The sequence below is a fragment of the Gastrolobium bilobum genome, unplaced genomic scaffold (genome assembly GCF_033153095.1).
Source record: "Gastrolobium bilobum isolate Gb01-03AN ecotype WA unplaced genomic scaffold, APGP_CSIRO_Gbil_v1 utg11904, whole genome shotgun sequence".
In the NCBI taxonomy this organism is placed as follows: Eukaryota; Viridiplantae; Streptophyta; class Magnoliopsida; order Fabales; family Fabaceae; genus Gastrolobium; species Gastrolobium bilobum.
The window spans coordinates 1-67,789 of record NW_026898972.1 but is presented as its reverse complement, the minus strand read 5'-3'; the positions used below and the strand labels follow the sequence as shown (position 1 = coordinate 67,789).

At 35.6% G+C, this 67,789-nt stretch overlaps 3 protein-coding genes and 1 pseudogene across 6 annotated transcripts; 1 reads left to right on the top strand and 3 right to left on the bottom strand.

Annotated features, from left to right (window-relative positions):
- Positions 1-11,040: 11,040 nt before the first annotated feature.
- LOC133285943 (uncharacterized) lies at positions 11,041-26,993 on the bottom strand (annotated as a pseudogene).
- A 2,857-nt stretch (positions 26,994-29,850) lies between these two features.
- On the bottom strand, positions 29,851-36,357 carry LOC133285939 (serine/arginine-rich splicing factor SR34A). 2 transcript variants are annotated; one of them, XM_061483257.1, is made up of 12 exons: positions 35,089-36,357; positions 34,599-34,664; positions 34,409-34,483; positions 34,178-34,337; positions 33,490-33,536; positions 33,355-33,412; positions 31,793-31,842; positions 31,653-31,709; positions 31,336-31,415; positions 31,186-31,254; positions 31,061-31,097; positions 29,851-30,342 (listed from the first exon to the last, which is right to left on the bottom strand). In XM_061483257.1, the coding sequence occupies exons 1-12, from the start codon at positions 35,173-35,175 to the stop codon at positions 30,322-30,324; spliced, it is 807 nt and encodes a 268-aa protein (XP_061339241.1). In that variant the 5' UTR covers positions 35,176-36,357; the 3' UTR covers positions 29,851-30,321. The 2 variants fall into 2 exon arrangements, with proteins under 2 accessions (XP_061339241.1, XP_061339240.1); XM_061483256.1 differs by having other exon boundaries at positions 29,853-30,342; positions 31,186-31,257.
- Positions 36,358-38,649: 2,292 nt separating this feature from the next.
- On the top strand, positions 38,650-42,655 carry LOC133285942 (uncharacterized). The gene is made up of 5 exons (XM_061483261.1): positions 38,650-39,960; positions 40,079-40,293; positions 40,430-41,957; positions 42,065-42,135; positions 42,193-42,655. Exons 1-5 carry the CDS (start codon positions 38,650-38,652, stop codon positions 42,653-42,655), a joined length of 3,588 nt encoding a protein of 1,195 aa, XP_061339245.1.
- A 19,517-nt stretch (positions 42,656-62,172) lies between these two features.
- On the bottom strand, positions 62,173-67,244 carry LOC133285940 (serine/arginine-rich splicing factor SR34A-like). 3 transcript variants are annotated; one of them, XM_061483260.1, is made up of 9 exons: positions 66,471-67,244; positions 66,281-66,355; positions 66,029-66,209; positions 65,346-65,392; positions 65,211-65,268; positions 63,274-63,345; positions 63,149-63,185; positions 62,439-62,476; positions 62,173-62,302 (listed from the first exon to the last, which is right to left on the bottom strand). In XM_061483260.1, exons 1-9 carry the CDS (start codon positions 66,552-66,554, stop codon positions 62,286-62,288), a joined length of 609 nt encoding a protein of 202 aa, XP_061339244.1. In that variant the 5' UTR covers positions 66,555-67,244; the 3' UTR covers positions 62,173-62,285. The 3 variants fall into 3 exon arrangements, with proteins under 3 accessions (XP_061339244.1, XP_061339242.1, XP_061339243.1); XM_061483258.1 differs by having other exon boundaries at positions 62,191-62,476; XM_061483259.1 differs by having other exon boundaries at positions 62,191-62,476; positions 63,274-63,342.
- Between the last annotated feature and the right edge of the window lie 545 nt (positions 67,245-67,789).

The window sequence follows — 67,789 nt, the reverse complement described above, 5'->3', positions numbered from 1 at the left end:
AATTGTGGCATGATGGTATGATGATATAATAGGTTGTGTGAAGGTTGGAGTGATTAAAATTGAATGGAAATTCCTTGGAATGCCATAGGGTAAAATTCGAACCTTTAAATTGAGGAATTGATGTTGAAAAATGATTTGGATGATGATTTGTGTAGTTATATGGTGCTTAGATGGGTTGTGTTGTGCTTGGAGAGTGTTTGAGTCAATGGAAAAAAAATGAATTGTGTTAGAGACCTAAATGAGCCCAGAATGAAATATTTCGCAAAACGATGCGTAAATGTCGTAAAACGGAAAAACGACGATTGAACTAGCCTCTAAACAACCTAAGGGAGTGTTATAAAATGAGAAAGAAAATTTAGAAAAATAAATCTCAAATTTACACCTACATGGCCGAACCATCAAGGCAGGATGGGGAGGATTTTTGTGATTTTGCGTTTTGATACTATTTGACGAGTACTGATGGATGTACGTTATTGTATAGGTTGCCGTACGTCGACCTGAATCCCGAATCTTGAATCAGTGAGTTGCCCTTGGTCCGGGACCAAGTGGATTGAGGTAAGAAATTGGTTCATTGCATGTATAATTATAAATCAACATGTATTGGTTGAACTGAGAGTGATTGAGAATGTCCTCTGTGTAGGCATTCCGCTGTGTACCGAGTTGAGGGATAAGCTGCTGCGGAGCTTGTGGAAACACGATTTAAGGTAACCTCTTGGTACTGGGGCTTGTTCCCCTTTTCTGTTCCACCTTGCCAGTTGATGGCAACGGTAGGAAGTGTGTATGAATAGTATAGAACACATGAGCATGCATGCATTATTGCTATGGGTACTGCAGTACCGAGTCTCGGGCCAGTAGACAGTTTTATTAGCCTTCGGGCATTTTCGGACTTCCGCTGGATAGGTCTCCAGGAGAGAGTTCCAGTTGACTGCGTGTCATGGTGTGTGATCCGGGTAGGAGCACACTAGGAATGTCTTTGGCGTTTTGGTTGGTTTGGGCATCATGGATGTGGTTCCTGTGAACGCACCATAGATGATACCCATAGGCTTATATATGCCCAGGGCGTACGTGGAATTGGGGTTACCATCCCGTATCGTCGTATTTTGTTTTCTTTATATTCCCCATTCTCTAAATCCCTTGCTATATCCCGTTTTCAAAGTGGTTGTTTTATTCTATTGATATGCATCGAAGTGAACCATTGGGTGGAGTTTTCTCCAGAACCTCTTGGTTACTGAGATATATTCGTATATCTCACCCCGTATCGGGGCATTTATTTCAGGAGGTAGCAGTGGAGCAGGAGCCTCGGGCAAGAGGCCCGCAGAGTGAGCGGTGGAGCGCTTCATATTTTGCATTTTGTTGGCCATGTGGCCTAGGCTAGACTTAGGGCATGAACATGTCATTTGTATTTACTAGTAGCTTCATTAGCATCTTGTTCATGCCATTTTGCCTAAGTCTAGTAGTGATGTATTTGGTTATGTTGTCTTTTAAATTAAGTTGAAATTTTAGAAGAATGTAATTTGAAGTTTTAGTTTCAAGTTGTAATTTGTAAAGCCATATTGTAATAGTATTGATGCATGTCTAATTATGATGGAAGGGCCTTAGGCCTATTTTAGGTTATGATAATATGTATGATGGAAATATGCATGAAAAATGTGTTAGTGATTGCAACTACTTAAGAATGATTAAGATGGACTCTATGTTTAATAACTATAAACTGGATTGGGTTGTAAGTGCCCCAAGGCGTTGTTGGTCCTTGTGTGTGCCACCCATTGGATTATTACTGTATTATCATCTGTTTATTAGGTACATTTGAGGTTTAAATGATCTTTTACAAATTTGGGATTATTGGAAAAACAAAGGAAACTCTGGCGAATTTTCTGTAGAATTGGCAGATTTTAGGCGAACTTCGGGAGAGCATATCTCCCTCCATAGAGGTCCCCTAGGGACGTGCCATACGCCATTTTGAAGGTTGAGATGTCCTCTACCTTGTGTCAAAATTTAAGGAAAATCTGGGTTGATATTCGGCCTGAAAAAAATAGAGAAACGCGAACTGCTCATGTGCCACTGCACCTGAGGCAGATTCTGGATCGGATTTGGGAAATTAATTCCCGCTTCGTTTCTCAGTCAAATTAAGCGTGTGATATATCAAAATGAATTTTGAGATGTCTAGTTTGTAGGATAAAAATTTGAGAGCAAATGGTTGAGTGGATTGAGTGCAGTAATTCGAGTAATGTGAGTGGTTTGGAGCTGTTTTTGGGGTTGTTTGGGCTAATTGCTTATCCAACTTCAAACGGCGATAACCGGAGCAAATGAGCTCCGTATTGAGCGTATGATAGCTTGTTAAAAAGGGAATTAAGTAATACAAAAATATAATCTGAGAAGAAGGGTTGGTTGCGATCGGTTTGGTCGCAGAAAAATTTAGAGTGAAACATGTTCGAATTGGTAAAAACGTAAAGTTGGAAATTGGCTAAGTGAGTTTATGGGAACTCCTTAGTAACTTATAATAAATGATGTAAATTATAAAAATAGTTTTAATAAGTCTTCCGCAAGAGTTTACGGTTACGGTCACAGCTTTTAATTATTACGCCTTTTTATGTTTTAAATGCTCGCGTAATAATCGGAAAAAATTTATTCGCGTTTTTATAAATGAATTGCTGTGATTGTAACTGCGCTTAATATCATAATTAATGTTAACAATACCGGTACGTAACGGGCTGTTACAGTTAGGGTCACGAGCCCTATATGAACCCTTGTTACGATGGATTGATTTAGTTTTACTCATTTATATAATTATCTTTGTCTCTACCTTGTGCGTATTTTCCATTTTCTTTATTAGAACTGATCAATCTGATAGTTGAGAATAGTTTGAGTGTTAGAAACCTAGATAGGAATATTGGGGTTTTGATCTTGAAAGGGGGTAGAATAACAATTGGTATGCATGCTAGGAATAGATGTGTATTTAATTGCGAATGCTTAAATTATTGCGTTCATTGCTTAATACCATGAGGAACATTGCAGGAAATTGGGGTTCCAATTGGGGATTAAAGGGTTAACCTTGCAAGGAATTGAGGGTTAACTAATAAATATTCTTAGATAATAATTTATCCGAGTAATTATATGAATAAATATTGTGAATTAATCCAAAGTAAGAAGTGGGGATCATAAGGTGAGTGCGCTCTAGCTACAATGTTTTTGTCATATTTTTAAAATCAATTCTCATTGTTATTGTTTTATTTCTCTTAAATAAAAATTCAAAAACAAGTCTTTACTTTTATTTCTTATTGTTACTCAAAATCAATTCACAATTTTTCCAAACAACAAACCGAGTTTTCCAACTTAAGGGGACTGGTTATTGTAGTACTTGGTTTACAATCCCTGTGGAGACGATACTCTACTTACTTTCTATATTACTTGTGCGATCGGTATACTTGCCGGAGAGCATCAGTAACCTCACCCTAGGTTTAATGGGAAGGTAACGGAGACGAAAGGAAATGCATACGGCAACCAAATATGTGTAATAGGATGATCAAGTCACTAATCTAACTAGTTCTGGGGCAACAAAGCATTGCTAGTGCTCTGTGTTGTCATTAAATGGGTTGTGGGCTTGTTGGGTCCGAGCCCATTTATGTTAGTGGCTATGTTGGACCTAATGGGTCACACACTAACACCTTATTGTCATGATGATCTAGCATTAAAGGTATTGGGCCTAATAATGGTTGTTAGCCCATAAAGAAGTTTGGAAGCCCACCTAAAAGGGAAAAGGGCGCATGGATCATGTAGTGGGCTTGGATGGTCCAAGACATTACTAATTAATTTAATTAGTTAAATTAATTATCAAATATTTAAATTTTGAATTTTGAATTTGAAATTTGAAATTTGAAATTTGAATTTGAATTTAGAATTTAGAATTTAGAATTTAGAATTTAAATTTAGAATTTAAATTTAGAATTTGAATTTAGAATTTAAATGTTTGAAGGTTTGAATTTAAATGTTTGAATTTGAATTTGAATTGACTATGAAAAAGTTGTTTCATAACAAAAGGATAAGATAAGATCTTGTTGGAACAAATCCCTTGTATCAAGAGGAGATCTTTGGAGATCACCAAGGGCTGTTTGGGGCACTGTTTTGGTGTGATTATAAGTTTCATCTAGTCAACCAAATAAGCTCCAATCAGATTTAGTTGGTTGAGAGAATCAGTGAGTGAGTTGGTTCAAATTTGAATGCAACTGCTCAACGTATCTGGACCCCTTTTGGGGCTGATGGGGCGCATAGATGGCTGGCCATATGATGGCCATTAGGTCAGAATTTTGACTAGATAAAGATCTAGTCTCATGAGGATTGGATGGTATGTTGTTGGAAATTTTGAATTGCAACAATTCCACCCTTTCTCTCCCTTTATGTGCGCCATTTGTGATCAGAATTTGTAGAAGAAAATCTGATTGCATCCTTGCTTCCTCTCATCCTTTTGGTGCGCCACTTTTGTTAGGTTTTTCCCTAAGTGTTTTGGAATTAACCTAGCCTTTTCTAAGAGCATCCATGCCCCACTTTTGTGAAGTTTTTATGCTGAAGACTTCACTCTTCTAAACACCTTTACCTAGCCTCCTCCTTCACACATTGGACGCCTAGCAAGCTTTTGTGGTGATCAATTGGTGGCTTTTCAAGAAGAGTTCTTGCATCTTGACGTGGGGTGGTGTGGATCAACGTTAGAGGGTTTGAACCCTTCAAACCTGACACTGATCTCCTTGGTGTTTGAATCATAAACAAAGGTAACATCATGCTGTCTTAAAGCATGAATCTTGATTGCATGTGTTATTTGGCTTGAAAATTTTTGTTTTTCATCCTCACATGCCTACGGCCTTCAAGGCCATTTTCTTTCAGACATACTAGTCCTAAATATTATTCTAGGAATATTCATACACTTATTATAATTTTCGGGATATTTCATCTGTACACACTTATACCGTGGAGCAGAACTGGTATCTGCACTTTTCGTCAGAAAAGCGACTTTCAACATTATTAATCACTTACTATAATTATTTAATCCCTCTCATAATTCTTCAAGGTCAATTATGAAATTTATCTCTTAACTCATAATTAAATTAATTAATTTCCTAATTTAACGGTGCGAGTTCTTACAACCTATATTTGACAAAGGAGGTTTGGATCGATCCAGGTTTTGTGCTTTCCACAATGGACTTGGGCATACTACTGACCAATTCTGGGACCTCAAAGATGACGCGGAGAAATTTGTTAGGGATGAAAAGCTACGTCAATATGTTATCAAGATGCATGGATGGAAAAGTAATAAGAGGAAATCCAGGGGCAAAAGTAGAAGCAAGAGCTCGGCTCGTGAAAAGAAAAAGAAAGAAGATAAAAATAAAAAAGATGATTCTAACAATGATGAATTTCCATAAGCCGAGTTCGAATGTAATGTGATTAGTGCTCTTGGCAGAGGTGAAGATACTATAAGTGCGAGAAAAAATATCTCAGAGAAATACTTTCAGTCAGAGATCGACCAAAGTTCAAGGAAGACGAAATAAATCGGATCCTCCTCTACTTTATTTCACTAAAGAAGATATGCAAGGTGTGCTACCAAGACATGAAGATGGTCTGGTAATTACAGAAACCCTGGTTAATTGCCGGGTTAAAAAGATCTTCATAGATGCTAGCAGTTGTGCAGATATCATCCTTTGAAATGCATTCACAAAAATGAACCTGAATACAGAAGATCTCAAGCCTTGTAAGACTACCCTGATAGCCTTTAATGGTGAAAATACACCCCTAAAGGTTACATAGATCTCAGATTGACTCTGGGGACAAAACAAGCATTCAAATCAGAACAAGTAAGGTTTATTGTTGCTGAATTCCCATCTCCATATAATGTGATCCTAAGAAGACTAACCCTACATAAATGGGACATGGTGGTCTCAACAAAACATCAGAAGCTGAAGATGGTGAGAAATAAGAACGAAGTCATTACCATTCAGGGAGATCAAAGAGAATCACAGGAATGTTACTTTGAGGTTGTCAAAGAAAATAAAGGTGGACACTTGAGTCCACCCCGGATTAGTCCAGGAGATAAATCCGGCAAAAAGATAACCCCTCACCACTCAAGTAAACCAATTAAAATGGTTGAGTTGGATATGAGAGAAGAAGCTGTTGTCCCAAGACTAGAACTAGATGGTGAGTTAGAAGACCTTATCCTAGGAGATGAGCTTGGTCAATTTACCAAAATTGGTAAGAACATTAACTCTGAGGTCAAAGCCGAGTTGGCCGAGTTTCTGAAAAATAATAAGGATGTCTTTGCATGGAAATCATCCGAGATACCTGGTATTGATCCCAAGTTCTGTTTTCATAAGCTGGCAATATATCCCAAATCAACTCCAGTAGCACAAAAGAAAATGAAGCTGGGACCAGAAAGAATGCAAGTTTTGGAGGAACATGTGAAGGAACTACTCGATGCCGGGTTCATAAGAGAAATACAATACACTACATGGCTTGCTGATGTGGTCATGGTGAAGAAGCGCAGTGGGAAGTGGAGAGTTTGTACGGATTACACTGACCTCAATAAGGTGTGTCCAAAAGACTCTTATCCAATGCCCAACATAGACCAACTGGTAGATAATTCAGCTAGTCCCAGTTGTTATCCTTCATGGATGCTTATTCTGGCTACAATCAAATTCCAATATACTCAGAAGATCAAGAGAAAATAGCCTTTATTACTGAGAAGGAAAATTAGTGTTACAATGTAATGCCTTTTGGGATCAAAAATTCAGGAGCCACATACCAAAGGATGATGAACAAGGTGTTCGAAGATCAACTCGAAAAAAATGTGAAAGTGTACATAGATGACATGATCATTAAATCATCAGACATGACAAGTCATGTACGAGATTTGGACCAAACGTTTCAGAAACTTATAGCTTATCACATCCGTTTGAACCCGGTCAGATGTGAATTTGGAGTCCCAGCTGTAAAATTCTTAGGTTTTATGTTAACCCACAGAGGAATTGAAGCAAATCCAGATAAATGCAAGGTGGTGTTGGACATTAAAGCTCCTAAAAATAAGAAAGAGGTTCAACAACTGACAGGTAGGCTGGCTACCTTGACCAGATTCCTGCCTAAGTCGGCTGAAAATGCCCTCCCATTCTTTAAGTTACTAAAGAAAGAAGCTGAACATGGATGGAACCCGGATTGTGAATCTGCGTTTGAAAAAATAAAGAGATGCTTGGCAGCCCCACCAGTATTGTCAAAACCAGAACTGGGAGAAATCCTGATCTTATACTTGGCTGTTGGAGAGGAAGCAATAAGCGCAGTGCTGGTAACAGAAACGAGTAAAGGCCAAGAGCCAATATATTTTGTTAGCAGGGCTCTACAAGGACCTGAATTGAGGTATCAGAAGCTATAGAAAGTGGCATTCGCCTTACTCATCACGGCGAGAAGACTACGATCATATTTTCAAGGACATCAGATAATAGTCAGAACTAGCCAACTGATACGACAGGTTTTGCATAAGCCGGATTTGGCTGGGAGAATGACTAACTGGGCAATAGAGCTATCTGAATACGACATAATGTATGAAACTCGGCATGCTATTAAGTCACAAGTTTTGGCCAACTTCATAATGGAGCTCACCCCGGTAGATAAAGGAAGTCTAGAACCAAACGACGTTCGGAGGGTATACATTAATGGATCATCAAACAACAAAAGGAGTGGAGCCGGTATAATACTTGAAAGCCCAGAAGGGGTTTCAATAGAACACTTCCTATATTTGAACTTTCCAACTTCAAATAATCATGCAGAGTGTGAAGCCCTGATAGTCGGATTAATGCAAGTTAAAGAGCATGGGGCTATAAAAGTAAAAGTTTTTAGTGATTCCCAACTCGTCACTTCCCAAATTGATGGCAAATATAAAGCCAAAGGTCCTCTGCTGATGAAATATTTGAACAAAGTCAAAGAAATGATGACTGAGTTTGAAGAAGTGATAATCACTCATATTCCTTGAGGAGAGAACAACAGAGCCGACATCTTGTCTAAGTTGGCAAGCACTAAGAACCCGAGTAATCACAGAACCGTGGTTGAACAGAGCATTGCGGAGCCGAGCTGTGTGATGGTGATCACGTCGATCGATGATTGGAGGCAACCAATAATTGCTTACCTCGAAAGAAGAACATTGCCAGAAGACTCAATGGAATATAAGAAATTGATCCGAGATGCAACACAGTACACAATCGTGGAGGATCAGTTATATAGGAAGAGGTTGCACTCCCCAATGCTGAAGTGCCTAAACTCAGAAGAAGTTGAATATGTCCTAGTCGATATACATGAAGGAATTAATGGCCAGCACATAGGAGCTAAAGCCTTAGCCAAAAAAGCTCTTCGGGCAGGGATTATTGGCCGACCATGGAAGCTGACTCAAAAGATCATGTGAAAAAATATAGCAACTACCAGAAACATGCTAGGATGATGCTTTCACCCCCAAAAGAGTTCAAATACATCTTGGCTCCATGGCCCTTCTACAAATGGGGAATGGATTTGCTAGGACCATTCAAGGCTACTGAAGGACAGCTGAAATGGCTCATTGTAGTTGTTGACTACTTCACAAAGTGGATAGAAGCTGAACCTGTCACCACTATATAACCTTGGCTCGAGTTCAAAGATTTTTTGAAAGAAATATTGTTTCCAGGTTTGGAATACCAACCGAGGCGCTGACCAATAACGAAACTTAATTCACTGACAAAAAGTTTCAAGAATTAATGAAGGACTTAAAGATCAATCACAATTTTGTATCTGTAGAACATACCCAATCAAATAGGCAAGCTGAAGCTGCAAACAAGGTAATTATGGATGGACTCAGAAAACGCATAGAGGATGCTAAAGATAGCTGGGTTCATCAGCTATACTTTTTTTATGGGGGTACAAAACAAGTATCCAAACAGCAACTGGAGAAACTCTATTCAGACTTACCTATGGATGCGAGGCTATGATCCCGGTTGAGAAAAGAGAGCCTTCTTGGAGAAGGATTAACACTATCAAGCAGAAAGAAGAAGAAAATAGTAAGGTTCTTGCAATCGAGATAGACCTGATAGATAAAGTCAGAGTCACGGCACATTGCGGAGATATTACAACCAAACAATTGATAGCAGCTAGATATAACAGAAAAGTAAGACCAAAGGCGTTTGAAAAAGATGACCTGGTACTTAGAAGAGCAAATATCGGCAACAAGAAACTCTGAAAAGGAGCGTATATCCTGGAAACGACAGAAGGAAAGCCTATCAAGAGAACATGGAATGCGGATAAACTAAAGATGTATTATAGTTAAATCCAAGTTCAATGGGCCGGAGTATATCAGAAAATTATTTTGCTTTGTAGGGATTATTTAAAGCCGACTATATCGGCAAATTCATGTAATTAGTACTTTTGATATTACTAAATGAGGAATTTTTCTTTTCAAAATCTATCCTTATATGTTTATGATGCATCAACATATTATAAATCTAATATATAAGTGTGATTTGTCATGCTGAATTTGATCAAGTCGAAATGCTCTGTATTATGGTTGAAAAACCAGACTAGGACATGTGACAATATTTCCTTTACCTTGGATAAAACCGGGTTGCAAAAACCTGGATCATGATTGAAGGAAACAATGCTCACCTTCATAAATAGTAACTTAACAAAAAGTTAAGTTAAAATTAAAAACGTCCTGGAAAATGACAAAGAAAAATACGGAATTCATATGATATATTTTGACCACGGCCAGGTCAATAGATAGTACTCGAGATGTATATCCAAGTTAATGATATAATCCATCTCGGATGAAAGAAAAATCTTGATAAGGTTTAAAATACTTGGAAATATATCTAAGTTATCAAGCAAGCATGAAATATAGATGTGTAAAACCTTATTGCCAATATGAAGTTATTATAAAATGCAACAATATGTCAGGAAATATTAAAAATAAAAGATAAGAACCCAGCAATATTCATTACAAAATCAAAAGGGGCTCAATGGCCCCAAGAAAATCAAAAATTACAAAATTAAAACCGGCATCCCGGCTCTTCATTTTGTTGGCACCTCAGTTTGACCGGCTTGCTCACCATCCAACCCACCAGCCTCATTAGTAATATGTTCACCGATTTCTCCAACTCACCTCGATAGATTTGAACATCGGTCTCGGCTTCTTTCAACTTACCCTCAATACGTTCAAACATGATTTTGAAATCCTTCATGGACTGAACATTACCGACATGCAGAAGTTGAAGAGAATCATGTTCTTGTTGGAGAGTTCTCAAGTCCTCCTTCACCTTCAAAATCTCAGCGTGAGTTTTACCCTTCTCCTCCCTGGCTGCGCTCATCTCACCCAAAGTCCGAACATATTTGTTTTTCAAAGACAACAAAAGGCCTGGTCAGAGTAGCCATCTTCATACAATTTAACTCAATTTTTTCTAACTCCCTCACCTCAGAAGGAGTAAAGGGAGTAGAATTAAAGAAATGATCTGATGGAAAAATAACATCACGAAAGTCACCACTAAACTCAGACTGCCAAAGAGCATTCTTCGAAAGGCCAGTGGCAAGAGGAGGAGCAGTAACCAAACTCGGGTGGAAGCAGGGGCACCCTTATCAATCGGGATCCCCTTGCTTTTCTCCCTGGCAGCCATCTTCTTGGACTTGGGCTCTGGAATTTTTCTTTTTCGGGTTGTCAAGTCGACAACCCGACCTTCTTACCCCGGTTCAAAGCAGCCAAGAAGCTTGGTTGCTCATTTTGTTGGCCTTTTATGTCTGGAACTGCAAATAGAAAACATGGAACTATGTTATAATCAGACACCATTTCACAAAAATGCATAAATGAGTAAATAAAAGAATCATACTCATTTCTAAATCAAGTTCCTCTTGAGATTTGAAAATAAAGGAGGCGATACTAGCATGACCATGCGATTGGACATATTTGCCCATGGAGATAACCGTGTCAATTTCATCATCTCTACACTCGGTTTTCTTGAAGCGATAGTTTGACGGAGCAAAATTATAATGGTCAGGAGATCAGTACAAAGGAAATTTCCCTTCTACATCCTCTGAATCAGAAGATCGAAGGAACCAGGGCTCTTTTCCGGGTTGAGCAGCAACTTTAAAGAAATTTTCTCTAAAATTCTTAAAAGTATCAGAGTAAACATTAAAGAGTTTTCGTGAAGGGCAACCCCAAAGGGTGACCCGACCCTTCTTCTCTGGTGGTGCACGGCCAGTACGAGATGTAATGGCCTGAAAAAAGAAAAAGAAGAAAGAAACCGTGCAAGGTAAAGTAAGGTAAGCACAAAGGCGTTCAAACGCTTTAACAAAACCCCAACCATTTGGATGGAGTTGAGAAGGGGCTATATGAAGATGATTCAAGACACAAATTTGAAACTCGGTTAAAGGAAACTGAATGCCGAGTTAGGTAACAAGATCTCGGTAGAAAAAGAAAAAGGAAGAATCATCCGAGTTCCTCCTCGAGCAAACTGGCTCATCTTCGTACAAATGAACTATATCATAATTTTCCAAGTTCCTGACATTGTGCCCGGACATATCCTCCACGCTCATCTAGGAGGTAGTACTCAAACCTCATAAGTTACCCAGGGATATTGGGCTATTAAGGAGGCAGGAGGAGACTCGGAATTTGACTCAGCAGAACGAGACTCATCTATAATCTTTGGTGGAGATGACGCCATAAATACTTAAAACAAGGAGAAACATAATCAGAAGAAATGAATAGGCATACCTGAATCAAAAAAGCCACTAGTATTATAACCACTAGTGGATGAAGATGTAGATTTATCTGAGACTGAAATCGGATCATCTGCATCACCAGAAGCCGAGGTAGATCCCGGAACATCTTTGTGACGACAATTGGCCAAGGTAGACTCGGCTAGAGAGTCACACCCCTTCTCAATGAGTTTACAACTTTAAAAGACACAAGAGTAGCATAGTCCAATCTGTTTAGGCTTGGAAGGTTTGAGAAGAGCATGGCAAATGGATGATACATCAGAACTCGGATGGGAAGTGACATTGGAAGGGTATAACCCGATTTGGGGAAAATATTGGAGAATATGTCTATTAACAAAAGGACGACCTCTACCCCGACCAACAGGGCTTTGAGGAACTGTAGGGTTTGATAACCTGGATCTATCTATACTACTACTTCTGCTGCGGTATCCACGAAGCACGGCTTCGCGTTTCTCCTCTTTAGTACGGGGTAAAACCTACAGGTACGTTACGCTTTGTCTCTTACTATTATGCTGTCATTGTGCACACACACATCCCTTTTGGTGAAGCCGTTTATAGTTCTTCTGTGCACAGTGATCTGCTTGACTCGAGGGTATTTAATCCATAGATACCTTGGAGATGGCACCTAGATTCAAAAGCAACATACTAGCCTATTAGGCTAGACATTTTTGTCTCCAGGACATAATAGTAATATTTTAGCTTCTTAGTTCTTGGGCTTTAGCCCTCCTAATGTACAAAAAAAAGAAAAAAGAAAAAAACAATCTGCATCTTATCCTTAAGTAGGCTGCCCTGTGACGACAACTTGGTAACAGAATAACGAAAGTGTAAGCACACAATTTTATCGAGTCAATTTAGAAATGATCAATGTTAATAAAACAAGTCCGACTCGCCCGGGTCGACCATAGAACCGGTAAACTGGTCATATAACCAGTTCGGTGTGACCCAGCCGATTTTCGTGAGAACCGGTAACCCGACTCGATTCCAAAAAAAATTAAATTTTTTTTTTCAAAGAAATAAATATGGACATATTTGAGTATTTTTTACTTATTAACTTACATAAGTTACGTACCTAGAATACTAATATTATCTCAATTATGTACTATGCAAGAAATTTTGATTTGATTTATAGTTAGAGATATCGTTTACTGAACCTGAAGCCCCATACCGCGATCATTATATTTTTGTTTGATCTTTTATTGGATAATAATGTGGGATTTATTACTTTTTATATTAAAATATTTGAAATTTTTTTATCATTTTTTAGATATTTGAATATGTTTATAATTTTTCAATATAAATTATAAAATTGCATATAATTACCGGGTCGTTCGGTTCAACCATTGACCCACTGGTTGAATTAGTGATCCAGTGACCTAGTACTTCGACCAGGTCAATTATCGGGCCAATTTTAACAATATTGGAAATTATATTATACAAATATTGTTTTAATTTAAAAATATATATTTAATGTAACAAGTGAAATATTAATTTAGTTTTGGGAAAAGTGTCTCAGCTTCCACGACAGAGCAAAGTTATCTGGCGAAGATGTATCTGTGACGGATAACTTTATCTATCATTGCGGCAGATTCGAAGGACTCTTTAGTTTTATATATTTTGATTCAATTGATATTTTGGCCTAACTCATAAGAAGAAAAGAAAAAATTAAATTAAAATTAATCTCTTTGTTAATAAAAAATAATACAATACAAAAAACTATATTTTATTTTGTTATTAAAATAATAAAAAAAATAATGAATAATTTAAATGGAAACGTAAATATTTTAAATTTTTATTACTTATTAATCAACTTACAAAAGTTTATTTATAATGGGCAAAAAATAAAAAAGAAATAATTTATGCTTTTTTATCATCTAGTCACAAAACAATAAATAACATAAAGAATATTATTATAAATTTTACATTATAGTATTTAACTAGTGTATTACCCGTGCCGATGCACGGGGGGATAGGATCAATTTGTTTGTCTCGTAAAAGTTTACCTAAATTTAAAATAAATATTATGAATAATATTTTTTTGTTAAAATTTAATAGAATGATGTAGGAACAAACAAAAAATATATATCTTTCTTCAGTCTCAAATTAAATAACAATGCTGAGCTGCACTACAAAACATATTCTCATATGCAGGTAACAAAACATGTATTATTAACACGACGATGATAAAATAAAAATATTAATTAATAAAGACTTAATTAAAATTCAAAATATCCAAGTGATTTGCAACTTAATATAATGTATTTGTAATAAAAAAATTTAAACGTTGTGCTTGACATCAAGGTAATAAAAAAGATGTGTAACGTATACTTGCAAAAGTTATAAAACGCATTCTGCGATTCACTCTTAACGCAACACATAAAAGTATATTGCTGCATTTTACCTTGTCATGTGATCATTCAAAAATTACAAAGTTTGACTCATCTTCTTTCAGTATTTTTCAGAAATGAACTTTCATTTAGAAAGATCAAATTTACAAAATAATAATACATAAATATTTTTTGCAAAGATTTGTGTCGTTAGTATTTGAAATTTTTCAAATTTGTATTTACAAAAATTAAAATCAAAATTAGGAATCTTATATTATAAAAAAAGAAGGGCAAAATTTTAATTTAATTATAAAAAAAATTTGGCAGGCCGGTCCTCCGGACCGAGACCAGTTTGCAACATCTAATTGTCAGCATTATATACAAGTATGTAATACATTTTTATATTTATCCACATAAAAAAATTCTTATAGTTGCATCTAAGTTTTTATATTTGATCTCAGAGATGGACATCCATTTATTACAATCAGATTTATAAAATAATAAAAAATAAATAGTTTTTTGCAAGGATTTGTGTCCCTAGTATTTTGAATTTTAGAAATTTATATTTACAAAAATTGAAATCAGATTTACAAATTTAATTATAAAAGAAGAAGTATGAAATTTTAATTTAATTATAAAAATAAGTTAATGGGTCGGCCCTCCGGGCCGAGTCCAGTTTGCCACCTCTAACTATCAGCATGCAATAAGTTTTTATATTTATCCACAAAAAAATATTCTTATAGTTGCATTTAGATTTTTATATTTTATCTCAGAGATGGACTTTCATTTATTACAACTAATTTACAAGATAATAATAAATAATTTTTTTTTTGTAACGATTTGTGTCGTTAGTATTTGAAATTTTACAAATTTGTATTTACAAAAATTAAAATCAGATTTAGGAATTTAATTATAAAAGAAGAAGGATGAAATTTTAATTTAATTATAAAAATATGTTGGTGGGCCGGCCCTGCGGGCCGAGGCCCAGTTTGAAACATCTAACTATCAACATGTAATATGTTTTTATATTTATTCGCAAAAAAAGGTTCTTATAGTCGCATTTAAGTTTTTATATTTTATCTCAAATTTGAACTTTCATTAGTGCAATCACATTTAAAAAATAATAATAAACAATTATATTTTGCAAGGATTTGTGTCGTTAGTATTTGAAATTTTATAAATTTGTATTATAAAAATTAAAATCTGATTTATGAATTTAATTATAAAAAAAGAAGAATAAAATTTTAATTTAATTATAAAAATATGTTGGTGGGCCGGCCCTCCGGGTCGAGCCTAGTTTGCCACCTCTAACTATCAGCATGTAATAGATTTTTATATTTATCCACAAAAAAGGCTCTTATAGTTACGTTTAGGTTTTTATATTTTATCTCAGAGATGAACTTTCATTTATTATAATTAGATTTGCAAAATAATAAGAAATAATTATTTTATTGCAAGGATTTGTGTCGTTATTACGAATTTTTTTCTCTTTTGGTATTAATTTTTTAAGTTAATTTATTTATTTATTTTCTTTTATAGTATAAATATGCCATTTCTTATTTTTTAACAATTATGCATATATTTTTATAATTTAAATATTTTTTCATTTGATCTATAATTTTATATTAAATTTAAATTTATTATATATATATGTATATATATCTTTGCACTTCATAAACATTAAATGTTGAATAAATGTTAAACATTAAATTAAAATTAAAATTTAATATTATATATAGGTGAAATTTTATTATTATAATATATGATATTTTATGTCTACAAAAAAAGTAATGAGAAAGTAAATGAGCTATCTTCAAGTGATAATGAGAAAGTAAATGTCTACATTAAATGATGTTGAGATATTATATATCTTCTAGTGATATGTATATATATCTTTGCACTTCATTCCGTTTTATTATAAAATTGAAAATCAAGATTTCAGAAAGCAGTGAGATATTATTAATTTGAAAATTTCAATGCAAAAAGTAGAAGGACATTAAATGAGTTGTCTGCCACCAACAATTGTTAACATATTTTCTGAATTGAATTTAATTACAAATTCGATTTTATTTAATATTTTTCTTTTTATTCTTTTTTACCAAAGAATGAAATGTTTTAAATATTTTGTAGTGTGAACAGAAAGCTGAAAGTGAAGGACAAAGCGACATGTCAGTAAACTTGCCAAAGAATGGCATTCCTTTAGAATATACTAGTGAATTACCCGTGCGATGCCCGGGAAAAAAAGAACAAAATCGTTGTCGCCGTCGTTGGTGTGTCGTCTTACTGGTAAATCCACACGTTGATCTTGATATGAAACTCTTAATAATAATATCTTAATAAAAAATAATTGTATTGTTATAATTTTTAACTTGAAAAGGTTGTAGCATTCAGAAAGATAAAAAAGTAAAATAAAATTTTGTAGGATGAAACGTTTAATTGTATCGAGTAACCTTCATGTCCAATTGCAAAAGTGATAAATAGAATAATGTCAATGTAAAAACAATTTAAATGTCATAATGTCAAAACTGCTCACAATTAATAATTCACAAATAACATGATACAATTCGGTGTTCCAGCAAAATATCTCTGACATCAGCCTGCTAACTATAAAAGAAATAAAAACAGTATATGTTAGCATAACATATGATTTAGCGAATAAAGAACAGAAGAACTGAACAGGTAATTGTCAGAAGTACTATTCAATGTGGTTTTTTGCTTTTGAATTTCAGAATCATATTTCAAAAATATAGTATAAAAATAATCAAAATCCAACGCTAATCAACATTTGAAAAAAAATATAACTTAAGGAATGCAGATTTTACCTGTACCAAAGAGCAACGTTATATCCAATCGACTGAAGCAATATAAATTACAGTAATCTCTGAAATACTTCTTTGTAGACTATGTTAAAGGTACTGTTTGTTACACAACCATCATCATCAACTATCAAAATCTTCAATCCCTTTTTGCTTTTTACTCGGGATAGTGCCACATATAATTGCCCATGATTAAAGACTGGCCTGGGTAGATAAATTCCAACATGAGAAAGCGATTGTCCTTGACTCTTATTGATTGTCATGGCAAACGAAATGACGAGGGGAAATTGTCTTCTTTGGAAATTTACAGGAAAAGAATGACTTGAGGAGCTCATTGTCATTCTAGGGATTAACACATTTTCTCCCATATTGTTTCCTGTAAGAACAGTTGCCTCAACCACATGATTGCCTAATCTTGTAATAAGCAATCTTGTTCCATTGCATAAACCTCTTGATTGGTCAATATTTCTTACTAGCATGACTGGAACTTTGACCTTCAAAATTAATTTATGATCCGGAAGCCCAGAACAGGAGAAGGTATTTAAGATCTCAGGTGAGAATTCATCATCCTCAAGGGAAGAATTACCATCTTGCTTCAAAATATTATTTGAACTTAAATATATTCTTTCGTCACCTGGAATCAAAGACATTAAGTTCTCATTTAAAATAGAAACATCTGCCAATTTTGGAGTCAGAATGGCACGTTCTTTAAGGAATGTGGGTTCTAAAATATGATCCAAGATATCAGGGTACACAAAATCCATCAAATCTGAAAGAAGCCAATACCTGACTTTAAGAAGCCAATCAGAAAATTCCTTTATTTCCATTAAATTATGAATGTCACTTCCAGAACTAAGCCGCATGTTCTTGGTCAAAGTTAATAAATGATAATGAGACCAAAGACAAGAAGAATTAATGGTTGCATGGACTATATCTTGTCTGCTTCCATGAGGAACAACAGGTAAGATTTTCCTGAAGTCACCCCCAAGAACAACAACTTTCCCACCAAATGGTTTATCAACACAACTTGAATCAGAAAATCTAAGAACATCTCTAAGTGTTTTGTCTAGAGCCTCAAAGCAAAATCTATGTACCATTGGAGCTTCATCCCAGATGATTAGCTTTGTTTTCGCCAGCAATTCGGCAATATTAGAATCCTACCGTATATTACAGGTTGAATCCTCAGTGATCTGAATTGGAATACGAAATCTAGAGTGTGCTGTCCGGCCTCCAGGAAGCAAAAGTGATGCAATCCCGCTAGAAGCAACATTAAGTACAATTTCGCCTTTTGATCTAATGGATGCTGACAATGTATTCCAAACAAATGTTTTTCTTGTACCACCAAAGCCATATAGAAAAAAGAATCCCCCTGTACCCACTGAAACTGCTGAAATTATCTTGTCATAGACAACTTTTTGCTCATCTATAAGGGAACTCATTAGTCTTTTATGTTCTTCAACCAAAAAAAATCTGTCATACAATAATTCATCCAAGCACTAAGCAATTGTGCATATCAAGCAAAGATACACCAGTGATGCAGGGCATTAAAGGGTAATCAGAAAGACATTTTCCATTACTCTGTAGCACTTTATCAATTTCAGCAAGTGTTGTGTTTTTTATTTGTTCTTCAGTAAGATTTGCATCTGTAGAAACGTGGAAAACAATGAAAAAATGACAATTGAAAGTACAATTCTAACAGGACTCATGGTACATAATTTTTACCACAAAAAACAGTATATTCAACAGAAAAAAATAATGATAAAAAAATTATAATGCATACGATATGTTCATAATGAATACCTGGATGTCCTACTGTTGTTCTATGTCGATAAAGAACATCGTCAGAGAGAAATTGCCAACACTTCCCCCAAACATTTTCAGGTCTATTCATTGAGTTACCGAACAACAACAGAGCAAAAAGACGTCTAAGATAAGAAGCTGACTGCCAAGAACTTGCCTCCTTAATTGCATCAATGTATTCATTGTCATCATCCAAAAGTCCAAGAGAATAGCAAGCATCTTTAAATGTTGGAAACATCACCCCATTGATAGTTCTCAGGTCCTCGTAACTTGTGAAACCCTTTTTAAAATTAAGAAGCATTCGAAGATAGGAATCTTCTCCACTATTTGCAGAAAAATGATTTATTCTTCCAATTGAGAATCCTTTTTTTCTAGGATGCCATTCTTGACTATTTGCATTATAAACAAAATGAGTTGGATATTCAGCATAAGTAAGATGCCTACCTTCTGGAAATTTTTTATTTGCATCCATCCAACTCTAAAAAATTGATTGTCTAAACTCCTCCCTTGTCTTTACTTCAGATATTGATGCAGTATCATGAAAAACAACGGTCTTTTCATTGGGTAAGTGAAATGGCAATCTCATCACATGGGGGTTTCTGTAATGAATTTCAAATCCAAATATTCTCCAAGCACCTTCACATGCGGATACATACCTATCATAAATAAAGAATTATGTTAAATGGAGTCTAGTATAAAAAGTAATACATGCACAGTAATTCAAAAGCTAATGGAGATTAATTTCAGTACCTACAATCATAAAACATTTTAATTTCATCATCTGAATGATGTATAGTAGCAGTAACTCTATCATTTCCTTTATGAATGTATTTAAAAGATATTTAATAGCACTGGTCTGACAGGTATATTCCACATTAATATGAGCCTGATACTTTAAAAGGAGTTTTGCATTATAAGGCACAACAAAACGATTATCAAGTTCAACACCATTTTTCTTTGCAACCCTCCCATTATCTCTTCTCTTATAATGAGGGAATCCGTCATCATCAATAATCGTACGGGAACAAAAACCCTTTGGAAATTTCTTTGTACACTTTCCCTCCTTCATGCAAGGTGACTTGTAATTGTTAGCACCACAGGGACCATGCATCATGTAACTTGTGACAGCAAGAAAGAGAGAAGGATGGGTTTCCTTGTTAGGAATCTCTGCTGAAATCAATCTATCAATATCAAGTCCACTGTTGGGCTTGTTAGAAGGGTGCAAGAACAACAGAATATGAGCATGAAGGAGTCCACGTTTTTGAAATTCAATTGTACAAACATCTGTTACAGTTCAATAAACGATGAAAGGCTGGATTAGAAGACAATAATACATATAGAGCATTTGTGGGTTCCAGTAAAGTTGTAAAAATTGATTTTGCCCATATACTTACATGCATTAACTCTGCCAAGAACATGTTCTTTTTTTAAATCATGGAGCAATTGGTCTAACTTGAACTTGAAAACTCTGCAAAGAATATCAGGTCGATCTTCAGCGTTTAAGTTTCTGGCCCTAAGAAACCGTGTAATTTTTGGCCACTTAGGATTGCAGGTAATTGTTATAAAAAGATGAGGATATCCAGCCCAACGGCAGATTGCAAAAGCATCCTTACAATTCTCAGCCATATATCTAGGTCCGCCTGTGAATGAAGAAGGAAGAATAATACGCTTTCCAGTTTTAACAGCTGCATCCTCCCCTTTATCCGATGCATGTATTATATTTTTGTACAACTCTGCCCTTAGTTGATTTTGATTATGGCAAATGAAAATAAGACGGTCATACTCAACCATAGTATAAGCATCAACCAGGAATTGCTGGAATAGTTTTCTGGAGTGAAGAAGAATTTGGGACTCCCCTGATCTCATTTGAAGCCTAAACGAAAAGAATTCTTTCATGCTAATCGTTGATCTTGGGTTTGTCCTACCACTGGAAATGGAAGCACGCTGGACATCATCGCGATAACCATCCTCTCCATAAGGAAATAACAAAGGATATTGTAAGCCAAGATATAGGGGATGCTTGACATCAATGCGCTGCAAAAGTCCGGTTTGTGTCTCCACAATGATGTCTCTGTCACCCATGATGTTGTCTATATCTCCTACAATTAAATCAACAACTTCAGATGCAGAGGGAAGATTATAAACTCTTCCATCGCTACCACGCTTTCGAATAAGCCTCAACTTCACCCCATTGAAGTCATCTTCCTTATAACGGTCTCTAGCATACCGAAAAGATTGCGCAATTCTGTTGTGCTCATCTAGCATTTCCTTCAAAGATCTCACAATACCGGGATCTAGGATGTCTTCATTGTTTGTGGGACTGCATTTCCAATAACATGTAATCGTTAGTAAACTAACTATAATAACACAGATAATACACTTCAATGCACAAAAAATGCGAAAATAAACAAAGAGCAATGCCTTAGAAAATCCAATCTATTGTCAATTTCATTCTCGGTATTGTAGATATAAAGTTGAGCAAATTTTGGAGACGTGTTATCAGGCGGAATAAGGCTGCCCATTAAATGATGAACCTGTCCTCCAACTCGAAAACAGTAAGGTCCAAAACCTTCATTTACGGATCTATCAACTTTTGCACCGAAGGAGGTGAAGGCAAAAATCATGTTGTACGTTCGAATATATCGTAAAAAATGACGGCTCCTTATATCTTCATTATTGTGCAGTTGAAGCAATGTATCCGGAGCCATTTTTAAAGAAGGAAGTTTAACTTTTCCATTGCCGCAGCACAAACCGAACTCAGGCGTGCATGACTTTCTGTCTTTTTTAAGTCTCTCTTCATACCACATACTTGCTCCACAATGCGTGCAGATGAAAGTGGGATCCCCAACGTCCCAATAATCTACATATATTCAAAGAGCAAAAAGTCATATTACAAAGAAAATTATAATTCAGAATAAAAAATAATCAAATTAATTTATACAACGACCTTCGTTGACAGAAGATATGTCTAACACAGGCTGATCGGGTGAATTGGTGTCTGTAGCAAACACGGCTTGGTTAAAAATATAATAGAAAAAATACATATTCTTGTCAAACATCATTAAAAAACATTGAGCGAAATAGTATACGTTGATCTTACTTTGTTGACAGACATAAGTTGAAGTACTACTTGGGCAGTTATCATTCCCTGACACGAATTTCTCTTTAGATAACACAGTAACAGTTGAACGCATGGTGATTGCATCCTCATCATTAATCTCTATTCAAACATTAAAAAATACAGATTGGACACCCTATTAAGCATTGCATTAGAAAAAAACTAAAGAGAATTGAGTAATGACGTATTAAATGTTTAAACTCACAGGTAAACTAACCTGTTAAATCAGCCATTCTACTAATGGAATTGAGTGTGCTTGTAAATTTCTTTGAATTCTTCCTCTGAGCAATGATTCCTTTGCGTCTCATCCTAGCATTTTTGCTATCTACAAAAAAGATAAGAACTATAGTATTATTATAATAATTCATAATAAATTTTTATCATCTTATTCTATAACATGATATATCGAAACAATAAAAGGATTTTTTCATTAAAGATTACCTCGATGTGGATTTGAATTATTAACTACTTCAGCAGTTGGGGAGGGAAAAGTTAAATTTGTTCGTACGTCGTTTATTTCATTAAGCCTACTCGGTCCAGACAGTCACACGAAATTACAGTAATGTGCAATTGCAAATTTGCAGCTCTACAAAAAAAAATGAAAAATGTTAAATAGTATACAAAATAAAATAAAATAGTTCCCCACATTGTCTACTGCACATGCAATCGTTCCCCACATTGGTTACTTGAGAAATGCTAAATAGTATACAAAATAAAATTAAAATGTTAAATAATAATAACACACATGCTATTCTTACTGATAATTTTGCTGCACAAGAAAAAATGATAAAGAGAACTTGCCTGGGAAAAGGAGAAGCAGAAAATGTAGGAACATTTTCTACACAATAACGAAAACAAAAATCAGATGGTAATATACTTCAACAAAGAAAACGAAGCATATTGTTTCTGCCGTACCATTCAGTGCAAACCTTTCATGACTGTGTCGTCTCTTTCGCGAAGTAGTTTTCATTGCTGATAGATTACTACTCATTATGGGATGCAAAGGAAATAAACAAAAGGGTTTGCAAATGAAGAAGCAAAGTTGATATCAAAATATTAAAAAACAAATATTAAGGCCTTGGTACACTGTCAAAGTTCAACACATGATAATAGGCCACAGAATAAGAAAAATGTCAATAGCTCCTCGTTACAAAAAATCGACCAATCTACCGCTTTTATTGGCATTTATTAATTTGTTTAAAAATTTAAAAGTCCAACACACTAATTCGAAATTCAGGGGAACATTAAAAATAACTTCAAACGAAACGTTTAATGCGCCACTTACCTTCACATTGGAATTGGTCATCTCATCTAATGAGTCAGCTGATTTAAAATTTTGAATTTTGAAATGGAATCACTCACCTGTTTTAATGATTCAGCTATTTTTACATTGAAATTATTAAATATTTTAAAATACGAAAAAAACGGAAAATTAATTTTTTATTCAATTAAGTTGTGGTGTAAAATTTTGAATTTTGAAATGGAATGACTCAGCTGTTTTTACATTGAAATTATTAAATATTTTAAATATTTTAAAATACGAAAAAAAAACGGAAAATTAATTTTTTTTTTTGGTACATAAAATTAATTTTTTATTCAATTAATTTTTTCAATTTTTCTTTAAAAATCGAAATTCAATTTTAATTTCTAATAATTTAAAACAAATGTGGTGGCAGACAAAGCATTTAATGCGTCATTTACCTTCACATTGGAATTGGTCATCTCATTTAATGAGTGAGCTGATTTAAAATTTTGAATTTTGAAATATAATCACTCACCTATTTTAATGACTCAACTATTTTTACATTGGAATTATTAAATATCTTAAATATTTTAAAATACGAAAAAAACGGAAAATTAAATTTTTATTCAATTAATTTTATTGATTTTTCTTTTAAAAATCGAAAATCAATTTTAATTTCTAATAATTTAAAACAAATGTGGTGGCAGACAAATCATTTAATGCGCCGCATACCTTCACATTGGAATTGGTCATCTCATTTAATGAGTCAGCTGATTTAAAATTTCTAATAATTTAAAACAAATAAGGTGACAGACAAAGCATTTAATGCGCCACTTACCTTCACATTGGAATTGGTCATCTCATTTAACGAGTCAGCTGATTTAAAATTTTGAATTTTGAAATATAATCACTCACCTATTTTAATGACTCAGCTATTTTTACATTGGAATTATTAAATATTTTAAATATTTTAAAATACGAAAAAAAAAACGGAAAATTAATTTTTTATTCAATTAATTTTTTCGATTTTTCTTTTAAAAATCGAAAATCAATTTTAATTTCTAATAATTTAAAACAAATGTGGTGGCAGACAAATCATTTAATGCGCCACATACCTTCACATTGGAATTGGTCATCTCATTTAATGAGTCAGCTGATTTAAAATTTCTAATAATTTAAAACAAATGAGGTGGCAGACAAAACATTTAATGCGCCACTTACCTTCACATTGGAATTGGTCATCTCATCTAATGAGTCAGCTGATTTAAAATTTTGCATTTTGAATGGAATCACTCACCTATTTTAATGAGTCAGCTGTTTTTACATTGGAATTATTAAATATTTTAAAATACAAAAAAAACGAACAATTAATTTTTTCTATTTTTCTTTTAAAAATCAAAAATCAATTTTAATTTCTAATAATTTAAAACAAATGTGGTGGCAGACAAATCATTTAATGCGCCACATACCTTCACATTGGAATTGGTCATCTCATTTAATGAGTCAGCTGATTTAAAATTTCTAATAATTTAAAACAAATGAGGTGGCAGACAAAACATTTAATGCGCCACTTACCTTCACATTGGAATTGGTCATCTCATCTAATGAGTTAGCTGATTTAAAATTTTGAAATTTGAAATAGAATCACTCACCTGTTTTAATGACTCAGCTGTTTTTACATTGGAATTATTAAATATTTTAAAATACAAAAAAAAAAACGGACAATTAATTTTTTATTCAATTAATTTTGTTGATTTTTCTTTTAAAAATCGAAAATCAATTTTAATTTCTAATAATTTAAAACAAATGTGGTGGCAGACAAATCATTTAATGCGCCACATACCTTCACATTGGAATTGATCATCTCATTTAATGAGTCAGCTGATTTAAAATTTCTAATAATTTAAAACAAATGAGGTGGCAGACAAAACATTTAATGCGCCACTTACCTTCACATTGGAATTGGTCATCTCATCTAATGAGTCAGCTGATTTAAAATTTTGAATTTTGAAATAGAATCACTCACCTGTTTTAATGACTCAGCTGTTTTTACATTGGAATTATTAATATTTTAAAATAAAAAAAAAACAGACAATTAATTTTTTATTCAATTAATTTTTTTGATTTTTTTTTAAAAAATCGAAAATCAAATTGAATTTATAATAATTTAAAACAAATGTGGTGGCAGACAAAGCATTTAATGTGCCACTTACCTTCACATTGAAATTGGTCATCTCATTTAATGAGTCAGCTGATTTAAAATTTCTAATAATTTAAAACAAATGAGGTGCAGACAAAACATTTAATGCGCCACTTACCTTCACATTGGAATTGGTCATCTCATCTAATGAGTCAGCTGATTTAAAATTTTGAATTTTGAAATGGAATCACTCACCTGTTTTAATGACTCAGCTGTTTTTACATTAGAATTATTAAATATTTTAAATATTTTAAAATACGAAAAAAATGGAAAATTAATTTTTTATTCAATTAAGTTGTGGTGTAAAATATTGAATTTTGAAATGGAATGACTCACTTGTTTTAATGACTCAGTTGTTTTTACATTGAAATTATTATTAAGCAATTACTAATAATGAAATTAATTGTTAACAATTGGTATAATGGGGAAGTTCAAATGACATCCCTAAAACACATCGTACTAAAGAAATTCACACGTCGTACTAAAGCTGATAACAAAATATTAAAAGAAATTTTTTTTGCAAACTTTGTTAAAAATGAAGAAGCGAAGTTGATATCAAAATATTTAAAAACAAATATTAAGGCCTTGATACACTGTCAAAGTTCAACACATGATAATAGGCAACATAATAAGGAAAATGTCAATAGCTCCTCGTTACAAAAAATCGACCAAAGCATAGTTACAGATTTTCTTTCTGCTCCAAAGTGTCACCGGCTGCAGCATCAAAACTGTGCCAAAATAAACAACAAGGCACACAGAGTGAGAGGGATGAAATTATAAATCACGTAAACTTTATAATATCTATAGTCAGAACTTAACTCTTTCTCCAGCTTTATTTTTTTAAGAGGACGGACAACTGAACAATTATTTTTATCTTCAACAACATCACCATACTTCACAGACGGTGACAACAAAGTGAGAGAAATATCAGCATCATCAGTACTATCACAAGTTTGGCTCTGAACATCCTGTCAACAAAATGACTCTGACCGCTATTAATATAAGGATACGGCAATCAAATTTTCCAATTATGTCAATAATACCAACTCACCACAGCTTTTCATGACCCTATCGACATAATAGTATCATCAGAAGGACTGTCAAATACAGAATCATCCTGAAATGTTTTTTCCATAAACGCAAAAAAGTCATAACTTTGAAAAGTATAGGTTATGAATAATAATAAAAAACAAACATTTGGGTCCACCGTGGTCTTCAAAAATGATATGATAATACTTTCACGGATGCAAACTTTGGCCACATGATATTTTAGCTCACTGTATGAGTTCAAATTGCTAATTTTGACATTCACTTTAAACAACATAGATCTATCTTTAAGAACGTTCAACTCTTCCGGATAATGTTCTAAATCTGCACCCTACAAAAAAGGAAACACAGCAAAAGAAGTACTAAGGGTGTTAAAAGTTTTGAGAACCTCACTAATTAAAAAATTCAAAGTTTTGAGAACCAAACCCGCTTAAAATGTTGCTCGCGCAATTCAGCAGCAGTCACTCCTAATAAAGAAAGACAGTCTCTATCAAATAGTACGAAAGAAGCAGAATCCGTGTTATCAACAACTCTGACTTGAACACTGAACCTAAAAAAATAAAAAATTGAATTTTACATCAGTCACACAGTGTGCATGAATAATTTTTCGATAACAATGGCAAATCAAAAAATGGCTTACTTCGGAGTATATTCATTCCAATGTTTCTGACAGTTCTTACAATACCATTTCTCAAAATCTTCGCACACTGAATATGGACATTTCTTATAGGACTTGTACCACCAGTTGTATTTACTTTCGATGGATTTTACAGTTCCATAAGTAATGCAAGTAGTAGCATCTATGCAATTCTTAATATCAGTAAGAAATTTCCTCTCTGTATCCTTGAGAAAATCATTTTCATAAGAATATGAAGATGGGCTGGACAACTGAGTCAACATCTGACTACTTTCCATCAGATCACCGGAAAGCCTGGAATATAAAAATATATAAAAGAATGAGTGAACAGAGCAAAAGAAATGCCTCATAATTTCTCACGGTAGCCCACCTTTTTTTGAACTCTACGATCTCAGGTATATTGGAATCAAAAAGAATTTTTGTCGTATACTTTGTATTAGCTATTCCAATCTTTCCTGGAAAAAAAAAATGCTACGTAAATAAAAGAAAAAGTAAAACAGCAAAACAAAAAAATAAAAAATTAGAATTTTAATCACAAAAAAAAAGTACCCCTAAAACCCTTTATCCTTGCAAGCTGAAGTATTATAACATTTTGAGCACTCTGATTCTTTGCTAAGAAAGTTTGGATCTCATCTACGTATGACTCCCACAAAGTGCATTCAAGTTTCTGACCCCTATCATGATATAGAAACAAAAGACACATAAGAAATGATGTAAAATCCCATTCTCTTTAAATTCAAAAACACATAAGAAATTACATTACAATACTATCAGAAATATAGATATCATAAATACCTCAGGTTGTCAAGCTCCACGACAACCATTTTTGTATTCCTACCAGAGATGACATGTTCACGTACTTCCCCAATTCCAGACAGCAAACCAATGACGTCTACACAACAAATAACATGGGTTTCAGCCTTACGTCCTATATACAAAATCTTAATTGAAAGCGAATAACACAATACACCAATCCCATCACCTATTAAATAAGGAGAGTCAGAGGATTCTTTCTCAATAACGTCAAACTCAGCAAAATCAAAACCACGCTCAGGAATCGTAGCATCAACAATGGATTTCACGTCCGTTCTCAAGTTGAAAGACAGACGATATTCATGCCGTGTTGGCCTGAAATTACCCGTATTCAACAACTCCAAATTTTTTTATAAAATAAGCATCACCCTCACGAATTTTCTTCTGAACCTGCAAAGTACCCTTGGCCGTAGCATGGATCCTTCCACCCTATAAAATGATAACACGCAACAAAGCAAAAAAAAAAAAAAAAAACAGACAATGAGCTACTGAAAAGATAAAAACATTGAAAAAAAAAAAATACATTACCCGTTCGTCGACCAAAACCATATCCACATTGTCATCAAAATCTTTTTGATTAAAACTGGGAACCTTCCAACACCTAACTACACGCACTTTAATCCTCCACTCTTCTTTCGTCGGATTAAGATCCTTTACGAAGTCGTATTTTGAGGACATTGAATACATTGGAGGAGTAGAGAAATGGACCAAAGAAGATACAAAATGCTCGTGGCAGTGATGCAGACCAAAAGGCAAAAACAACACCAAATATCGTCTTTATACATGCAATGAATACATAATGAGTCAGCTGATTATGATCTTAATTAACTCCCAAAAATACCTAATGAGTCAGCTGATTTAAAATTTTGAATTTTGAAATGAAATCACTCACCTGTTTTAATGATTCAGCTATTTTTACATTAAAACGGAAAGAATCCTCTAGTGTGAACAGAAATTCAAACATACATATTTTGTTCACTATATCGAAAATAAGTCTGTTTTCAAGACATCCTCTAGTGTGAACAGAAAGCTGAGATTTAAGGAGAATGCGACACTTTAACTAATTTTCAAAAGTTTTTTTTACATTAAAACGGAAAGAATCCTCTAGTGTGAACAAAAATTCAAACATACATATTTTGTTCAATACATGAAAAAGAAGTAAGTTTTCAAGACATCCTCTAGTGTGAACAGAAAGCTGAGATTTAAGGAGAATGCGACACCTCAGCTAATTTTCAAAAGTTTGGTTCTCCTATCTATATAGTAAGATAATACAAGCCGTGATTCCTAATAAGGATTCCTGTATACGAAGCAAAGTACATTTTTCTCTTATTTTTAATACAGCTTACCTACATACATATACATAATGGGATCTATTTATCTCATATTGTATGAGATAACAATACAAACATAATAGTGAGATCTAATATTTTATTTTACTTTTAAAAAAATAATACACCCCACTACTTTGTTTTTGTTGCATGAAATGAGATAATTATTTCTCATACGCTAAAATAACGAACTGCTTTAAATTAGATTAAAAGTAAACTAACTGCTAAAAAAATTTACTTACTTTTTTACTCCCAAATTTATCATCATATATAAAACCCTGATTTTACACGGACTACTACGATATGACCACACCCATTTTCCCTTCAAACCCCAAACCCCATCCGAGTATTTTTTAATCATTTTCACCAATCCAGCTTAAAATACCTTATTACTTAACTTTGAAGGTGCCTAACGTTACATTTAAATAGCCCCTAATCTTGGCTTAAGCCTTCTGTTTACCAAAAAAATAAAAAGAATAAATAGCCCCTAATCTAACATTTAGAAAAATAGAAATAAGAAAAACAAACGAAAACGCTTATTTGAACATTAGAAAGATCGAGTCAATTTAGTTTACAACTCAAAAAAACTAAAAACAGACAAAATCCATAAGATTTTTACAGTGAAGATACCCAATTCAAAACAATCACACCTTTTTTGATCAGAATACTGCCAAACAAATAAGTGAAAATACGGCACAAAGGTGTGTACTCAGACGTATTTTTTTCATAGACATAATCTCTTGTTAAACACAATAACAAAGATCTACGCTGGTTGCACTCGAATCAACACCAAGTATCAAAACATAGTTTGCCGCTCAAATGCTACATATTGTCACAAGATCGTAATTTGTATCGAACTAGCACTTCACTCATCCCAACGGATTAAGTTTAGATGATGGTGCGCCAGTGAATCTCATTAATTATAAAATAAATTTCCTCCTTGCAAAACTTAAAAAAAACATTTAAAATACTAATCAATTTCATACTAACTCGTTGAAAAGTGCAACCGGTAGGCTGACATCCAACATTCTTGTTTAAACGAAATAAAGCCAAATTGGTAGCAGCACATCAAACAAGTTTAGGCCCTACAGAATCAGCAAACGGATGAATTACCAAGAAAACAATTCTGGTTCATTAATGATTTTCCATCAAACAAATTAAACCAACTCAAACATAATGCTAATACTGCCCAAGAATGGGACAGTAACTCCAGAGAACCACCTGCTTTGATCCGTAAATCAACCGCTACCTGACAGCACCTGCAAAAAAGTTCATGCTTCTTTTAAATAATCATTTCAACCCAAAACCTTAAGGTAGTGAGTGAGGGCCTTTTCAATAGTTTATATTATTTTCTAACACACCCCCTCACGCAAGAGCCATTTGGGCTTTTAGCGTAGATATTGCATAGTCCATTTTTTTTTTGTTTAGCTTATGCTTATTTAATTCCACAAATAGGGGACGGTGAGGATCGAATTTGTGATCTTGTGGTCACTAGAGCTCTGATATTATTTAAAAAATTATTTCAACCCAAAACCTTAAGGTATTGAGTGGGGGCCTTTTCAATAGTTTATTCTCTAACACTTCTTAATTCAGATATAGATCAAAAATTTCTATAAGAAATGTAAAAGCAAAAGAAATATACAAACATGAACTAAAACAAGCGTGATTTACATTCTGTTTCGGTAAAACAAATCAAAAGAATAAATGAATTTATCACCCAGAAGTTCAATCCTCACTTGAACTTCGAATAAGCATGTTATAAAAACGTGCTTTTTATAACACTTAAAATTTCAGTTGTTCCAACTTTCTGTAATCTTAGTTCTAAACAAAAGGAAAGAATGCGTACAAAGTCAAGAAGACACAAGTTAAATCCTAAAATATATTGATTTATTGGAAAAAACTTTCAATTTTTGAATCACTACTTCAATCAAAGAATCTTATGGTGATTATCAATCAGTTAATTTAAGTGTTATATACCTGGCGTGGAGATCCAGATCGTGAACGTGATCTTGGCCTGCAAAATTGAAGAAACAATTCAGGTGCATAAATATGGTAGATTTAAAGCAACACAACCATATTTAACAAAAGTATGCTTTGTGTACCTGGAAGATTTGATTGGTGATGCTGATCTGGATCTAGATCGTGACCTAGATACAGATCGCTCCAAAGATCTGCTGCAGAATGAAACAGGACCTTCCATAAGTAAAAGTAATGTCTAAACAGGACAATGAACAATAAGAAAGTGGCAATACCTTCTAGCCCTCTTTGGACTTCTGCTCCTGCTGGGGCTTCTGCTGCGGCTCCGTGAACGACTACTCTCATACTTCCTCACCTGCACAAATACCACTAAAAATTATTGTCCACAACTTTTATTCAGGCATAACTCTCCAGAAAACACTTCTTCACACAATCCATGAAATAATCCTTCACTTCGTGCTTTAAGTGGGGGTGTGCAAGATCTTTTTATAGAAAAAAAAATAAAGATAAAAGAAAGAAGAGTGCAGGATCTATCAACACGTAAAAGTTGAAGTTTACACATGCGAAATTTTATAAATATAGATCTAGTTACCCGAATATAAGCTCTAGCCCAAGGATTTCTAAATTCAGTGTCATCCAGTTTCCGAATCTGTGAAACAGAAATGTTAGGAGAGAGATGGAAGTGGAATCTAGTAACAATCTTGGTATGATTCACCAAAATGAAAAACTTACAGCATATTTCATGTCGTCATAATTAGTGTAGTCAACAAGACCAAAAGTCCCTAAACAGAGATCAATAGTATGAGTAATAAGCCTTTAGCATCAAAATTTGCTGAAATAAGAATACATTATGTAAGATCTAAAGTTAGAAGTAACCAATTCATATAACAAAGGCTTATATAAGTTGAGGCACCAGCACATGACAATCTCCAGGAAAACGCTCCCCCACCTTTCTACTCATTAGATATATATATATATATATTCAACTGATTCCATAGAATCTTAATTCAGCATAAGCAAACATCAAAGAATGAAGTTCAAATGGCATAGATTGCATCATGCATGAAAAACCAGTAGACCAGATTATCTACGATGCTTGATGCCCATTAAAATAAATGCACTGATGCATGGACTAATACAAAAGGGTGTTACATGTATTATATTTAGAGCACTAAGCTGCAAGTCTTCAATCCTACAAATTGTAATTTACCAGCTGAATATCATTCCAGACATACAGAAATTGGAATCATTCAGGTTATTTGAAATTACTAAGCTTCATGTTTGATCATTCTCTTCACACATCATACTTATTGAGATTCTGAGACATAAGTAGAAAATCCTTTCACAACTAGGCCAGATATTAGGAAGACAGACACCACAAAACTAGAGTTATAAAATAAATAGGGCATTAAATTCTCAGCTCTATTCATCTCTCAAGTCTCATCAAAGAGGTGCCTTGGGGAAAGATTTTACTTTCACATGAAAGAAAGGAAACATCTAATGAGGTTTTTTGGGATGGGGAAGGTGAACTTTTAGTACCTTCAAATGGTATTATGAAATTAAGAACAAAATCAGATATGATGCCATTGAGGCAAAATTTAGATCCTTGCTATTTTAAGTCGTCATTGGGCTTATATAGCCTTGAGGGTAGAGAACTTCACCTATGAACTGTGGACTCCAAACTGATAATAAGGAAGATTACTACTTATTAGAAAGTGTTGCAGGTTAAAAGTAACGGGGAAAGATTATTTTGTCCCTTCATTACAAAGATAAACAACAATTTTAAGGTGTTAAGCACCCCTGTAGAAACACAACAGAAAGACATTCAAAAACCTGTGCCTACTAAGAGAGCCGGCTTTCATTTTTATTATGCTCCTTTCTTCAATCTTAATCTTACTATTTCAAACAATAGAATCTGAATCATGAATATTCATTTTGTATTTGTATGTTCCTAGGATATTAAATTCAAGTCCCTGAAGTCTCATAACAATATTTTTATTTTTCATATAAGTTGACTTTTGCTGATAAAAGGTATAGAATCTAGGACAGCTACCGGCAAATTAAGCTTCAAGAACTAAATTTTGCAATGAAAACAAGCAGAACCCAAAATTAAAACAAAATAAAGGGAGCATCCACTACATTATTTATGTTTTATTAGGCCGTGATTTCTTTTATATTTCTCAGATGTACCGAAATATACAAAGCATCACAACGTAACTCCAATGTAAACATAGTAATTCATGGTAACAGTCTAATAAAAACATAGCAAAACACAAACAAAAATGAAAGTTTACCTTCACTATCACGGGAAACCTCAGCAAAACAAACATCACCAGCTTTTCGCATATGATCCTGAAACCAAATATTCAAAACATAGTTAAGTGATTTAAATATACTTATTGATTTTTTAAGTATGAAAATTCCAATACCTTCAAATCTTGCCATGATGCAGAAGATGGGAGTCCACGAACAATAACTGTAGACAAAAATATAAGGTGTTACACAATATCATGAAAAATATTAAACCAGTAATACCTTGAATAACTAGGGTCGATTTGTAGTAATACACATAAAATAGTTATCTCGTAGATTACAAAACATATAAAGCAAAGAAAACACATGCAAAACAAATTTTTGAAAATGGAAAAACTTATGCATATGCAGTTATAGTCTCGGAGCTTGCAATGACTTGGAATGACAAATATGCATCTAAAAAAGTTTGAATTCTTAGTTCAAAAATGATAAATATCAAATTAAAAAGCAAAATGGGTGAACAGTCTGAAGGAAAAAATCATTTAGCATATGCTCCTAATCCTTTTCTGTATCGAAGAAAAGGATTCTCCAATTAGACACAGAGATATTCAGAATGTCATACTTGTACACATACAGTTTATAGTCATGGACCATGGTTCCAAAGTTCTAAGCATTAAGACTGATAAATCTTGTAATGACTTGGAATGAGATACAAACAAAAATTCATTTCTTAATTCAAAAATGAAAAATATAACATGAAAAAGCATAACTAAATGGGTAAACAGTCTGAAGGAAAAAAATCATTTATCATATGCTCCCTATCCTTTTCTATATCAAAGAAAAGGATTTTCCTAATAGACAAACCTCGAAATTCAGAATGGCGTGAGACCCCAAAACGCCCCCCACCACCTCCATCACCGCCACCGCGGCCGCCACCACCTCCACCTCCACCGCCACCGCCACCGCCACTGTATCCCCGTCGGTCACTTGATGATGGCCCTCTACCGCCATGGGCAAGCTCCACCTACAACAAGAACATATTAGACACCAAAAAAGTATTTATCTAACAAGACAAAAGTCGGTACAGCTCCTCACCCTTAACCTGCAACCATCGAAGTTGTATCCATCTCGACCCCGAATTGCTTCTTCTGCATCTCGAGCATTGTCAAACTAGCAATGCCAACAAAAAAGAAATAATCAAATGGCAGAAGAAAAGATAACCGCACACGTACACAACCAGAGAGAACTGAGCACAAACAAATACAAAAGAGAATAAAGACAATACCTCAACAAAGCAATAACATGGAGGGCGGGGAGGGATCTTCAATTCAATATCCATTATACGGCCATACTGCAGAGGGAATACCATTGTAGTGCAACTACATTAGTACACAACTACAAACCCCACCCAGTTACATTGGCAGATTATAATCTATTCAAAAGTAAATGGGGTCCATAATAAGAAAATACACAAGTATGGGAAGTCAAGAATTCAAGACAATTCTTTGCCTTTGCTCACAAGACTTAAGAATATAGTAGTATATACCATTCACTCATCAGTTAATATATTCTCTTAATTGATTTTCAATATTAAAACAAAAAATTGCATGGTTTAAGTAAAGAATAAATTTCATAATTTACAGTAGCATGAAGATAAGGTTACAGACAAAAGGTTAAATATAGAGAAAATCAGAAGCCAAGCTAACTCTATATACACAAAACATGATGAGCCTGAAGCACCAGAATATATTACACAAGAAAAGTGCACATCCAACCTTGTAGAATAGATCTTCAATTTCGGATTCTCTTATATCGGAGGGCAGGTTGCCAACATAAATTGTGCGAGAAAACCGACCACTCATATCTTATAGAAGAATTTACACAGCTTCTCTACAAACAAAATTGGAAGCTCATCAGTAAAGAAGATTTCTCTCACTTTCCGAAGCCACGCCTAAACCTGAAACGTCTTGTTATCATCATCATTACACTAATGATTTCACAAAAATAAATAAAACCGAAACTATGAAGCAAACCAAGAGAGCAATCCTTGAGGTGAGCCGTGCTCCACAAGCTCCATTGCTCATTTGCTCCAAGATGCTCCAAAGCTATAACAATATTGAAAATAAATTTGATCTCCTCATCCTTTCCAGAATATTAGCAGGCATACATCTTCTGAGAGTGAGCAAGAATCTCCAAATATTTAAAAAAATAACCATAACTCCACCCCGATTCTCCCACTCCCACTCTATATCCCTATGTTTGATTGCAAAGCTCATATTTGTCCAAGCGCTTGTCATCTATCATAAAGAAAGCATTGGTGTCATAAGATCAAATTAAGATCGACATACACTTAAGCATTTACCTCACTCAGTTCTCTTTTTAACAGCATTGAAAAATCAACCCTGGCAAAAATTTGCAACATGACCGCTATTTGTATTGGGACATACTTGTTAAGCAACTTAATTGCCCTGGATATGTAGTGGAACTACATTTCTCTAGCCTCCCTATCTGAAATACACATCTATATACACAAACCGTTCATTAGAACGAAACCTTTGTTCGAGGTACTATTGTGACCCTAAAATTCACAAGTTAAAGTGGAATAGCCGGTAACCAGGTTCTTCAACCTCTTATAAATATTTCACCCCAGTAAAACGCAGCCATAAGAGACAACCAAATCATCTAATTTGGAGGCTGCCTCCTATAATAAATCCGATACACAACATCAAAAGAAAGCGTAAAAAATATATAGAGAATGAAAATTCAAATTAAAACGTAATGCAGATTACAACTGGGTCAATGAAGCACTGACAAACATTTTCGATGTAATTGTTAAGTAGAGTCTTCAGGACGTGTCAACAATAACCAATATCGCGCAGGCAAATCCAAAGTTAGGAATTATGAACCAAGTGAAAATTCTAAGCTCACCGATGGAATTGAGGTCAAATTCACCTCAAAACCCTAGATGAACACAGGGTCATCAATAATCGAACAGAGGAATGAAATAAATGCAAATTCAGAAAGAGAGGTATGATTCAAGGAACGCCATACCAGAAAAACAACAGCTTGAGCACCCACTCGACCCTTCGCGAAGCTGAAGCTGGCAAACAAGATCCTTTCGATTTGGAGAGAACGCAGGTGGTATGGTAAGAGTCTAGGGTTGACGTTGGAATTTATGGACCCTAAACAGGCTTGGGCCTCACTACAGAACCGGCCCATGGATCCTGTTAAAGTAATAACGAGTTTCAATGAAATAATAATAATAATAACACACTGTTTTAAAATTCATATGGATCATCGACTCAATTGAGGTATTGGATTATTAGATCAGTGATTCAATCGAATTTCAAAATAATATATAATAAATATTAATAAATATATTACTCGTATTAACAGCTCACACTGATTTTGGCATTTCCTCAAACAGGTTATGGTTATGTACAAGAAATTTGAATATTTCGAATGACATTAATAAGTATCTCTCAAAAGATTGGTGAAGAAATGGGTTAGGCGCGTGGCTCTACTCGCGCAATTTTTTTCTGTCAGTTAGGGTTTTCTTTCTGTTTTTCGCGTGTTTGCTTCAATGGGAGAGTCGAGAAATGGTGAGATCGAGTTTTTGGTGATGTCAAGGAAGAGTACAAAGAGGACGAAGAGTGGTGATGAGATTCAACCGGAAGTTGTGATGCGTGAAGCGATTAAGGATTTTCAGACTGGGGCTCCAGGGTATGAAAAATCGAGGTCATTTGCAGAGGTTACAGGGGTTGAGAATGGTGTGTCGGGCGACAAGGTTCCATGGCTGTTTGAGGAAGATGATCCTGATCTGGATCCCCTAGATCCTAAGCTAGGTGAGATCTCTGAATGGGGCTTTCATACCATTGTTAGGGATGACGGTTTGTTGAAATTAGAAGCAACAAGGAGGTGAGAACTAGAATGCGTCTAAGGTGGAAGAATGCGTTGATTGTGAAGCTGCTAGGAAGGAATATTGGCGTTGGATTTATGAAGAAGAGGCTGGAGGTGATGTGGGCGAAGGCTGGGAATATTACTGTTGCGGATCTAGGTAATGAATTTTTTTCGGTTAGGTTCAGTTGTCTGGAGGATATGAACCTAGCTATTACTTGTGGTCCGTGGGTTATCCTAGGTCATTACCTAGCCACAAGGAAGTGGGAATCATGTTTTGATCCTGACAAAGCTAATATCCATAAAGTAGCTGCATGGATTCGACTCCCAGGCATCCCACAGGAATATTGCGAATTCCCATTTCTGAATCATCTTGGTTCGGTGATTGGTAAAGTAATTAAGGTTGATCGTACTACTTCTAGTGGAGACAGAGCCAGATTTGCCAGGGTGTGTATTGAAATTGACCTCTCTAAGCCTTTGAGAGGTGAATATGTTTTGGATGGTGCTAGGAAGAGGGTGGAGTATGAAGGACTTTTTTTGATTTGTCTCAAATGTGGTAGGTATGGGCATAACTCTGACTCATGCCCAGATTTTGCTAGACCTACTCATGTGCATCAACCGGAGGAGGCTCCTGCTCAACCTGTGGAAAATTCTGGAGCCCAAGGTGTAGGACCATGGATGGTTGTTAATCGAAGGAAGAAAGGTCAACCATCCCATCAAAAGCATGATACCGGAAGTTACAGAACCTTTGGTGCTGACATCTCTAATAAAAATAGTATGATGGGTCCTAAGTCTGGTGCTAACAAGGAAAAGGGTAATGCAAAAGGGGCTAATGTGCAACAGTCTGTGAGTGACTCTCCTAGTCCTATTGTAAACAAGGAGAATGTATCCTCGTGTAGCAAAGCTGGGTCCCCTGTTCTTGGAATGTTGTTTGCAGTTGTTGCATCATCTGCTGTTAAAAAAAGTGGTGCAAATCATTCGGGGGTTTCTTCTTCCAAGAAATATGTGGTGAAGGCTTCTTCGGTTCAAGGTAAAGGATCTGTACAAGAATCACCTATCTCCTTTGGAGTAGGCAGCTTAGTTTTTCAGAAGATGGATGAGTTGGAGGGTGAAGATAATATGTCAGGGGAGCTTAGTTGGACACATGATAATTCCTCCCATGTTTCAAATGCTCTTGTTGCTGAGGAAATGGTTGCTGCTAGCATGCAAAAAGAACCTGAGCCTCCTGATCAAATTATGGATGAGCCTTCCAAGCTTGCGGATGCTAATATAGGTATGGAAGTTGACTTATCTCTAAAAGCTAATTTAGTTAATGATGTTAATATTAGCTATGAAACTGGTTGTGTTGATGGAGTTGCTGGAAGTCAGAGCTGTATGAGTGTTAGTCATGATGGAAGCTGCAAGAGCTTTGTAATCTTGCAGCATAGTCATAATTCATGATGAATGTCCTTTCATGGAATTGTAGAGGTGCTGTCAAGAGACAATTTAAAAGCACTTTTAGTAGATTTAGGAATAAATATAAGGTTAGTGTGGCTGCTATTTTGGAGCCTAGGGTGAGTGGGAATAAAGATGTTAGGATTATCAAAAGTTTGGGCTTCACTAATTATAGTATAGTTGAAGCTCAAGGCTTTTCTGGTGGCATTTGGCTCATGTGGAATGCTAGTGATGTTAAGATTTCTTGTATTTCAAAGCATGAGCAGTATATTCACTGTTGGGTGGAGTTTTCTAATATGAAGGGCTTCTTTTTTACGGCTGTCTATGTTAGTCCTCATGAAGGGAAACGCAGAATACTGTGGGAAGAGTTGAAACATATTGGGAGGACTATGGAGGAGCCTTGGTTACTATCTGGTGACTTTAATGAAATCACTTATGCTGAGGAGAAGAGAGGTGGAGGGATTGTTGATTATAGCAGGTGCAACCAGTTTACTAATGTCCTGGATGCTTGTGGTGTGTTGGATTTGGGAGGAGGTGGTAATAGGTTTACTTGGAGAGGGCCCAAGTTCCTTCACTTGAATAGGGTTTTTAAGAGGCTTGATAGAGCTGTGGCTAATGAGATTTGGAGAGCTAGCTTTGAAGATGCTGATGTGCTGACCCTCCCTAGACTATTCTCTGACCATTGTCCTATTCTTGTCAGATTGGAGAAGGAAGAAACTGATTGGAGAGAGAGGCCCTTCCGGTTCCTTGCCTCCTGGCAGTATGACCCTAGATTCAGTCCATTCCTTAAAGCTAATTGGAACCAAGCTGCCAACCTTTGTGACAGTTTGAACTCCTTTACTCCAGCTCTTAAGGATTGGAATAGAGATGTTTTTGGTTTCATTCAATATAAGAAAAATAGGATTATTTCTAGATTGGATGGTATTCAAAAAGTTAGTAGCAGTAATAACAGTAAGCAGCTTGAGAAGTTGGAATCTAAGCTGAAGGATGAACTTTCAGGTATCCTTGATCAGGAGGAACAACTATGGCATCAAAAATCTAGGGGAAATTGGATTAGAGATGGAGACAGAAATACTAGACTTTACCATACTAGTACCTTGATCCGAAGGAAAAGGAATAAAATTATTAAACTCCAAGATGAGGCTGGCCATTGGATAAGTAGGGAAGAGGAGTTAATTGAGTTGGCAAGGAATTTCTTCTTAAATCTCTTTAAGGATGAAGCTATTAATCCTGTGTGGGTGCATACTAGTAACAATTGGCCAGACTTGAAGGAGGACCAATTGGCCTCTTTGTCTTTGGATGTTGATTTGGAGGAAGTGAGAACAACTTTTTTCAAATGGGTCCTTTGAAGGCTCCTGGACCTGATGGTTATCCTACTCTCTTCTTCCAAAGGAATTAGGAATGTCTTAAATCTCAAGTTTTTAGAGTGTGCAGAAGTACCTTAGAGAGCCAGATTTGATTAAGGAGATCGATCATACCCTGCTAGCTCTTATTCCCAAGGTTGAGAAGCCTTGTTTAATGAAACAGTTTAGGCCAATTGCCTTCTGCAACTTTGTCTATAAGGGACTCAACAAAATCCTTGTCAATAAGATTAAGCCTCTTTTGGGGAGTCTCATTTCCCCTAATCAAGTGAGTTTTGTTCCAAAGAGGCAAATACATGATAATATTATCATTGCCCAAGGAATGGTTCATGCTATGCACAAGATGAAAGGTAGGAAAAACTTCTTCTCTATTAAAATTGATTTGAAAAAAAGCTTATGATAAGCTTAATTGGAGTTTTATCAGGTCAGTTTTGGAGGAAGTGAAGTTCCCTGCGAATTTGATTGATGCTATTTTGGGTTGTGTAACTAGCCCTTGTTTGGAGGTTCTGTGGAATGGTGCTAGGACACCTGGATTTAGTTCTCAGCGAGGGATTAGACAAGGGGATCCAATATCCCCTTATCTATTTGTCTTATGCATGGAGAAATTAACTCATTTAATTTTGGATGAAGTGGAGGCTAAAAGGTGGAGACCTATGAGGGCTGGTAAAGCTGGTCCACTTATCTCTCACTTAATGTTTGCAGATGATGTAATTCTGTTTGCTGAAGCTTCTATGGATCAGTTGGAATCTATAGCTCACTGTTTGGAGAAGTTTTCGTTGATGTCAGGTCAATGTGTGAGTGTGGAAAAGTCTTGTATATTCTTTTCGAAGAATGTAGCCCAGGAGACTATAGATTCTATTACAGCTGTGAGTGGATTTAAAAGAGTCAGCAGCCTTGGATGTTATTTGGGAGCTTTGATGAGGCATGGTAGAGTTAAAAGAGACCACTATGCTGATACTATTTCTAGAGTTCAAGGTAGACTCCAAGGGTGGAAATCTAAGTGCTTTTCTTTGGCGGGTAGGATCACCTTGGCCAAGAGTGTCATCTCAGCTATACCTTCCTTTCATATGCAAAATAGTATGCTACCTGTCCATGTGTGCCAGGAGATTGAGAGACTACAAAGGAATTTTATTTGGGGGGATTCTGATGTCAAAAAAAGAGCTCACTATGTATCTTGGGAGCAATTGTGTCTGCCTAAGAATTGTGGTGGGCTTGGTTTTTTAGACTTGAGAAGACAGAATGCTGCATTTATGCAGAAATTAGCATGGAAGGTTATGAATGATCAAAATAGCCTCTGGGTGCAGGTGATGTTAGGCAAGTATGGTAGGAATCTTAATCCTAACCGGGCTTTAATTTCAAAAGGTACTGATTCTCCTTTATGGAAGTATATTTGTACTGCTAGAGACAACCTATCCCAGCATCTTGAGTGGGTGGTTGGAAATGGCAAGGAGACTTGTTTCTGGACAGACTTGTGGGGAGGTTGGAAAAGGAGTTTATATGAACTTGTTGTTTGTAAACCTCCGAATGATCAGCTGCCTCTCAAAGTGTGTGACTATGTGGATCCTGATACAGGGGAGTGGAGATGGTATTGCCTTCTGAACTGGTTAGATCCTAATACCCTAAATAAGCTTAAAGGCATTAGGCCTCCTGTCAATGATGTTTTAGATGATAGATTGAACTGGTTGTGGAGTAGACCAAACATGTCTTTTGTGAGAAATGCTTACTGTTATATGTCTGATTTTAGTGTTGGAAAGGATAAAATTTGGGCTGCTATTTGGAGATGGAAAGGTCCTTATAGGATAACTGTTTTCATTTGGCTTGCATGTCTTAATAAAATTCCTGTTAGAACTATGACAGGCCAATGGAGTGGAGGGGATCTTGGATGCCCAACCTGCTACTATTCTCATGAAACTGTCTTACATGTGTTGAGGGATTGTAGGGTGGCCAGACAAGTTTGGGAGAGATGGTTTGCAGGTCATATCCCAAGAGAGTTTTTATCTGCTGAAGGTCTTGCATGGTTTAAAATTAACCTGTTTCTGGTGGTATGCTTGTGTTGAAGGGAAGCATGAGTTCTGTGAATGCTTGTGTTGTTTCTGGTGGTATTCTTAATTCTGAGTTGGCAGGGAAGCAGTAGGTACTGGATCAGATCAGCATATTTGTGGATGGAGTTGTTTGTTTAAATTCCAGCAAAAGTGCTTGTGGAGGGCTGGCTGTTTCCTCAAGTGGGGAGTGGAAAGGGGGCTTCTCAGCTAATTTAGGGACAGTTTCTGTTTTGGAAGCTAAGTTATGGGGAGTATACCATGGTCTCAAAATGGCTGGGGATTTGTGCTATACCAAGGTTTGGATGGGCTGTGATAGTAAAGAAGCCATCCTTTGCTTGGAGGAAGATTCTGAGATTTGTGGCTTTACATCTTTGATCTGCAAAATTAGAAGTATTGCTCAAGATTTTGACCAGCTGCAGTTGGAGTTTATTCCTCGGAAATCCAATGATTGTGCAGATTTTTTAGCTAAGCTAGGCTTTAGTTGTAAGGGTGAAGAGTTGATGTTTTTCTCCTCTCCCCCTGTTGATATTTTACCTTATTGGTTAGAGTTGTGCTCCAATATGTTGATGGAGCAATTGAGTCTGTATATGCATAATCCGAGTGTTTAGTTTTCTGGGCTTGGCCTTCCACTTTTATAAAAAAATAAAATAAAATAAGTATCTCTCTTATATTTTTCTTTGTGTTCAATATTGTTTGATTCTTCGACAATAGAAATCTTCCCGAAGACATTGTTTGGTAGAGGCTTATTCGAATCATATTTCTGTCTCACAACAAGAACAATATCATAGTTTTGGTTCACACTTCCTTGTATTACAGAATAGCCAAAATTCTCAGTATTGTTAGTAATGTGGCTCTACGAATGAGCCAAGGTTTTGGATGGATTTGGTTGCTTCAAGGACTTCATATAGACTCCAAAGAAACCAACCACACCTTCCATGGAACCTCACAATCTTGGCCTCGGTCATTGGGACCAAAAAATGTGTCCCTTGTTCAACACCAAATAGTCCATAAGTTTTCTTGTTACTCTCAAAACCCAGTGACCGAACTAAATTTGGCCCCCATTGATTTAAGCCACCATAGTATTCATGAATGGAAGTTAGGAACTCATCTCTCCACTCAAACAAGTCATTTATTTTGCTTATCGTTTTGGTAGAAGACAAGTTTGGGGAGTCCGAAGAAGCTTGGGGCGAGGTGGGAAGGTTCCACATCGACCAGGACATGAAAAAAAAAACTCAATTTATAAACCTTTCATATGAACATTTGCCAACTTGCGTTGCTTATCTTTCATTAGCGGGTGGGTTTCTAACAACCCAGTGAGTCTATGGTTTTTACAAAACTGGTAGGTCAAACCTTGTTGTGACTGGGCCAAAATGGTTTGAATGCATATTTGATCTGATATGTAACTCGAACCAGTTTCTCCTGTGCTTTATAAATTGCTTCAGCACAAAATGTCTCTCCAACGCATAAATAGTTGAGAATTCACATTTTCATCATCTTTCGTAAAATCAAGTCCACCGCGGAGACATTCCTAAACTGCTCTACCGTAATTCTCAGCAATAATCTCAATTTAGGTTTAATAGTACATCCCAACTTGACATGTTGTGTTCACTTCTATACACTCAAACACGAATTCACATTTTCATCATCTTTCGTAAAATCAAGTCCACCGCGGAGACATTCCTAAACTGCTCTATCATAATTCTCAGCAATAATCCCAATTTAGGTTTAATAGTACATCCCAACTTGACATGTTGTGTTCAACACTTCTAGACACTCAAACACACATTGCAAAGACTCAAAAAAGGGTTTAATAGTATATTTCTTTGCAAAATTAATGGGTATTATAAGTTTAGCTTTCATCCTAATGTCACCTCCTGAATGGAAGGACCACCTCTGGGGCTGGAGCACTAAAAAAAATTTGATCATCCACCCCTCCTCTGGAAACACCCATGATAATAACCTTTCAGTTCTGGGTATCTTTTCTTATCCTCCTAAGATAAGTAGATCCTTAGCATTTCTCACTCTTTATAATAGAATGCACTTCAGATTAGAGATTCCTCATATAGGTTGGTTTATGAGAACATTAGCTTGTTGCTTGCACTCCTGCCATATCAACCAACTATACTACCAAACAAGGATGACCAACTACCTGCTGACCAGTCTTTTGGAGGTTCTAAGTTAATGTGCAATCATTCCTTCAAGGGAAAAGAGAAAAATCCCAATTTGTTTTGGTCCTGCAACATTATATTCTACACCTTTGCAACTCGAGGACAATCCTGAAAGGTGTGAATGGTGCTTTCTGCATTTCTTAAGACATCAAGAGCAGGTGGAAGATGAGCTCCTTTTTATCCTTTTTCATTAGTTAGAAGATTGTCACCTAACAATAACCATAATCCTTTGTGGTCCATCCCATTTCCAAGATGACTTTACTTTGGGTTTGAAGTAGCAGAATTATGCTGCACAAGGAGGGAGTAAGCTGATTTGAGATTAAAAACTCCATCGTTGGACAAGTTCAAAATAACTCAATCTTGGGAATAACGATCTTGTGGGGGCATGATGTTAGCAATATGATCTACTGCTTCCTTAGGAATTAAGTGCTGGAATTTGTTCCAGTCCCAACAGCCCTGACAATTAACAAAATCAACCATCTTTAGACACAACACAACAGATTAGGTTGAATTGGTTAGGAGGAGAAGTTGCTCAAGGTTGGGTAGCCATTTATTACTCCAGAAATGAGCTAGTTGATCATTTCCAAGTAGAATCCTAGAAGCATTAGTAATTTTGTCCCAGTTCAGTGAGATTCCTCTCATTTATCTTGGGGATAAGGTCCATGCCCAATCTTGATATGTGACTTTTTAATGATCATGACTTGATCCCCAAAGAAAGCTCCTCGTGTATTTCTCCACCTCATTGCACGTACCCAAAGGAATGAAACTAGTTGGCACGGAATAAGAAGATAGAGCTCCTAAGACAGGTTGAGCCAGTGTAAGCCTTCATGCCAAGGAAAGGCTATCTTGATTCCAAGAATTAAGCCTTTTCTGAACTCTGGAAATTATGTGGTGAAAGGAAAATCTCCCTACTCTTTTTGTGGTGTAAGAGAATTCCTAGATACTTGTTCAAATCAGATGTGAGATCAAATCCCAAGGCTTCACTTATTTCACAAGCTCTGTTATGATTGACATTTCTTGATAAACATAATTTGATTTTTTTTCTTGTTTTGACTTTTTGACACAAGGAACAACAAAAATAATTGAGGGTGTCTTTAATGATTTTAGCTTCATCGAGGGAGACTTTTGCGTACAGTAACAGGTCATCCACAAACTGCTATTCATCACTAAGTTGTGTTAGACTCTCCATGCATACGAATATAAACTAGTGAAAGAAAGAGGAATGTCCTAAGTAAGATGACCGCGACAACGAACATCCACATAACTAAAAACAGAGAAGATATTACAAAACAGAAACAATTGGAATATAAACTGCAGACACACAATCTTGGAAACTTTATCTGTTGTGCTGCAATTAAGCCGACGGCTGATCCTTTTTCCTTCATTTTGTAATGTGTATGTTACAACAAAAATTCTGTTGGAAGTGGTAAGTATAAAGTGAAAAAGAAAAAAAGAAAAAGAAAAATGTTCTCTTTGTCCACGGAGAAATAACCCAAAATTAATGAAAGAATAGATTTGAATAACCCATATGCTCAGCAAAGATAGCATTGAGACATGTACGTCGCCGAAGCATGTTATAACCTATGCCTCTCAGAAATTACGGAAAAATTGGATGTTATTTAACTATAGGCTATAGCTACGATATGCTCATCCACTTTTAGTCATTTGGATCCTTTTCCTCATCTTGATCCCACTGTGGAGTCTGATTGGTTTTGCCATCGTCTTTATCAGATTCAGATTCATCAACAAAACCATTACTTTCATAATCTGGCAGACCATCGTCTTCGGATTTGACCCCTTCTTTCCCCAATGAACCTGCCTTATCAGCACGCTGCATCCATTTGGGGCACTGGTCTTCGTCTCCATATAGAAACCGGCTATCCTCACCTCTGACACGATTGGCAACCTTGGTAGAAGCTATTCTACAGGAGCATTCTGGAAGTGGATGTGAAAGGAACATAGCTGGTTTTGACAAGAGAGATTGCCTTATGAGGCCTTCTTCTGTCATACGTTTGTTAAGATGTTCATGTACTAAAATTGTCCAATTATGCTTTGGATGGTACAAATTTTCACGAGTGATGTTGAAAAGTTCCGCAATAACTTTCCTGTTGAAGACCAGATAGAGTAGTGTCACAATAAAATGTAAAATGCAGGGATATATCGATAGATAACTTCAACAGAGAAATTTCAACTATTAACTAAAAACAAAAGCAATCATGAAGGAATGGAAAGTCATCACACTCATCACTTCAGATACAAATGTGCATGCAATTCTCGAGACATCAACTGACACAAAATCAAGAAAAAGAAAAGATGACTACATTCAAAATGCACATGTGGAAATGAGGGAATACCATGCAAAACAACCCATACATAATAATCTAACAAGATTCTAATTAATCCATTTCAAAAACAACGTATTTTTGAGCGATATTTTAGAGTTTTTGGAAGTTTAAAAAATTATTTTTAATATATGGGTCACGATTTTTCTTCGCACAAAAGATGTAATTTTTGTTTTCAAAACAACATAAAATAGTGGGAAAACAACAAAGGAACAAAAACCCTCAAACCAATTTTCCATTTACATTAATGAAACAAGATCGATTTAAAAAAATATTGAAACTTTTATAATATAATCCCACAATACATTCTTTCGCTTTATGAAATGATTTCAAACAATTTTTGTGTCAATCGATCACTAAGAATTTTTTTTTCAAAATCAATTAAAAATAATTCAATTTTTTTTCTAATCTTTAATGTAATAAAACCGAGAAATTCATATTCAAAATTTTCTTAGAATACTAAATGAAAATATGCATATGGTATATGGTTAGAAAACTCTTATCACGTAGAACAAAAATCCAAAAGTTTCTAAGATCAATTATAAAAAATTCCAAACGAAATTATATCATGAATCTTAGGTTCTATATGCAAATTTATAATTATTTTGTAAATAAAAAAGTGTGGGTCTTATAATCATATATGCATAGCTTTGATACCAAATGAAGAAGATAATTTTCAATCTATTGATAAAACCCACGAGCAGAAACGAAAAAATGCTGATGAGGGGAGGGCTAATATAGATATGTGACGAGTTGGTGCTTAGTAGGACATCAAGTTACGGATTAAGAAAATTATATTAGGTTTTATTTTTTTTATTAATATCATTGTATTTCTTTGTTTTTTTTATTGATTCTTGTAATTTTGAATGTTTGTTAAAAATTTATATAATATTTTAAAATCTTATAAATTCATATTGTCCTTTTAAATCTTATAAATTCTATTAAAATCATTTAAAATCCAATCTTATAAAATCTTGATTGTTAAAAAAATCTTTAAAGTCACTATAATTCTATATAGTCTTTTAAAATCTGTAAAAAAATTATCTCAAAAAATCTTTTAAAATCCTGATCCAATACATCCTTTTGGTCTTGTATTTATTTGAGCATCGTGCAGACAATTGTACGTACAAATGTTAAACGTCTTGTTATACTTCAGCCACTTCTACACCACATTTATGGAAATTAGCCCCCTCTCCACACTTTTTTTCTTGGGTTATATTTTAATATTAATAAACAATTATTTCACATAAAAGCTTAAATTAGAAAGTGAAGACTCATCAATAATTTTATGTTACATCTTTCTAACAAGCCCCTTCACATTAGAGTCATTTGGGCTTGAAGTGTAGATATTGCACAAGTCCTTTTTTTGTTTTACCTTGTGCTAACTTAATTTCACTAGAAAATAGGAGGCAGCGAGGACTGAAGTCTTGACTTCGTGATCATCGACTCTGTAAAGAAATCATCTCACTCATCAACTCAAACTGTTGTGTAGAGCAATATTAATAGTTTTATATTTATCTAACAAATATTAAATCAAAATTTTATGAAGGGAAATTTTTTTTATGGAGTAAACTTTGAATTTGGTAATGAAAAATGTGTGGCCCCTAATTCGTCCAATAAGGATTGAGCTAGATCATATATGTTTGAGACTAGTCCAATAGCTATTTGGGTCTTATTTGGAGTGGATGTTGTTGAGGGATGCCTCCATAAGATGCAAATTCTGGTGTTGGGTTGTCTTGATTGACTGGGACAATTGTGAAGTACTTGTAAGATACTATGATGCTCAAGTCAATATGTGAGCAATGAGCTTAAGTCAAGATAAATTAGATGATCATACTTGAGCTTCAAACCTATGTTATATAGTAATTGATTGTCCTACTTATGCCACATGAGTATGACGATCTCATTGGTGGATAGAAATGACTCTTGCAGACTATCACGTGTGTACGATATCTATTTGTGGGTTATGCCTTATAGGTGTAGCTGGAATCATGTTTCGTACCTTTAGCTATTGGCTACTATGGTGCTTGTTGAATTCTAAACTGCTAACACCGGTATATTTGCAAGGTGAAACCAACCGACCGGGATGAAAATGTTTCCTCATCTTAAACCATTCATGAATTGGGCTTTATATCTTATATGAGAATGGTCCAGAGAGAAACAATATCACTAAAAGCTGAAAAAGCTATCTTGAGTTTTGTTTTATGTGTGAAGCTATTATGGACCAAAAACCTGAAAAAGTGGAGGGTTTTGGCTTGTTTGAAAAAAGATTAACAGCATTCAAGTTCTCATAAGTGGTTGAGTGATTGAATAGGGAAAGGTTAGCTGAGCAATAATACCTTTTAAGTTTATTCAAGTCATTAGTGATTAATTATATTTTTTTTTCAACCCCTTTAAAATTGTATAAATTTTAGTTGTAAATATCATTTTTATTTAATTTTTTTACAAACACATATAGTTATTTTCTTTTTTGGAGAATAAAACACATATAGTTATAACTTTTAAGGAAAAACACTTGCAATTTTGCTCCTCTTTTCTGGCTCGGTAACCTTAGCACGGTGCATATTCCAGACAACAAGAAGGAATTGAGAGAGAGAGAGAGAGAGAGAGAGAGAGAGAGAGAGAGACATGTTATAAGGAGTAAGAAATATTGAGGATGAAATTTCAACTTAATTAAGGGTTAGTTGGCTTATTTTTAATTAAAAATTATATTTAAAAAATGTGCGAAATGTGCTATGGTTAGATGATTTTTTTCTAAAATTTAAAACTACTTTTTCTAAATATAAAAAGCATATTCTATTTTTTTTTTTAAAAATATTCCAGAAAAGATTCTTCTATAAATTTATCCACATTATACCACACAAAATTCTACTGATAATTTTTTTTTTAATCTAGATTTTAAACACTGCTAAAATTGAACTCTCCCAAAATTTCTCTCCAATTCCATGCCAAACATAGTAAGGTGATAACAAAGTAGTATTTTGTTTGTAAATATTATGGTGTGCATGACAACCTTTCCGGAATCAATTTTTTTTTTTTATTTTATGTTCAAGGAAACAGAAATGGATAGCAAACTCGTTTGTTAAAACCGTTTTTTTTGTTCCCGGGATGAACCGGTTTAATTTTTATGCTGGGGAACAAAAAAAAGAATAAAAAAATTTCTGCTTTTTTGTTCCCGGACACAAAATGAGAAACACTTATTTCTCTCAATTACTCTCCATCACTATCATCATTATCATCACCACCATCATCCCGACACGACCACCGCCACCATCCGCCACTGTTGTTGTACCACCAATGTCGTCATCACCACCACCGCAACGCCACCGCCACCATCACAACCACCACCACGATGCCATCGCCACCACCTCCACTCATCACCACCACCATCATCGCCATCACCACGATGCCACCTTCACTAACCACCAATACCATCGCCGCAGTCACTGCCATTACCACCGGCACTACTACCATCACCGTAACCACCACCGCCATCGCCATTGCCATTTCCTCCACCACCACTTCCACCACCGTCACTAACCACCACTACTATCGCCACAGCCACTGTCATTACCGCCACACCACCGTCACCAACCACCACCACTACCATCACAACCATCACCACCACCACCACCGTAGCCACTGCCATCACCACCACCACCACCGTCACCAACCACTACCATTGCAGCCATTGCCGTCACCGTCGCTACCACCGCCACCAACAACCACCACCATCACTGTATCCCCCGTCGTCACTACCACTACCATCATAGGAGATTTGTATTAAATAGATTAATTTTCTTATTTGCAGTTGATTGGCATAATCATAGGAGATCTGTATTAAATAGAAATAGTAACAGGTTATTTCATTTCTTTATTCATAGCTGATTGACAGCTAATTTATAATAGACCTAGAGTCCTCATTTATTTATATAATTACCCCAGTAGAGGAAGAATAAAAAAGCAGAAATATTCATAAGATGGCACCATTGTTTTGACATGGTATCAAAGCATTTCTGATCCAGGAACCTATTTTCATTAAACCTGTAGAAAATTAGAATTCAAACATGTTTCCGTTTTTATTTCCTATTAATTAGGATTGATTATGATTGATTAGGATTAATTGTGATTGATTAGAATTGATTGTGATTAGGATTGTGATAGGATTGATTAGTCATCGCTTAGTCATTCTTAGCGATTCTTTCTTGTATAAATACTCACTCATGTAATTTATTCAATATCAATATACAAAAACTTCTTTTCAATATGGTATCAGAGCGGGTTCGTTCCTACCCTAATTCAAATCTGAAATAACCATCCAAACACTTCCATCACCGTCAAACACCTCCTAAACACTGCCTTGAATCTGTCCAACACAGAAACCTAGTTTACTGACCTCCGATCAAAAAAGTGAGGTGACCATTCGACTCAGAAGGATCCGACGAGTCGACCGCCGCTGGACCCATCGCCGTCAGCCGCTGCACGCGCCACCACGCGCCGCCTTCCAGACGTTTTTTTTTTCCGTCGCGACTTGCACAGACCTTCTCGCCGGCTTCTCCCCTTCCTGTTCCAGAGGTCAGATCAAAAGTTTACAAAACTTGATTTTTCATCAACGGTCAACCCTTCTCTTTTTATTCATGGCTTCCTCAAAACACTCTTTTTATTACCACGAGCAACCTCCTAAGGCCACTAGTCATGTGGTCCAGCAAGGTACAACTTTCCATGTTGATAGTCAAAATCATTGGATCCTTGATTCTGGAGCCTCTGATCATATGACAGGTAATCTTGGCTTGTTTTGTTCATACACTCCATATTCTGAACCTTCTCGGGTCAAGATCGCCGATGGCAGTTTTTCCCAGATTGCGGGACACGGCACCATTAAACTTTCTGAGCTGATTACTTTGACATCAGTTCTTTATGTTCCTTCTCTGACTTGTAATCTCATTTCCATTAGCAAGCTCACCTCTGAGTTGCATTGCTTTGCTAAATTCTTTCCACATGGTTGTGTTTTTCAGGAACAGGACTCGGAGAGGATGATTGGCAGTGCTAGAGAGGATGGTGGACTTTACTACTTTGAGGAGGATGTGACTCATGAAGCTGTTTTCGTAGAAAAAAACTCTATGTTTCCTTTTGATTCATGTAATGATGTTATGTTGTGGCATCGTAGGCTAGGCCATCCAAATTTTATTTATCTTCAGAAGTTGTTGCCAAACTTATTTATTAATAAAAGTCCACGTTTGTTTTCTTGTGATATTTGTCAACTTGCCAAGCATACTCGTGCTCATTATCCTTCTAAAGTTCACCATGACTCTTCCCCATTTTCCTTAATTCATAGCGACATATGGGGTCCAGCCCGTGTTAAAAATATTTCAGGTACTCGATGGTTCATTACCTTCATTGATGACCATTCTCGAGTTTGTTGGGTGTATCTTCTAAAGGATAAGTCCGATGCTGCATCCGTGTTTAAAAAATTTCATGCCATGGTTCAAACCCAATTCCAAGTTGCTATACAAATTCTTCGTACAGATAATGGCAAAGAGTATTTTAACTCTATTCTTGGAGAATATCTTTCCCAACATGGCATCCTTCACCAAAGCTCGTGTCCTGACACACCCCAACAAAACGGAGTTGCGGAAAGAAAAAACCGACATCTCCTTGAAGTTGCTCGGGCTCTTATGTTTACCACGAGTGTTCCTAAATATCTTTGGGGAGAGGCAGTTCTCACTGCCTCGTATCTGATAAATCGAATGCCATCTCACATTCTGAAATTTCAGTCTCCTCTTTCTAGTCTTGTTCGTATCTTCCCTTCCTTCCGAGGTGTCTCCTCCTTACCTCTCAAGTTATTTGGTTGTGTTGTATTTGTCCATATTCCCTCCCATCAACGGTCTAAGCTTGATCCTAAGTCTCTCCAGTGTGTCTTTATTGGTTATTCTCCTACTCAACGTGGCTATAAGTGTTATTCACCCTCTCTTCGTAAGGTCTTTGTCTCTATGGATGTCACTTTTTCTGAGAATGACCCTTTCTTCCCCTCGACTTCTCTTCAGGGGGAGTCTATAGGAGTAGATGAAGATCAGTCATGGGAACCTATTAATGCCACAGTATTACCTCTACTTTTAGAAACAGGGGGAGCTACAGAATCCTCACCATCAGGAGCCTCCTCAAAATGGGGACAAGTCTATAGCAGGCGAAAGCCTCCTCAAAGTGTGAATAACCCAGAGCCTCTACACTGCCAGGATTCTGAACCATGTTCTAGTTCCAGCACCCCAATACTTGAGTGTCATGGTGAAAATGATCTACACTTGCCCATTGCTCTCAGAAAAGGTACTCGATCTTGTACTACTCATCCTATTTCTAATCATATTTCATATGGAAAGTTGTCCCCAGGGTTTCGTGCTTTCAATACTATGTTGGATAGTACAAAGATACCGAGAAATATACATGAGGCTCTCAATGATAAAAAATGGAGGGATGCTGTCTTTGAAGAAATGAATGCTTTAGAAAGAAATGGAACTTGGGAGATAGTGACCCTACCCAAAGGAAAAAAGGCAGTAGGATGCAAATGGGTGTTTACAATAAAATTCAATGCAGATAATAGCATCAACAGATACAAGGCAAGATTGGTTGCAAAGGGTTTCACTCAGACTCATGGGATAGATTATCATGAGACTTTTGCTCCGGTTGCTAAAGTCAATACCATCCGAGTTCTCTTATCTCTTGCTGCCAATCTAGATTGGCCTCTGCAACAGTTAGATGTGAAGAATGCATTCCTAAATGGTGACTTACATGAAGAAGTCTATATGGATCATCCACCTGGTTTTGAAAAGGGAAATGGATCAGTGTGTAAACTAAAAAAGTCTCTATATGGATTGAAACAGTCTCCCAGAGAATGGTTCGACAAATTCACACAAGCAGTCAAAAGAAGAGGCTTCATTCAAGCACAGACTGATCATACTCTCTTCCACAAACACTCTAAGGATGGTAAAATTGCTATTCTTATTGTATATGTAGATGATATAATTCTTACAGGTGATGATATTGAGGAATTGAACACCTTGAAGAAATTTCTAGCAGCTCAATTTGAACTCAAAGACAGCATCCCTCCATTTTTTATCATTGAGAGCCTCATGTATATTTCTCGGTATCTTTGTACTATCCAACATAGTATTGAAAGCACGAAACCCTGGGGACAACTTTCCATATGAAATATGATTAGAAATAGGATGAGTAGTACAAGATCGAGTACCTTTTCTGAGAGCAATGGGCAAGTGTAGATCATTTTCACCATGACACTCAAGTATTGGGGTGCTGGAACTAGAACATGGTTCAGAATCCTGGCAGTGTAGAGGCTCTGGGTTATTCACACTTTGAGGAGGCTTTCGCCTGCTATAGACTTGTCCCCATTTTGAGGAGGCTCCTGATGGTGAGGATTCTGTAGCTCCCCCTGTTTCTAAAAGTAGAGCTCTCTTCCACAAACACTCTAAGGATGGTAAAATTGCTATTCTTATTGTATATGTAGATGATATAATTCTTACAGGTGATGATATTGAGGAATTGAACACCTTGAAGAAATTTCTAGCAGCTCAATTTGAACTCAAAGACCTTGGCACTCTCAAATATTTCCTTGGTATGGAAGTTGCTAGGAGCAAAACAGGTATCACTCTAACACAAAAGAAATATGTTCTAGATCTTTTGTTGGAAACAGGAATGTTAGGGTGTAAACCTGCTGAGACACCTGTGGAACCTAATACCAAGTTAGGTATTGAAGATGGAAATGAGGTGGATAAAGAACAATATCAGCGATTGGTTGGTAAACTAATCTACTTATCTCATACGCGTCCTGACATTGCCTTTGCGGTGAGTATGATTAGTCAATTCATGCACTCACCCAAGGAGAAGCATCTTAGTGCAGTCTATAGGGTGCTTAGATACCTCAAGAATACTCCAGGAAGAGGATTATTCTTTAAAAAGGGGTATAAAAGGACAATTGAAATCTACACTGATGCAGATTGGGCAGGCTCATCAGTAGACAGAAGATCTACCTCAGGCTATTGCACCTATGTGTGGGGAAATCTTGTTACTTGGAGAAGCAAAAAGCAAACAGTGGTTGCAAGAAGTAGTGCTGAAGCAGAATTTCGAGCTTTAGCTCATGGAGTTTGTGAAGGAATCTGGTTGAGAAGACTTCTTCAAGAGTTGAAGATTTCATATTCCCTACCAATAAAACTATATTGTGACAACAAGGCAGCTGTTAGCATTGCTCAAAATCCTGTGCATCATGATCGAACAAAGCACGTGGAAGTTGATCGTCACTTCATCAAAGAAAAATTAGATGATGGAAGTGTGCATTTGATATATGTTCCAACCAAAGAGCAAACGGCAGATGTCCTTACCAAGGGCCTACACCGTCCAGCATTCGAAGACTTGATTGGCAAGTTGGGAATGATCAATATTTACCTCCCAACTTGAGGGGGAGTGTAGAAAATTAGAATTCAAACATGTTTCCGTTTTTATTTCCTATTAATTAGGATTGATTATGATTGATTAGGATTAATTGTGATTGATTAGAATTGATTGTGATTAGGATTGTGATAGGATTGATTAGTCATCGCTTAGTCATTCTTAGCGATTCTTTCTTGTATAAATACTCACTTATGTAATTTATTCAATATCAATATACAAAAACTTCTTTTCAATAAAACCTCCCACATTGTATTGTTCAATTTTCCTGACTCGAATTTCTTTTTGTTTTATCCATTTCAAATTTCTATTTTTCCATGAACAATCCCAAAATCTCTTTTGAATCTTCAACCCCGCTGGCCCATAATTCTAGCACTGGACAACTTCATCAGTCCGAAAAATTCCACGTTAAGCGTCTCTCTAGTTGCAGTTTCTCCTTGGTTTGCTCTCATTGTGGTGATTTTGGTCATTCTAAACAAATGTGTTATGAGCTGATTGGGTATTCTGAATGGTGGGATTTCAATAAACGTCCCCGGAAGAAAATACCTGCCAAAGCCATGACCATTGTCTCCGCTACAGATGCTCCTGTCCCTGCTGCCAATTTTACTCAATCCGATATTTTGGGAAAGTCTCTTGCTTTCTATACATTGTCTAGGAATAATATTTGGATAATTGACATAGGTGCTTTTGATTATATGATAAAAGATTCTTCCCAGTTGTTCAATCTCTGTAATTCTTCCCAATCCTTTATTTCCACTGCCAATGAGGGTACCTCAAAAATTACTGGTCAAGGATCCTTAACCCTTTCTGATAGCTTATTTCTAGACTCTGTCTTGGTTGTACCCTCTCTTGAATACAACTTACTCTCTATGAGCCAATTAACTTCAAAGCTTAATTGTTCAGTAACCTTTTTTCCCTCTCACCGTGTTTTTTAGGACATCCCTACTCGGACTACTCTTGGTTATGGTGTTAGACGTGGCCAGTTTTACTTCTTGGAGGTCCCTGATCCTAGCCATCCTTCTTTGGCTACTACATGTGCAACAACCGGTCCAGAACAGTCCCGTGCTACCATTTGGCTTTGGCATCGAAGACTTGGTCACCTTTCCTTTAGTTATCTGAAAAAGTTATTTCCTCGGTTGTTTTCCCATTTTAGTAATGCTGATTTCAAATGCAGTACTTGTGAATTGGCCAAGAGTCACAGAGTTCCTTATTTTCCTAGTACTAATAAAAGTTCTATTCCATTTCAAGTTGTTCATTTCGATGGTTGGGGCCCTGCAAAGGTGCCTTCTTTCTCAAAAGCTTATTATTATGTGACTTTTATTGATGAATGTACCCGGATGACATGGTTGTCACTGTTAAGACACAAAAGTGATGTTTTTGATGCCTTCAAAATTTTTTATAGCATTGTCCAAACCCAATATCAGTCTAAGGTTCAAATTCTACAATCTGATAATGGCATGGAATATTTAGATGGCCGCTTTATTGATTTCTTGAGTACACAGGGGATCCGACACCAAACCTCTTGCCCTTATACACCCCAACAGAATGGCCTAATTGAATGAAAAAATAGACAACTACTAGAAGTGGTTCGTGCCACCCTTTTTGGTATGAATTTGCCTAAAACATATTGGGGTGAAGCTGTTGTTTCTGTTGCCTACCTAATCAACCGTACTCCATCCAGCGCCCTTCACTTTAAAACTCCACAACAGACACTGGAATCTTATTTCTCCATTTCTCACATTCCCAACCTTGAGCCTCGTGTTTTTGGGTGAACGGTGTATGTCCATATCCCTAAGGTATTACGAAACAAATTGGATCCTTGTGCTAAAAAATGTGTATTTATGGGTTACTCTGATGTACAAAAAGGTTACAGGTGTTATGATCCCATTCTCCACAAAATGCATGTCACCATGGACGTGTCTTTTCGAGAATTGGAACCATATTATTCCGAGGAAGATTCTGTTACTTCTTCTCAGGGGAAGATACCTATTACTGGAGAAGAAATTATAACTCTTCAACACACTGCTGAACCGGATGTTACCCCTCCCACGAATGATTTTGCTACGCGTCTAACACCTATAACTGAGGCATCGTCTCTGGATGTTCCTGAATCCATACCTGAGGTAAACACTAATCCTACTCCTATTTCTTCAAATGGACCTTCTATTACTAGTATAGATGGTCCCATCTTACCTGTTAGAGTGTCACAAAGACCAAATAAAGGTGTACCAAAACAACTATATGAACCAGATCCAAACTCTAAGGTCAAATACCCTATCAGTAACCACATGTCCAATCATAGGTTGTCAGAATCATATATTGCATCTGTTAATCAATTGTCTAGTATATTTGTTCCTAACAATGTGCAGGATGCTTTGAATGATCCAAATTGGAAGGAAGCCATGAATGTAGAAATGAAGGCCTTACAAAAAAACTCAACGTGGGACCTGGTTCCTTTACCAACCGGGAAGAAACCAATTGGATGCAAATGGGTGTTTACTGTGAAGCTTAAAGCAGATGGCAGCCTTGACAGATATAAAGCCAGATTAGTTGCTAAGGGATACTCACAAAAATATTGGGTTGATTACCAAGATACATTTGCACCAGTAGCAAAACTGAACACAATTCGTATTCTGATTTCTATAGCAGCTAACAGGAACTGGCCACTCAAGCAATTTGATGTAAAGAATGCATTTTTAAATGGAGACTTAGAAGAAGAAGTGTATTTGGAAATTCCACCAGGCGCCAAACATGCCAACTTGAAGGGAAATGAAGTGTGTAGATTGAAAAAAACACTATATGGCCTCAAGCAATCACCTAGAGCTTGGTTTGGCAGGTTCTCTCTAGTCATGAAGAAGTTTGGATACAAACAAAGTAATGCAAACCACACCCTATTCATAAAACATAATGGAGGAAAGGTAACAGTGTTAATAGTGTATGTTGATTATATGGTTTTGACTGGTGATGATTTATTTGAAATGGAGTTATTGGAAAAACATTTAGCAAATGAGTTTGAAATGAAAGATCTAGGATCATTAAAGTACTTTCTTGGAATTGAAATTGCTAGATCAAATAAGGGAAATTTTTTGTCACAAAAAAGTACATTTTAGATCTACTTGCAGAAACAGGAATGACAACATGTAAACCAGCAGAAACACCAATCAAAATGAGGTATGTATTGGGTTTATATCCTGATCAAGTACAGACTGATGTTGGTAGATATCAAAGGCTAGTAGGGAGGCTAATTTATTTAACATACTAGGCCAGACATTGCTTATGCAGTTAGTGTTGTGAGTAGATTTATGCACAACCCAAGTGAGGATCACATGGCTGCTGTGTATCGAATATTGAGGTATTTAAAAGGGTGTACAGGGAAAGGTCTGCTTTACTAAAAAAATAATAGTCCTGGAATTAAAGGCTACACAGATTCAGATTGGACTGGAGATAAAACTAGCAGACAGTCAACTTCGGGATATTTTACTTTTGTTGAAGGCAATCTAGTTACTTGGAAGAGTAAGAAGCAGAAAGTTGTGTCTAGATCGAGTGCAGAAGCAGAGTTTAGAGGAATGGCACATGGAGTGTGTGAATTGTTATGGATTAAGAGCATCCTACAAGACTTAGGAATCTGCTACAATCAACCTATGGAGTTACATTGTGATAATAAAGCTGCTATTGAAATTGCCCATGATCCAGTTCAACATGATAGAACCAAACATGTAGAAGTGGATAGACACTTTATCAAGAAAAAGCTAGATCAAAAAATTATTCAATTTTCTTATATCAAATCTGAAGATCAGTTAGCCGACATCTTGACAAAGGCTGTATCAGGAAAAGTGTTTGAAAAAACAATTAGCAAGTTGGGCATGATTGATATTTATGCACCAACTTGAGGGGGAATGTTGAAATGAGATAATATTTGTTGAGTTGTACAATTGTTGGAATTTTAATCATTGTTGTACAATTGTTGTTAATTTATGCTACTTTAGTAACTCTACATTTCTATTCTCGGGTATTTAGCGTTATTTTTGTTGTCCAACTTACAAGCTAAATTGGGCTCAAACCTTGGTTTTGTATTTTTTATTTTATTGCAAACCTTGAATTTTATTGTTCCTTTCGAAAGTACTTTTAGCTTCAATTTAAGACTAATTTTATTCTATCAAGCTCAAAATCGTGAGAATCAATTAAACTTACCATTACTTTTTTATACGGGAAATACAAGTCTCTTGTCGTAGGAAACTTATATCTTGTGCCATAAACCCTTTGATAGTTGTGCTGTCATTCTCTCTCTCTCTTTTAGTAATGGGCCTCGTCACTTTGTGTCTTAATATAAATTATGCTATCTCATATTACATGAGAATAGACAAGTTCATTTTATATAGGGGAATGATCTGTTTACAAACTTTTTTTTTACAAATTACAGTAAGTATGACCGATCATACACTTTTGATCGAAGTATACCGGTCATACTTAATATAGTTTATAAGAGTTTGTAAACAAAATTTTTATAAATATAACCTTCCCCTTTTATATATATATAAACCCGGCTAAATCTTATGTGCTAGGGAACATGTTAATACTTAAAGTCCATTTGGTGGACAAGATCAGGGGAGTAGAATAAGATATAATATCTAATCTCATTCTTATTTGTTATTTGGTGAGTCAATAGAATATGATAAAGTTATCCTATTAACTCATATTATTATACTCTCAACCTAATAACTAATCATGACAGTGAGCTGGGTTAGAGTCAAAGAGGATAAGATAAAAAAAATTTCCCCCAAAAAACCCTTTGCCTCTTGGGAACATAAGCACCCGAGACCTATCCCTATCACAGTCAGCCACCGCCATCAACCCATCGGCCAGTCACTGCCATTGGCTACCATCACCGTTGACGAACCCTTGATACCAGAGTATGAATTAGCATAGCGCATAAGAAGCACGTTCACTGCTACCATCACTGTCCATGATTTTTGTTCTGAATACGGTGAATTGTTGTTTTTGACTTGTCTAATGCAAGTGTATGAAGGGACTTGAGGTTTCGTGGTTCGAGAAGGAAGCATTTGAAATCAGGGTGGAGATCTCATTCAAGATCTTCGTTTTTGGGTGCGAAGATTGAGATATTGTGTGTTCCCAATGTGTCTTCTAGTTTATGCAAAAGCATGACTTTTTCAACTAACTCTACTAGTTCTGTCTAATGCGAGTCCAGAAAAGTCATAAGGATTGAGTTTTAGTTTATCTGACCCTAACCCATTGTTGTTTTATTGATGAGAGGGAGGATGTGATGGTTGGTAGAGGAGAAAGAGGAAAGTGCATAAGATGCGGAGCTTCGTGTCGCCATACGTTTTTGAATATATTTTATTTAAAAATTATGTTTTTAAAATTTATAAAAAAATTAAGATAATAACTAATGTATAAATAAGTGAAAAGAAAAAAAAATAGTTTAGAAATCAATTTTAAAAATAAATATATAATTTTTATAGAGGGTATTTTTGTATATTTATATTATATCTCAACATTATCTGTTTCATTTCAAACATAGGATGAGATAATATAATCATATTATACTATTTATTCAATGCGCATTAAACATAAGATAAGATATGAGTTTATTAAGCTCTTATCCTTTCATACTCTTATCCAACCATGTAAAGATTATCAAACGTTAATCACTTTAGGATTTTCAATGCCATGTCAAATTAATTATCCAAGAAATTTAAGCGGTTAGTTGTAACACCCAAAGTGCTTTTTACATATAACACAAAACTCGGTTATTGATTGTATAATACAAGCCGTGATTCCTAATAAGGATTCATGTATACGATGCAAAGGACATTTTTCTCTTATTTTTAATACAGCTTACGGACATACATATACATAATGTGATCTATTTATCTCATATTGTATGAGATAATTATCTCATACAACAGAGATAAAATAGTGGGATCTACTATTTTTTTTAAAATGAAAAAAAAAATAGTGCACCCCACTACTTTGTCTCTCTTGTATAAGACGAGAAAATTATTTTCCATACATAATTATATAAACATGGACTGTTTTCAAACTCTCTTTTTTCCTTTCTTCCTAAAACTCATAATTTTGTCTTCAAAGCGCAAACGACATATTTAGCTTTGAATTCTAATACGCTAAAATAACGAACTGCTTTAAATTAGATTAGAAGTGAATATACTGAGCACTATAAAAGTAACCTAACTGCTAAAAAATTTTACTCCCAAATTTACCATCATATATAAAATCCTGATTTTACACGGACTATTGCGATATGACCACACCCATTTTCCCTTCAAACCTGAAACCCCATCCGAGTATTTTATAATCAGTTTAACCAATGCAGCTTAAAATACCTTATTACTTAACTTTGAAGGTGCCTAACGTTACATTTAAATAGCCCCTGATCTAACATTTAGAAAAATAGAAATAAGAAAAACAAACGAGAATGCTTATTTTAACATTAGAAAGGTGAGTCAATTTAGTTTACAACTCATAAAAACTAAAAACAGACAATCCATAAGATTTTTACAGTGAAGATACCCAATTCAAAACAATCACACCTTTTTTTATCAAAATACTGCCAACCAAATAAGTGGAAATATGGCACAAAGGTGTACTCAGACGTATTTTTTTCATAGACATATTCTCTTGTTAAACACAATAACAAAGATCTACGTTGGTTGCACTCGAATCAACACCAAGTATCAAAACATTGTTGGCCGCTCAAATGCGGCATATTGTCACAAGATCGTAATTTGCATCGAACTAGCACTTCACTCATCCCAACGGATTAAGTTTAGATGATGGTGCGCCAGTGAATCTCATTAATTTTAGAGTAAATACCTTTTTTTATCTTCAGCACATTTTACGATGCCCGTTTTAATCCCTAACAAATAAAAAAGACCTATCGTGATTCCTAAGAAATTCAAAATAGACTCATTTAGTTGAAATCGTGGTCTCTCACAAATTCAAAAAAGACCCATATTAGTCCTTAAAAGGACTAAAATAGGTCTATTTTGAATTTCTTAAGGACCACGATGGACCTTTTTATTTGCTAGGGACTAAAGCGGACATCGTGAAATTTCCTGAAGACAAAAAAAAAAGTATTTACTCTTAATTTTAAAATAAATTTCCTGCTTGCAAAACTTAAAAAAACATTTAAAATACATTATCAATTTCATACTAACTCGTTGAAAAGTGCAACCGGTAGGCTGACATCCAACATTCTTGTTTAAACGAAATAAAGCCAAATTGGTAGCAGCACATCAAACAAGTTTAGGCCCTACAGAATCAGCAAACGGATGAATTACCAAGAAAACAATTCTGGTACATTAATGATTTTCCATCAAACAAATTAAACCAACTCAAACATAATGCCAATACTGCCCAAGAATGGGACAGTAACTCCAGAGAACCACCTGCTTTGATCCGTAAATCAACCGCTACCTGACAGCACCTGCAAAAAAGTTCATGCTTCTTTTAAATAACCATTTCAACCCAAAACCTTAAAGTATTGAGTGAGGGCCTTTTCAATAGTTTATATTATTTTCTAAAACATCCCCTCACGCAAGAGCCATTTGGGCTTGAGGCGTAGATATTGCATAGTCCAATTTTTTTTGGTTTAGCTTATACTTATTTAATTCCACAAATAGGGGGCAGTGAGGATCGAACTTGTGACCTTGTGATATTGAGTAGGGGCTTTTTCAATAGTTTATATTATTCTCTAACACTTCTTAATTCAGATATAGATAAAAAATTTCTATAAGAAATGTAAAAGCAAAAGAAATATACAAACATGAACTAAAACAAGCGTGATTTACATTCTGTTTCGGTAAAACAAATCAAAAGAAAAAATGAATTTATCACCCAGAAGTTCAATCCTCACTTGAACTTCGAATAAGCATGTTATAAAAACGTGCTTTTTATAACACTTAAAATTTCAGTTGTTCCAACTTTCTGTAATCTTAGTTCTAAACAAAAGAAAAGAATGCGTACAAAGTCGAGAAGACACAAGTTAAATCCTAAAATACATTGATTTATTGGAAAAAACTTTCAATTTTTGAATCACTACTTCAATCAAAGAATCTTATGGTGATTATCAATCAGTTAATTTAAAAGTGTTATATACCTGGCGTGGAGATCCAGATCGTGAACGTGATCTTGGCCTGCAAAATTGAAGAAACAATTCAGGTGCATAAATATGGTAGATTTAAAGCAACACAACCATATTTAACAAAAGTATGCTTTGTGTACCTGGAAGATTTGATTGGTGATGCTGATCTGGATCTAGATCGTGACCTAGACACAGATCGCTCCAAAGATCTGCTGCAGAATGAAACAGGACCTTCCATAAGTAAAAGTAATGTCTAAACAGGACAATGAACAATAAGAAAGTGGCAATACCTTCTAGCCCTCTTTGGACAGGTGTGAAAGAATTTATTAATTGGCTTTGCATGATGCAGTTTAGATGTTATGCCAATGAATTTTATAAAGGGAGGATGCTGAGACGGCTTGTTGAACAGGTCACCAGCACAACTGACAATGGTCATGAAGTACATCTCGATCTGGATATCTTAGTTGCGTGGGGCTGTGAGGAGGAGTTAGGTGCCAGTGAAGGTGAAATAACTTGTGTTCATGAAGAAAGAAAAATTGAGATTTCTAATATGGCCAAGAAAGTAGTCGAGGAAAGACATGCACTTGCTGCACGATGGAAGAATGTGGAAGTTGTAGCACAGCCCCTTATTGTTAATGACGTCGAAGAAGAGCAATGGGATCCAGGTGGAGCTCATCATGCACTGCATATTAGTTGGCCCTCCCATTTCAAGCAATGGGATCCAGGCATAAGGTTCTTGAGGGCTAAACCTCACCTTGAGGACAAGGTGAGTGTTTAGGGGGGGAGTATTGATAGGAACCCCACTAATGGTTTATCATAAGAATGGCCACAGGGAATTATTTAAGAAGGATGAGTCAGCTAATAAAAGGAATATTCAAGAGGTAAGGTTGTTGGAAGGCTCTAATTCTGTTAGAAGTGATGAGGTGGCAAAGAGAGTTTGGTGGTTAAAAGGCAACAGGGAAGGGAGGAGAGTCATCTTTGGGCATTTGGAACTTTGGGCACCTTAGGGTGATTTGGGAGAGACTAGGGGCTCTATAATTCCTCTAGAGTTTTAGCTTATGTAATTAGGATCAGTCACTGTAATTTGTCTCTGTTTTCCATTTGTAATTGTCTTTTGGTTTCTTTGCATTCAGCATTATCTTTAGTGAAATATACTGAAAATTCAGATATTTTCTGGGCCAAACACTGCGCATTCTCTTTGTTCTCTGATTATATGATTCAGTTTCTATCAAAGTGCCTCGGGGAAAGATTTTACTTTCACATGAAAGAAAGGAAACCTCTAATGAGGTTTTTTGGGATTGGGAAGGTGGACTTTTAGTCCCTTCAAATGGTATTATGAAATTAAGAACAAAATCAGATATGATGCCGTTGAGGCAAAATTTAGATCCTTGCTATTTTAAGTCATCATTGGGCTTATATAGCCTTGAGGGTAGAGAACTTCACCTATGAACTGTGGACTCCAAACTGATAATAAGGATGATTACTACTTATTAGAAAGTGTTGCAGGTTAAAAGTAACGGGTAAAGATTATTTTGTCCCTTCATTACAAAGATAAACAACAATTTTAAGGTGTTAAGCACCCCAGTAGAAACACAACAAAAAGACATTCAAAAACCTGTGCCTACTAAGAGAGCCGGCTTTCATTTTTATTATGCTCCTTTCTTCAATCTTAATCTTACTATTTCAAACAATAGAATCTGAATCATGAACATTCATTTTGCATTTGTATGTTCCTAGGTTATTAAATTCAAGTCCCTGAAGTCTCATAACAATATTTTTATTTTTCATATAAGTTGACTTTTGCTGATAAAAGGTATAGAATCTAGGACAGCTACCGGCAAATTAAGCTTCAAGAACTAAATTTTGCAATGAAAACAAGCAGAACCCAAAATTAAAACAAAATAAAGGGAGCATCCAACTACATTATTTATGTTTTATTAGGCCGTGATTTCTTTTATATTTCTCAGATGTACCGAAATATACAAAGCATCACAACCTAACTCCAATGTAAACATAATAATTCATGGTAACAGTCTAATAAAAACATAGCAAAACACAAACAAAAATGGAAGTTTACCTTCACTATCACGGGAAACCTCAGCAAAACAAACATCACCAGCTTTTCGCATATGATCCTGAAACCAAATATTCAAAACATAGTTAAGTGATTTAAATATACTTATTGATTTTTTACGTATGAAAATTCCAATACCTTCAAATCTTGCCATGATGCAGAAGATGGGAGTCCACGAACAATAACTGTAGACAAAAATATAAGGTGTTACACAATATCATGAAAAATATGAAACCAGTAATACCTTGAATAACTAGGGTCGATTTGTAGTAATACACATAAAATAGTTATCTCGTAGATTACAAAACATATAAAGCAAAGAAAACACATGCAAAACAATTTTTTGAAAATGGAAAAACTTATACATATGCAGTCATAGTCTCGGAGCTTGCAATGACTTGGAATGACAAATATGCATCTAAAAAAGTTTGAATTCTTAGTTCAAAAATGATAAAAATAAAATTAAAAAGCAAAATGGGTGAACAGTCTGAAGGAAAAAATCATTTAGCATATGCTCCTAATCCTTTTCTGTATCGAAGAAAAGGATTCTCCAATTAGACACACAGATATTCAGAATGTCATACTTGTACACATACAGTTTATAGTCATGGACCATGGTTCCAAAGTTCTAAGCATTAAGACTGCCTTGTAATGACTTGGAATGAGATACAAACAAAAATTCATTTCTTAATTCAAAAATGAAAAATATAACATGAAAAAGCATAACTAAATGGGTAAACAGTCTGAAGGAAAAAAATCATTTATCATATGCTCCCTATCCTTTTCTGTATCAAAGAAAAGGATTCTCCTAATAGACAGACCTCGATATTCAGAATGGCGTGAGACCCCAAAACGCCCCCCACCACCTCCATCACCGCCGCCGCGGCCGCCACCGCCACCACCACCTCCACCACCACCTCCACCTCCACCTCCACCGCCACCGCCACTGTATCCCCGTCGGTCACTTGATGATGGCCCTCTACTGCCATGGGCAAGCTCCACCTACAACAAGAACATATTAGACACCAAAAAAGTATTTATCTAACAAGAAAAAAGTCAGTACAGCTCCTCACCCTTAACCTACAACCATCGAAGTTGTATCCATCTCGACCCCGAATTGCTTCTTCTGCATCTCGAGCATTGTCAAACTAGCAATGCCAACAAAAAAGAAATAATCAAATGGCAGAAGAAAAGAAAACCACACACGTACACAACCAGAGAGAACTGAGCACAAACAAATACAAAAGAGAATAAAGACAATACCTCAACAAAGCAATAACATGGAGGGCGGGGAGGGATCTTCAATTCAATATCCATTATACGGCCATACTGCAGAGGGAATACCATTGTAGCGCAACTACATTAGTACACAACTAGGACAATCCTGAAAGGTGTGAATGGTGCTTTCTGCATTTCTTAAGACATCAAGAGCAGGTGGAAGATGAGCTCCTTTTTATCCTTTTTCATTAGTTAGAAGATTGTCACCTAACAATAACCATAATCCTTTGTGGTCCATCCCATTTCCAAGATGACTTTACTTTGGGTTTGAAGTAGCAGAATTATGCTGCACAAGGAGGGAGTAAGCTGATTTGAGATTAAAAACTCCATCGTTGGACAAGTTCAAAATAACTCAATCTTGGGAATAACGATCTTGTGGGGGCATGATGTTAGCAATATGATCTACTGCTTCCTTAGGAATTAAGTGCTGGAATTTGTTCCAGTCCCAACAGCCCTGACCATTAACAAAATCAACCATCTTTAGACACAACACAACAGATTAGGTTGAATTGGTTAGGAGGAGAAGTTGCTCAAGGTTGGGTAGCCAATTATTACTCCAGAAATGAGCTAGTTGATCATTTCCAAGTAGAATCCTAGAAGCATTAGTAATTTTGTCCCAGTTCAGTGAGATTCCTCTCATTTATCTTGGGGATAAGGTCCATGCCCAATCTTGATATGTGACTTTTTAATGATCATGACTTGATCCCCAAAGAAAGCTCCTCGTGTATTTCTCCACCTCATTGCACGTACCCAAAGGAATGAAACTAGTTGGCACGGAATAAGAAGATAGAGCTCCTAAGACAGATCGACTTTATCAGATTCAGATTCATCAACAAAACCATTACTTTAATAATCTGGCAGACCATCGTCTTCTGTTTACTTGATCTTCTTTCCCCAATCAACCTGCCTTATCAGCACGCTGCATCCATTCGGTACTGGCTTCGTCTCCATATAAGAACCGGCTATCCTCACCTCTGGCACGATTGGCAACCTTGGTAGAAGCTATTCTACAGGAGCATTCTGGAAGTGGATGTGAAAGGAACATAGCTGGTTTTGACAAGAGAGATTGCCTTATGAGGCCTTCTTCTGTCATACTTTTGTTAAGATGTTCATGGACTAAAATTGTCCAATTATGCTTTGGATGGGACAAATTTTCACGAGTGATGTTGAAAAGTTCCGCAATAACTTTCCTGTTGAAGACCAGAGAGCAGTGTTACAATAAAATGTAAAATGCAGGGATATATCGATAGATAACTTCAACAGATGATAATTCTAACCAAGTAGGTTATGCAAACATAACAAAG

Coding starts and splice junctions, on each gene's coding strand:
- LOC133285940 (XM_061483258.1), bottom strand. CDS start 66,554: ATGGTATTCCCTCTGCAGTATGGCCGTATAATGGATATTGAATTGAAG. Junction 65,269..65,345: donor CATCATGGCAAGATTTGAAG/GTATTGGAATTT, acceptor ATTTGGTTTCAG/GATCATATGCGAAAAGCTGG. Junction 63,186..63,273: donor TCACCAATCAAATCTTCCAG/GTACACAAAGCA, acceptor TCAATTTTGCAG/GCCAAGATCACGTTCACGAT.
- LOC133285939 (XM_061483256.1), bottom strand. CDS start 35,175: ATGAGTGGTCGGTTTTCTCGCACAATTTATGTTGGCAACCTGCCCTCC. Junction 33,537..34,177: donor ACGCCATTCTGAATTTCGAG/GTTTGTCTATTA, acceptor TTTTGTCTACAG/TTATTGTTCGTGGACTCCCA. Junction 30,343..31,060: donor GATCTGGATCTCCACGCCAG/GTATATAACACT, acceptor ACTTTTTTGCAG/GTGCTGTCAGGTAGCGGTTG.
- LOC133285942 (XM_061483261.1), top strand. CDS start 38,650: ATGAATGTCCTTTCATGGAATTGTAGAGGTGCTGTCAAGAGACAATTT. Junction 39,961..40,078: donor TGGATGTTGATTTGGAGGAA/GTGAGAACAACT, acceptor TAGAGTGTGCAG/AAGTACCTTAGAGAGCCAGA. Junction 41,958..42,064: donor ATTGTAGGGTGGCCAGACAA/GTTTGGGAGAGA, acceptor CTTGTGTTGAAG/GGAAGCATGAGTTCTGTGAA.